Here is a 72,089-nt window from a genome sequence, read left to right on the forward strand (position 1 = left end):
GAAAGCAGTGGGGGACGGCCCACGGCCTTGGGACGCTGAACCCATGTGGGAGACCTGGAAGAAGCTCCTGGCTCCTGGCTTTGGATTGGTTCAGCTCTGGCCATTGTGATCATTTGGAGAGTGAACCATCAGATGGAAGATCTTTCCCTGTCTCTCCTTCTTTCTGTAAATCTGCTTTTCTAGTAACATAAATAAATCTTTTAAAAAATGCAACTGTTTTCTGTACAAAGTTAGCTTGCCTCTGGTATGTTGCTATCTTAACAAAGTGAATGAAACACAGATTTTATCCAGTGAATATTTATGGGCACCCAGTATATGTGTCAGATAGTGTACTACACATTGGAGATACAGCGATGAGCCAAACAAAAATGCATCCTAGCTCTCAGGGAGCCCTCAGTCTGGCAGATGGAACACATACACGTGACTTACCCAGCAGTGATTCTCCACCTCAGCTGCCAAACTTGAGCCTGGAACACTGCAAGAAAGCATTGGAGCTGGGATCTACTCCAGACTGAAAGAGCTCCACTCTCCAGGATCTGGGCTCCAGGTGACGAGAACTGGCCACAAGGTAAGAGCCAGGGCACAGCAGCTAATGCGACATGGCTCAGGACAGCATAGGCCTGGAACTTGCTTCTTCAGCTAAAAGGTTTTGGGTGGTGTAGTGGCCATGAGAACTGCACCTGTGGGGATGGTGGTGCCCTTGGGAGGAGGCATGGGCTGCTGGGGAGATACCAGACACTCTCTTGCAAGACATGATGGGGATGGCAGGATGTGAGGTGTGTGTGATTTGAGTGTTATCTCAAGCTCGGAGGGCATTGCTTATGTATTCCAGGTCCTAACTGGAGGATTATCAGAGAGCTTGGAGACACTAATGTAAAATGTAAATGTATAGGGGTAGATATCATGGCTCAAAGGCTAATCCTTTGCCTGTAAGTGTGGAATCCCATGTGGGCGCCAGTTTGTGTTCTGGATGCTCCACTTCCCATCTAGCTCTCTGCTGATGGCATGAGAAAACAGTGGAGGATGGCCCAAAGACTTGGGACCCTGAACTGCGTGGGAGATCCAGAAACTCCAAGTTTCTGGCTTTGGATCGGCTCAGCTCTGGCTATTATGGCCATCTGTGAAGTGAATCAGCAGATACAGGATTTTTCTGTCCTCTCTAGATCCGCCTTTCCAATGAAAATAAAGATTTTTCTTTAAGTGTAAACGTATAGAGTGGAGCATGGGGAGGTTTGGCCAGTGAGAGGGCATGGGGAGACTTGACCAATCAGAAGCCTGAGACTGGGGGGAGGTCAAGTCACAGCCGGGGTCTTGTCCCAGGCATGGACAGTCAGGGGAGAGGAGAAGTAGGTGTCTGGAGCTCGGTTCTCCACCAAGTTGGATACTGAGAGATACTAGCCATGACCGGAAGCCAAGCTGGAGGGAGGAGGCATCCCTAGAGAGCCCACATCTGGGGGGAGACCAGCTTCCTTCTCGGGGAGGCCCCCATTTGTTCCGAGTGATAGGAGCTTCAGTGTCATGTGCAGGGGTGACGGGTTGGCTGGACATTCGTGTTGGGGGTTGCATTGTAGCATTTTGATCACATGTGTTTGATGCTCCATTCACTTTTTTTTTCATTGGTTTTAAGATCCAGAAACCCCATCCAGGTCCCCCACACTTGGGCCTTCATCTGCTGCCTTCTCATATGCACGAGCAGGGAGCTGGATCAGACGTGGAGCAGTTGAGATACCAATCGGGCTGCTAACATCACAAGTAGCAGCTTAACCAGTTACACCATAACACTGGCCCCTTTCCTCTTCATTTTTATATTTCTACAAAAGCAGTCAGATGTCTTTTTAAAAAGAAGCTATCCCTCATGAATTCTGGCCAAAAGGAGGCCAGAAGGTCTACGTTTGCTATTGGTAATAAAAGCTGATGGTTACAGGTTTTTGCAAAAGCTATTCTAAAAGCTTTACTTGTTACAACACCCCAATGAGATGGGTAGAGAAGGGAGTCAGGCACACCACCTACCTTCCTAGAAGTCAGACAGCAGGTGAGGGGCATATTGTGTCAAGGCCCAGACATGCTGACCCTACAACCCTTGCACTGAAGCATGGTGCTGCCGAAGGTGGGTGTGCGAGGCCAAGTCCCTCCAGGGGAGTGTGTACAGCCCTACCCCTGGAAGACATGTCATTATTTTGTGCCTCAGGGAGTCAGGGCTCTAGAGTTAGACCCCAGCTCATAGTGAGCCCTGGAAAAAGTCTTTCACCTGCCTGGGCCTAAGTTACTCTTTTCTAAATGTGGGAGTGGCATTAGGTCAAGTGGTGGTGCACATGGCATCTCCTGGGGTGCTCATGGCATCTTCTGGGGTGCTCTGCAGCCCTGTCCTGAGAGCTATGCTTCTGCAGATTTAGTGTGCAGCTCTAATGGGGATGAGATGTCCAGGCCACCTTCAGCCACGCTACAGTGACTGTCATGATTTAGACTACAGTGGACTCCGGGGTTAATATTTTGACTATTCTCCAAGGACACTAGAGGTTAATATTTTATCGATGGCTCCAAGGGTTTTTCCAGAGGCTGAGTCAGTTGTTCATCGTGACAATCTGCATTGATAATACTTTTGCTTTCCCCATTTACAGAAGAGGTAGTTGGTGTTCTAAGAGGTAGATGGGGGTCTCCAGGGCAACCAGCTTACAATGAACCCACCTGGGATTTGTACACAAACATCATGGGCAAAGCACCTGCCATCATATTGTTAAACCACACTGTCCCTTGTTCACAACCAGACTCCTGCCCCTAGATCTCCCACCCTACAACCTGCTGTTGCTGAAAGGGCAGTAGAAATGCAACCTGTTTATACCAGAGTGGGCAAGGGTCACGGAAAGCCCTGGACTGGCTGAATGGTGAGACATCACAAAGCTTCTCATGAGAACTTGAACCTGGGAATTTGGGTGATGCTGACCCCTGGAGCAAGGAGGTCAGTGTTGGGGGAAGAGTTGGCACAAAAGAACCTCAACGCTTGGTGACCTTGGCTTGATGGGGAGTGGGAGCTGTGCAAAGCAAGCTGGATCACAGCAAGGCAAATGGAGATGGATGAGAGAAAAAGAGACTGAGAGATGAAAGAGACAGGCCTGCTGACCTGGTCTGCACCACCTGAAGTTTGGATCCAGGTTCTCCTCCAGGTCTCAGTGACAGATCCCTTCAGCTAAGTTAACACTGTAGGTTTCTGGCCCTTGTGGTGAGATTATTCCCTGCAATCATTGACCAGCTGCCCTTATAAGGTTCCAGGATCAAATCGGGCAATGTCTGTGAAAGTGATCACAGTGGTCTGTGAGGCCCTCTGCCACTTACAAGACACACTCATCTTGGTAAGGGCTGTGAGCTTAAGCATCACCAGTGGATTGCCAGCAAGGGAGATTGGGCTAACTTGCTGTGGACAGAGGTTAGATAAATGAGCTCTGTAGAGGCAGTGGCTCTGCATGGAGATTGGCAGCTATAATAGATGTAGACAGTGAGAGAGAGAGAAGGAAGACCTTCCAGGCAGGGAGATAGTGTGAGCGTACATGGTATGAAGAAGGTGCATGGTGCATACCCAGGCACTTGCAGGCAGAAGGGATGGCAGGGGCTTACAGCAGCTGCTATGTGGAGAGGTACGTTAAGAGAACACCAGGGAGTAGAGGTTTTTCGTCTATTCTGGGCAGCAAGGAGCCATTGGGAGTTATGGATCAGGTGTTGTTACAAAGGCCAAAGTGATTTGACAGATTGTCTGGGGAGGGAGACAAATTAAGGAGTCATTTGTGGGCCTGGTGCAGCAGCCTAGTGGCTAAAGTCCTCGCTTTGCATGTCCTGGGATCCCATATGGGTGCCGGTTCTAATCCCGGCAACCCTGCTTCCCATCCAGCTCCCTGCTTGTGGATGGTGAAAGCAGCTGATGGTGGCCCAAAGCCTTGGAACCCTGCACCCACGTGGGAGACCTAGAAGAAGCTCCAGGCTCCTGACTTCACTCTGGCTTGGCACCGGCTGCTGCAGCCACTTGGGGAGTGAATCATCTGACAGAAGATCTTCTGCTCAGTCTCTCGTCCACTCTATATTTCTGACTTTCCAATAAAAATAAACAAATCTTTAAGAAAGAGAGGTCATTTGCAGTCTCAAGGAATCAGGAAAAGTGATTTCTTAGCTAAAGAATAACATGGACTGGGTCATGGGTTGAACAATGGCCGACCCAGTCACTCATCCAGCCAACAGAGGCTGTGGGCATGAACCTCAGGGCCATGTAGCCTGCTGAAGAGATTTAGGGTAGTTGAGATAGTGGGGTTCCTGCCCTCTGGATGCTTACAGCCTGGCAGGGGTGGTGGACATTGGTATGACAGTATGAATCGAGAGGTTTTGTATTGTGAGGAAATCTCTTCTACAACTGGACCAGACAGGAGAAAGGAAGCAGGTGGGTCAGGGAAGGCTCCCAGGAGTAGGATTCCCTGAGATGTGAAGGTGGAGGACAGGTGTTCCAGCTGAAGGTCAAGTGGGTAATCAGAGGCCCAGAGTTCCAGATCCAGTGGATGGTCAAAGTTCACCACAATGTGGAATGAGCTGGGGTAGAGGACTGGGCGGCAAGAGTCGAACTGGGCAGGTGGTGCCCAGCCCGTGTGGGTCAACAGGGTGTGAGGAACGTTTTGATCTTCATCCTAAAGTAGTGGGAAGCAACAGGAAGCACATGGTTGAACTTGGGGTCTTAACAGTTCGCTTCAAATGTGGAAACACGATGCACTGAAAGAGGATTCTGGGAGGCTGTGAGGAGACTTCGGCTTGAAGCCCGAGCAGCAGGTTGATCACCACAAGTGCGACAGAGTTGATTGGCATGTGTCAGGGCACTCAGAGGACCCAATACAAGGCATGGGAGAGCTGGATGAGTGAGTTATGTACAGGCCCCCGAGATACTTCTTTCCCTATGTCCCTGATTTCTCAGACTGTCGCAAAGGGGACATCCCAGCAGGTCCTTCACAGCCCCAGCAGAATGATGCTATAAGATTCCTGTACAGCTGGGGAAATGGAGGCATAAGTACACCAGAGTCGCTTGCTGGAGATCACATAGGCCTTCAGAGGCAGAACTGAGAGTTGGTCTCGGAACGCTAGGGTTAGTCCCAAGCTCTGTGCTTCGTTATGTCCTGTGTGCTATTGGCCTGGGAGAGGCTTTGGGTAGAGAAAACAGTATTGCCTTTGACCTTGACCTTCCAATCACAGGGAGGCTATTCAAAAAGAATAATTTCGGAGACAGTTGCATGTAGTCTATCAGAGAGGGCTGGGGGTTCAGGCTTGATTTGGAGGGTTAGGCTGGGGTCACCCTGGAAGGCTATAGGACTGGGGGTACCTTGTGGAAAGAACTCTATCTCTGAGCCTTGTCTCTCTCCTTTCTTGCCTCATCCTCATCCCCAGCTATAGTTACCCAACTGGCCTGCTTTTTGCTGATCTCCTAATTAACAAAAGAGCCAATTGCTTGAATTTTTTAAAATTTCTATCTTAGGAAAGAAAGCAAGATGATTTTGCACAGGTCTGTCTGATTGCAGGATTAGCAAGTGCCTTCAACTTGCTTAATCCTTATTTAATTCCTTGATCAACTCGGTTCAGCTCAAAACAGGCTGCACCTAAGAAATTCAGGATAAAAGCTGTGTTTGGGGGAGTTAAGCACCAGCATTGTGCTTACGCTTTCATGGGACTGAACTGTGCCTACGTCCGTAATGAGAGGGACAGGCAAAGAAGCAACTGCCATTGTGGAGCATGAATCTTGGAAATAATGCCTGGGAGATGGAAAGGGACTTGGATGAGATTCCAACTGGGTAGAGTCCCGAGCACTGGGAGCTCATGGCTGGTGCATAATACACCCACATGACAGCGGGGTCCAGGCAAAAGGCAGGTTCATGCCAGGAATGGGAAATTTGTAGAGTTTGGCCAATGAGGAGGCAGGGTGCAGAGAAACCACCCTGAAGGATACAGGGGCAAGAACCAGGAGGGCTATTCCCTCTCCTGCACCTGAAGAACCAAGAGGAAGGAACAGTCTTGGGCACCCAGAGCAAGCAAGTGATATGGAGAGGACTCCTACGGGAGCTGCCTCCTGCTGCTGTGGATCCCATGGAGTGGGACTGGGCAGGAGCACCGTGGTCTCATTCCCCCCTTCCCCATGGCCTGATGGTGATCCTCACTGGCCCAACCCAATAGGAACAGGTTGTCCAAGGAGGGACCCCCTCAAGTGCAGAAAGGGTGGGGTGTGGGAGACAGACACAGAGGCAAACAGAAAGATGCCCAGAGCAGCTCCCTGCAGGAATCCACATGGCCTTGCCTGTTTTACATGTGGTTGTTGCTACAGAGGGAGGCTGCAGGTGGCTGGGGTTGAGGGACAAGCTAGGGTCTCAGATTTTTGCTGACTGATCCCAGCCCCCGTGTTTCCTATACTGCAGCCTGGATGGCCATGTCCTCATCTTCTTCCCCTGGTCAAAGGCTATTGGACTCTCATAGCTCATTGGGCAAAGGGAGCTGGCCTGAAAGAGTGTCCAGGTTGACATGAACGTCCCACTTACTGTGCCCATTCATTCAGGGACAGGAGCAATGCCCAGCCTCCCAGGCCCGGCTTTGGGCCCCAGAGGGTTTAGAGCCTGCTCCTCTTAGGATGGGGAGAATACATCTGTTTCAGGGGTGGGGAGGCATAGGCCTAATTTGTCTTGAATCTCATCTTTTCCTGGATTTGAGAATCTGCTGGAGTGCTGCTCTCTGGGGGATGCTCCATCCTTCCTCCTGGCTCTGGTTTAGACCAGTCCCTCTCCACCTCTTTCTTCCAGAAGTCTTCTCTCACTGCCCAGTGGCATCTGTTCCCTTCTGCATAGGCCTCCCAGGCAGAGTTTCAGGACATGCCTCTGGGTGTGTGTGTTTTAGGCCCACTGGACTACGACCTCTCTCAAGGAAAATCTCTACACACACACTTGGCCCTGGCTGGCACGGACTGTGTAAGGGCTTCAGGGCACGGATTTTGACAGGCTGTGATGTGTCAAAATCAGATCTCATTTCAAAGAGACTCACCCTTGTCGTGGCACAGAAGAGACTGAAACCAACAGGGCAGAGGTAGGGGCATGGCTTGCCCTAAGTTACTGAGCTGGAGTTAGAACCCATGTCTGCCATGTCTACATCATCTTTGTCATCTTGGGCAGGATCCATCCTCCTTCACTTTTCCAATCAAAATAGGATGTCTCAATGATAGGCTGTGTAGCTTATAATCTCATCGGTGTTGGCCATAATACTTTACCAATGTGAGCCCGTGTGCTTTAATTCAGCCAAGCTCCTGTGCAGCCCTCCTCCAGGCTGAGCTGTGAGCCATGTCATTCCAGGGAAGAGAGCGACCCTGCTTTAAGCAAAGGCTCCATTCAGAGATTCTTCTGGGCTCTGGTGACTATTACCAGCGGTTGGATCCTGGCTCACTCACTGTGACCCTGGGGAAAGTAGAGGAAAAAAGCAATAAAATGAATAAGCATTTTAAACCACCTCTCTATGCCATGCTGTAGCCTTTTCCCTGTGACTGGAAGCTCTCCTGCACTTCCCCTGGGGAGTGATTGTGTAATGCTGCCCCTGGAGGGGATATCACTCATGCTATCAGGCCTGGGAGCACTTGCTTACGGCTTTCTCCAGCCCACCCTGCCCCTGGCAGGGGTTGCAATAGAAGGAGGGCACGAGGGGGTTGGCATAGGCAGTGCCACCCAGCCAAATCTTTCTCCAGGCTGCAGCCCCAAGGGAGAGGCTTCCGGGGTGGATGGAGGAGATGCCCCAGCAGAAGGGACTCCATCTCCTCATTTAGGACTCAGGCAAGTTGCGATCTCCCAGGCTGCTCCTGTGCACCTGCACAGTGGCCACTTTGGAGTTGACCATGCACTGTAGTGTGGTAGGCAAAGAAAGGCAGAGAAAGGGTGTGAGATCAGATCTTCAAGCACCCTTTGGTTTCTGTGTGTCCAAGAAGGAGCCCAAAAGTGTCTGCTTGCCCTGAAGGCAGGTGAATTGGGCTGGGGAGTTACCCAGGCAATTCAGGGAAAGCTGCGGGCCAGCACCTGAGAGGGTTGTTAGCTTCATCCAGAGACAGATTGGAACCAATATATGGGAAGCACTAGTATAGCCTATCCCTGATGAATCAGGGAAATGGTATGGAATATGCCAGAAGGCTGTAAGCTGGGCCGATACTGTGCAACAGCAGACAAAACCAGCCGCTTACATCACCAGCATCCCATATGGGCACTGGTTCAAGCCCTGGCTGCTCCACTTCTGATCCAGCTCCCTGAAAATGTACTTGGGAAAGCATCAGAAGATGCTCCAAGTATTGGGCCCCTGCTGCCCATGTAGAAGACCAGGAAGAAACACTTGATTCTTGACTTTTGCCTGGTCCAGTGCTGGCTGTTGTGGTTATCTGGGGCATGAGTCAGCAGATGGGAGATCTCTCTCTCTCACTCTCTGTAATAATAATCTTCAAAATACATAATTTTTTGAAAGAAGAAATAGCAGAATCATATCTAAACTATTGCACATGGCTACAACTCCATTGTTCTCCCCAGTATCCATGAGTGTACCAGTCATCTAACAGACAATCAAGAGAAGTGGTTTCTTTGTACATTTTACTGTGTTACAGGACATCTGTGACCTGGCTACACATAAATTATCCTGCTTGATTACCATGTGTGCTGGAAAATAGTCATTGCCTGGGGCTAGCCTGCAGTGGCCATAAGGTGCAGGATGGCAGAGGCAATGGTGGCATGCGCAGAATCATCTTTATTACCTCTGTTTTGCTGCCAGTGGCTGCAGAGGCTGCTGGCTCCTCCTTCTAGCACCTGCCTCCATTTGGGGTCAGAGCTGAGCTGTGGTTGCTGGGTGAAGATTGATGCAGCCAAACTTGGGGAATCAGCTCAGGTTTCTGCTATACCTAGACAAGACTCTGGTAGAAACCCTACCCCTCCCACTTGCTGGGTGTGTCCCTGGAGAAGCAGTCATAATAACATACACTCTGCTGTTTGGGTGTGAGAGTTAAAGGTTTAGGAGGAATGTTAGCACAATGCATCAGGCATAGGAGATACTTAACTTCTATGAATGAACAGATGTGTGGATGGATAAATGGATGCAGAGATGTATGTGTGGATAGACAGGTGGATAGATGGATGAATAGTTGGATGGAGGATGAATGGATGCATGCATGGGTGTGTGGATGGATAGCTGGATGGAGGGAGAGATGATGGATGAATGGATAATGGATAAATGCACGCGCATAGGCCATTTGCAAAGTTAAACACCCAGGCACAGATCCAGCACTGAGGTAGCAGTATAGTTAGCCCTTGGTATCCATGAGGACCAGCCCCAGGCACCCTATGGATAACCAAATCTAGATTCTCAAGTCTCTTATATAAAGTGGTCCAGTATTTACATACAATCCCCCCACCCAATCTTCCTATGCATACTTTAATTCCTCTTCAGATTATTTGCAACACAAAACACAATGCAAATGCCATGGAAATTATTGCTCCTCTGGGTTTTTTAGGGATCATGACAAGGAAAAATATCTGCACATGTTCAGTAGAGACACAATTTTTTAAAATACTTTGCATCAGTAGTTGGTTAACTGTGGATACTAAGCCCACATGTGGGGGCTTAGCACAGTAGCCTGGTGGCTAAGGTCCTCGCCTTGCACATGCTGGGGTCCCATATGGGCACCAGTTTGTGTCCTGGGTGCTCCATTTCCTGTCCAGCTCCCTGCCTCTGGCCTGGGAAGTAGACGATTATATAAAGCAGAGGTTCAGAGTGAGGGTTCCAGCCACAGATGGCATGAGGTCCCAGTCCTGGCTTGGTCACTTGCTACATACATAATGATGAAAAACTTGCTTAGCTTCTCTGGGTCTCAATCTGTCAAGTATGCAATGAGATGGGGGATACTGATAGGCCTGTAATGAGACTGCTGTGAGGATGCAATGGGTGAATGTGGGCAAGCCTCTTAGAGCAGTACCTGGCATAAAGCTCTGTGTTAACTGTTATTATGGCTCTGGTATGCATCTTGGGACCTTTCTGTTCCTGTCTTTCCCTGTGCACAGCACTGTTGCAAGCCCCATGAGAATAGGAAACCTAAGATGGGACATCTGGCCTCGAGGAGCTCATTGAGGGGCCAGATGTGCATCCGTGAAGCAATGTCACTTGGGCTGGCAGATGGGCCACTGTGACACTGATCGAACTAACAACCCAGGAGACATGCATATTGAAGATGTCACATGGAACAGAGGAGAGGGTGGGAGGAGATGGGGGACCAAGTGAAGCTTTGAGGAGGCCACAGTGTCTGTGTGCACCCCTCACAGGGGCCAGCTGAGCAACCATGTTCACATGTCCAAGTGGAGTTCCCCATTTTCCACCGTCAAAGCACCTGATCATCCAGCCACTGTCATGGCAGCAGACAATGACTGACAGCATTCCAGACACCTGGGACCTCTTGAAGAATAGAAGACCTTGGGCAAACTGCATGCCACCCCAAGCCTTGATCTCCCTACAGGAAGAGTGGGCCTAAGAGCAGTTCTCCTTCTGACTTCTCTGGGCTGTGGCTGTCAGGATGAAATGAGCTGGAGGGAAGGGGCAAGCTGTTTTGATCATCTTAGAAATTAGCCTCCTTATTAATCACCAGTCCTTGAGACGGTCGGGAGGGGAACTCAAACAATGACTGTCTCACTTTCACCCCTGCTCTCATCTCATCTTGTCATGTAACGTATCATCTCATCACACAGGTCTAGAGATCTCCTGGTTTCAGGCTGTACTTCCGCCTTGATCTTGACTTGAACCATGGACCACAGCTCGCTGGCCCTGGATCTCACAGCTGGTGATGGCAGAAACATCAAGCTCTGAGTCTGTTAGAGGAGGAAGCCAACACAGCCCGTGCCAGGCAGCTTTGCTGCTGGTGTCCTTACTTCTGTGCCCCCAGGAGCTGCTGCCCCAAGGGTGGACATCCCTGCTCTTCGTCCTCTTGAAGGTCCATCTGCCTCTGCTCCCACCTCCAGCCCCCATTCCTCCTGGTTCACATCCCTTAGCTCAGAAATTGAACTTAATCACCTCCCATTTAGCTTCTGCGTTGTAATGAATAGCTGTGGCATGCATCTGAGGAGGAAAAAATTCCACAGCTTAAAATACTGAGCTGCTCAGAAATAATTATTCATAAGGCTTTATGCATGCATGTGAGCATTCACTGGAAGCTGAGAACTGCCCGCTGGAATGAACTTGGCCACAGTTTGGCCTTTCCTCCCATGTTTTCTTTCTTTCCACTCCCCCTTGGTGTTTATGAATCCTGAACACATCCAGGATTGAAACATTAAAAATGCTCATGAACACAGCGTGGGCAGGGCCCTTCTGAGCTCATCAACAGAGGGGCTGATGGGTGAGAGGGAGGAAGTCCATCAGCATGTGATTGTTGCCTAGAGCTCACGTCTGCATGTGGGTTTCTGGTCCTAGTTTGGGGGAGATGCCACTGCTCTGAGAGGAGCCACTGCTCTGTCTCCATGGGGTATCCTGTGTGCTGGGAGATTTCTTAAAGACTTATTTACAGACTGACGCGGGGAGGTGGGGACAGCGGAGATCTCCCCTTTGTTGGTTTATTCCCCAGGTAGCTGCAAAGACCAGGGTGAAGAGAGGAGCCAGAAGTTTCCTGGGGTCTCCTCATGGGTGGCAGGGACTCAAACACTGGGCCACTTGTGTTTTTCTCAGGTTACATTAACAGGGAGTTGTATTGAAAGCTGAGCAGCTAGGACTTGAACAAGTACCCAGATTTTTTTTTTTTTTGAAGATTTATATGTTTTTAGTGGAAAGGTAGATTTGTAGAGAGAAGAGACAGACAGAAAGATCTTCCATCTGGTGGTTCACTCCCCAAGTGGCCGCAATGGCCGGAGCTGAACCGATCCAAAACCAGGAGGAGCCAGGAGCCTCTTCTGAGTCTCCACGCAGGGACAGGGTCCCAAAATTCCTTTGGACCATCATCAACTGCTTTCCCAGGCCACAAGCAGGGAGCTGAATGGGAAATGGAGCAGCCTGACATGAATCAGCACCCATATGGGATCCCAGGGAGTGCAAGGCAAAGATTTAGCCACCAGAAGAGTTCTTAGAAAGGTGTTTTTTGTTTGTTTGTTTGTTTGTTTTACTGGAGGTGAGGTTTGTGGGGGGGCGGGTGGGAGAGAGAAAACAAGGGAGCATTCCATCTTTTCACTTCACAAATGCCTGCAACAGCTGGGACTGAGCTGAGATTGAAGCCAGGGATTGGGAATTCACTCCAAGTCTCCTACAAGGATGACAGGAACCCAATTATATGAACCATCTCCACTGCTTTCCAGGGTTTGCATCAGCAGGAAAATAAAGATGGAGCCAGCTACTGAGACCCAAGGGGATGCTAAGGGTTATACCAAAGAACTCCTGGAAGAGGCTACTGCTTTAAGCAACTTTCTGTTGGGGAAATGAGTTTGATAGTTTCATCTGTCAATGGGGCATTGAACTGATGGATGGACTGATTTTCTGATTCATTCACATATACCTAAGGAACACCTTGTTGAACCTCTGTGCCAAGCACTGGCCTGCCCTGGGGGACTGACTCAAAGAAAACAGCACAGTTCTTCAGACTGAGATCACCAGTTTTCCCTGGAGATAGCTCATGATACGAGACATTATGAAACACATCCTGGCTGAAATGAGCCCAACAGGGTGGGGTTCTGATGAGCAGGAGCCAGACCTTCTTTAAAGCACATGTCTCCTTGAGAGCTTGTTTGGATGTTCTAGCAGGGGAGCGCAGCTACTCGTATACCCTTGACCAAAGACCGGTTCTCCTCTAGCGGGGATGGTCGTCCTCTTCGACCGAATGTGCAGCTTCGGGAGGGACACACATGGAGCGGTGAGGGAGGAAGGGGACACCCGCCTAGCCAGCCAGATCAGCCGAATCAACCCTGACAATCAATGGGGTGACAGATGTCGCAGCCGCATCATCCTCACATCCGAAAGCACATGTTTCCTGTGGCTGCATTTTGGTTAGAAGATAGGGAACACAAGTACTGCATGGAGAGCATTTGAGCCTTGAGAGGGTTGCTTTCCATTCACTCATGAATCTGTCTAGTGCATAGTTTTGAGACCTTCTGGATTCCAGCAAAATCGGAACGCTGCTGGAGGATGGGCCTGGTTCCCACACCTGAACAGCTCACAGCCACGTAGATTCTTCAGCAGTTTTCACATAGAATATCTCAGGGCTTTAGAGCAATCTCCCCTGGTGAGCACCTGGTCCTGTCCTCAGGGTACGTGGCCACACCCAGCCCTCACTGTGCTGATGTATCCAAAGCTCACTCTTCAGGACTCTCTGTCAGTTTACCTGCCCTGCATCTTTCTGGTTCCAGAACAATCCCCTGTTCATTTGGGGGTGCTCTGGGGGAGCTAGCTGCCCCTTTCCTGTTGTCCTCCTACCATCTCTGGGCTTTCTTTCCCCGCCCCCTCTTCTGGCTCAGCAGGCCCAAGGACCTTGGGGAAGCCAGCTCACGAGGGGAAGGCCTCCAGGGATCCAGGACAGAATCTGTAGGATGCTTGGTGCTCATTTCACAGGGGTGAGGCACCACTGTTGGGGTGTGGTGGGAGGTTGGGGGTACAGAGTCATCAGTACCCTTGGGGAAGCCCCCCAGGTGCTCTGGAATATGAGAACAATCCTTGGGGAAATAACCACTTTTGAAGCTGTCAGGGTATCTGAGGAAGAGCAGAGCTGAGGTGTGCACCACAGTGGTGTAATAAGAGCTAAGACAGCAGCTGGCAGAAGATGGAGTTTACATCTCTTGATTTAAGGTAGAAGCTAGTGGGTGTTTAGTCATCCACAGTCCCTGATTGGGAGTGAGGCTCTGTCATATTCACTACCAGCCTTCCACCACTGAGGCCAAGAGGGCTGCTCCCAGTAGTGGCCAATTTCTAGTCTAAGGGTTAAGGAACAGCAGCGCAGACCCTGTCCTGAAAGGCTACACGCTGGAGAGCTCCTTCTGCTCATGCTTGCTCTTAAGTTCATGGAAATATGGTACTAAAAGAGATTGTTTGGGCGCAGAAGTTTTTGAATCTGTGCATTTTTTTCCATAGGAAATGTTTCCTTCAACTTTTTCAAGATTCTTTGTAACTTCTAGGCCAAAGCTGGATCATGACTGCCTGTAGCTATGAGATAGTCTGGACAAGGGAGCTGGGCAGCTAAACTGGGGTGATGCTAAACAAGAGCAGAAAGGACAGGTTTCTATCACAGAAGTCATGTCCACATCACCAAGGCTCCATTCAGATAGCTTATTTCCCCCAGATACTGCAGTAAGTAGTCTTTTCTGTTGTCACAGAAAGGCAAGATTAGAAGGAACAGTCCCTAGGTAACCAGCTCAGTAGCAGGAAAGAGTTGTTTGAATTTTTCAGGGAATATCTAGCAATGGGGCTGGTGGCAGGGGTGGGCTCCTCACTGCACTAGGGCTTAGGCCTAGAACTCAAACCACAGTTGCAGGAGTTGGGCACCAGGCCACAGTTGCTATTGCCTATAACGGGTCCCTTCAGTGGTCCGATAGCAAGCAGGGTTGTGCTCTGGTCTAGCAATCGCTGTTGCTATCCTGCCTGTGACCCCTTAGTATGCACCTTTATTTTCCATGCACACGCATCACGGATGGCTGCTTTGTGCTATGAGGGCAGACGCTACCTGAGGGCTTTCCCTGGTCCCTGGAGCAGGACTCACCCTGGACAATCACCCTCAGCATTCATGAGTGGCAGTGGGTGCCCCAGTTCCCCAACTCTGAGGTGTGTTCTGCACAGTCTCGCAGGGGGACTAAACTCCAGGTGCTCACAACAATGGTCTGCTCTCTGTCCTGGCCTCCTTCCCTGTCTCATTTCCTCTTTGCCCTGTGGGTTCTTATTGTGAGCAAACTACCGTTTGACATCAATGTCTCAGAATCTGCTTTCTGAAATCTCAACTGAAAACCCTGGGTTGATGGGGTTCACTTGTTCACTCCAAATAAAGGGAAGAAGCTACAACTAAGAGAGGGGCTCTAAGCTCAGAGCGACAAGGGGATGAGTCTCCCCGTTAACTGTATTCTTAGCACCTGGCACAATACCACCCAGGCAGATAGGTGGGTATCCAGAAGTGTGTGATGCACTCTGTCATTGACTTTCTGTGTGACTTGGTGTGAGTCGCTTTACCCCTCTGAGCTGTCCTTTTTCTATCTGCAAACGGGGACAGGTGTGACTCTTCCTTGCTTAGAAGGTGCAGTGAGATAAAAGCCCTGAAGCAGCCTCAGGATCACCACGCCCTCTGCATCTCAAGGGCTGAGGCTTAGCAAGCTGCCTCTTGTCCTTATTGCTGCTTTTCCAAACGCACAACTAGGAACGTGCTAGCAGCTAAGAAGCAGCATCCATTTTCACATTCAAATTCTTTTATTCAGCAAAGTGGATAATCTTAGTGGAAGGAACATGCATTGTATTTTCTGTAGGATTCATTAAAGTTGTTTTCATTTGGAATTAAACACTTAGTTTCTGAATATTGGTTCTGAAATGGCCCCGTGCAAACAAACAAGTGACTATTCTGTTCATGGGTCCTCAGCAGTCTTCTTGTTATACAGCAGAGAAAGTCCGCCAGGGAAGAGTGTGCCTTCCTTGGGGCTGCAGGGTTGGCCAAGTTATTCATTCTGCAGATGTCCCGTGGACATGGGCACTGGCTGGGTACTGTGCTGATGTCAGGTGCCCAAGAAGCCCAAATGACATGGTCCTGCCTTCAAGGAGGTGTATGTACGACTGTTGGGGCAAGGGCAAGGGCCAGAATTGTTACACTAAGGTTGACCAGTAAGCCAGTGTGAGCATTCAGCCCGTTTCTCCCAGGACTAAGATGATAGACGTCTGTAATCTGTGATAGGAAACGGAGAGAAGGGACCCAGAGAACAGCTGCTCGAGCAAAAGCCTGCGGCATCACCTGTGAGTGACAAGAGAAGTACAATCTCCTAGACCAGGAGCGAGACTGTGCGAAGTTCCTGGGGCCCTAGAAAGCAGTTAGCCGGTTTGAACATGTGAAACCAGACCCCTTGTGACCCAAGTGTAGACAGTGAGCTGTGGACTGTGAAGTGAACTGCAAGAGTTGGTAGGGAGAGGCTGCAAGTGGCTGTAGAGGACAAAAGTGGAAACTAAGAATTTTTCTGCTCCAAATTATCTTACAAAATTCTAAATTCAATTTTAAAATTTTTATTTGAAAACCAAAGCATAAGAGAGAAACACAGAGAGATACACACAGATAAAGAGATAATTTATCTCTTGGTTTACTCCAAACGGCCTCAACATCTAGGCTGAAACCAGGAGCCCGGACCTCCATCTGGGTCTCCCACAGGGGTGACAGGGTCTCAGGCACTTGAGCCACCAGCCGCTGTCTTCCCAGGTGCATTGGCAGGGATCTGGGATCTGGATCAGGAGTAGCTGGCACTGGATCTGACACTCTAATATGGGATGTCAGCATCACAGTCTGTCTCCTTCACTGTATTTTTAAAGTCCTATACATTTGCTTGAAAGGGTGATAGAGAAGGAGAGAGAGAGAAAGAGAATCTTCCATTCCATCTGCTGGCTCATTCCCTGACAATAGTCATCGATAGTTCCGGTGGATGCAAGGAGACAGAATTGCATTCAAATCTCCCACATGGATGGCAGGAACTGAAGCCATCATCTGCTGCTACTCAGGCTCATTGACAGGGCACTGGATTGGAAAAGATATTCAGAGGACATCCACCACCTAGATTTACAAGAAGAATTTTGCTCTCTTTGCTTTATGATGTACCTTTCCATCAATCCATCCCTTCTCTATCAAATCATCTTAATTTTTACACTTTAGAGATGTGAGCAAAGACCTATGATGTTACAGATGCATGCAGCTGTGTAATTCAGGACTTCATGAAGATATAAAGCATGGAGTGAGTGTTTGGTCCGCAGTGGAGACTCTGGGCTACATGGCTGGCTGATCCCAGCTTGCTGCTAAGGCAGACCCCGGGAAGCAGCAGTGATGGCACAAGTGGTTGTGCTCCTGCCAATCACATGGGAGACGTGACTTGAATTCTGGAATCCTGGCTTTGGTCAAATCAACCCAGGATGATTTTTTTGGCATATCTAGGCAGTGAGCCAAGGACTCTCTCTCTCCCAAATGACTCCTTTTAGGGGATATGATTATTCCCCCAAATAAATGAAAAATGAAAAATATTCCGTTACTCCAGTTAGTTTCTTCATGTTTCTTTGGAGAAATTTCCTACCTTGTTCTCCCAGTTGATCTCCCACTGTTGTGATATTTTACACCTGGAATTAATTTAACATACCCAGGCATCAATCACCCCGAGCAACCCCTTTTGAGAGCTGTTTCTACAGCTCAACACATCTTTGAGATTTGTCCATGCTATATTCTTGTTTACTGTTGAAGGGCATCTATTATGTGTATGCACATGTATGTGCATGTGTGTGTTACCCACATAGACACATAGTTGCTAAATATAAGAGTTGTTTCCTGTTTGAGGTAGTTGTAAACAATGCTACTCCGAGTGGCTTTCAGGCTTTGCATTTCCCTGATTCCAGAGGGAATACTTGGCAGGTTGGGATGAGGACAGTGTTGGGTCATAGGCTGTTTAGTTTTATAAAAAACAAACAACAAAAATCAAGCAAACAAAAAACCCTCACAAGCATCCAGAGAGTCCTGGGCCATTTTGCATTCTCATCCACGGAGCAAGAGTACTTCAGCTGCTCTGTATCCTCGTCAGCATACAATGTATTCAGCTTTTCTGGTTGGAAACAAAACAAACAAAACAAAACAAAAATCTGTAATAATGCTCTGCTATGATTTTAGTCTGCATTCTAATGGCTAGTTTTATGTACTTTTTGGGCCACTTGCATTGATTCTGGTAGACTGTCTATGAAAACTTTTTGCTGACTTTTAAAAAAATGCTTAATATTCTGATTATGGGTTTTAAAAATTTATTTATTTTTATTGGAATGGCAGATTCACAAAGGGAAGGAAAGACAGAACGCTGTTCCATATGCTGGTTCACTCCACAAGTAGCTGAAACAGCAGGAGTTAAGCCAATTCAAAGCCAGGAGCCTCCTCTGGATCTCCCATGTGCGTATAGCATCCCAAGGCTTTGGAACATCCTCTACTGCTTTTCCAGGCCACAAACAGGGAGCTGGATAGGAAGTAGAGCAGCCGAGACATGAACTAACGCCCATATGGGATCCTGACAGTTGTAAGGAGAGGATTTAGTCAGTGAACCATCACACCGGTTTTTGTTATTGAGTTTTAAGAGTTTTAAGAGTTCTGTGTAGGTGAGGTTTTTGTTATTGAGTTTTAAGAGTTTTAAGAGTTCTGTGTAGGTGAGGTTTATATGCAGGCTGTTTTTAAGGGATGTGTGTGTGTGTGTGTGTGTGTGTGTGTGTGTGTGTAGCCAGCATTTTGTCAATACATGTTAACTTCTGTAACCATTATGTTCTGGACAATGGATTTGACTCACACCACATTGAGTCTACCCAGGAAAAACCTGTCCCACTCTCTTAGACCCGAATCCAGTGTTTTCCCCCACTGAATTCAGCTTCTCCTTTGAGGAAATCTCTAGACTCCATGCTGCCCCTTGGATCCCTGAACTAGCAGGGTGTGTCTCCAATGGAGCATTTATGGAAACCCAGCTCAGTGACTTTGTATATGACTGAGGTCAAGTCGCCTCCCCTCTTTGAGTATTGGTTTACTTATGTATAAAAACAAGGGGAAAACAATCTAAAAGCAATGACAACTCTCCTTCATAGATATCCCACGGGTATACTGGAGGCCCTGAGGCAGTGTCAGCACTCTCTGTCCATCTCTTCCTCGAGAACAAGGGTCATCCTGACACCAAGGGGTCTCCAGTCAGGCTCAGTCTATGTTTGCACATGCCTTCAAGGAGAAGAGGGCTGTGGTTTCCAAGTGAGCTGTGCTCAGGGTGCTGACACAGCAGCCAGCCAGGTTTCTCCTCCCTAGGGCTGTTTACTGACCCTGCTTTGCAAACTGATAAGGTTTCTTGAGTTTGCTAATGGAATGGACTTGAATGGGCTTCCTGATTGCTCTTCATCAGCAAAGAGAGGAGGGAGAAGCACCTTGGCCTGGGAGAGAGGAGAAAGCATGCCCAGGGGGTTGGGAGTAGGGTGTCCTTGCTGGGTCTCTAACCATACTTGATGAAGCTCTAGCTCTGGGAAGCAGCATTGTGTGGCAGCTGTGTTTAGAGCAATGGCTGTTTTTGTTCCCTTTAGGGCTGGAAGACCTACCCCACCAGCCTCCCCAGGACTAGAGAGAGCCTTGAGCAATGAGTCTTCGGTATGCGAGATACTTGCGATTCCATCCTTCCATTGGTTCTGCATCCTGTTTTCACCCACACTTCAGAGGGCAGGGGAGGGGCACTGTCATGGAAACCACAGGCACAGGGAAGCCATGTAGCTTCCAGTCACACAGACCCAAGGGACAAGCCTCAGGAATCCCCCTCTTAGTTCTTCTGCTGGGATGCTTGGATTTTCCCTGAGGTTTTATCCTCAAGGAGCAATTTTTCCCAACCTCCTTTCCCTTTTGAGGAAGGGTCTCCATTTATATGGAAATTTTAAGTTTGAGTTCTAGAGGCCCCAGCAGTTGAAGAGATCTGGCTTTTTACATTTCCAAGCATGCCAACAAAACAAAACAAAACAAAACAAACCACAACAGAGAGGGATGCAATTTCTAGGCAGTCAATCTTCCCCTTTCTCTTTCCAACCCCTGAAAAACTTCCCATGAGTCAGTGCTAGACCAGAGGTGGTGGCTTTTCCTATTGCAAAGTGGTGTGCCCTCCTGAGGTTGTTCTCCAAGGGGCTCATTTGCCAGGTCCTGTTGTCTTCCATCAACACCTGGCAAGAGCTGGTGATTTCCATCTCTTTAAGCTTTTTCATACCAGTGGTAGACACTGGAAAACAACAGGGGCAAAGTCAAGGCCTACCCAGGAGCCCTTTTCCACAACACTTCTTTTTCCTTCCCCTGCAGGTTCTTAAGTCTCCTAAACCAGTGTTGGTCTGAGCTGGAGGGAACTGGTGGAGAGGCAAATCCTAGTAGCTGGTAATCCTGTAGCCAGTAAGTGAATGCCACATGCACTGACCCACCAGGTACTTTATCTGCTTTCCCAGCAGCATCTTATTTAACCCATGAGAACCCTGGGAGCACACGCTAGTATGAGCCCAACTTTCTGGTCAGGGAGTGGAGGTTCAGAAAAGCTAATGAATTTGCCCAAGGGATGCACTTGGTTAGTGGGGAAACTGGAGTCGATGGCTTTCTGACTCCAAGGGCAGCATGCTGTCTTCTACAGTGGGTGTGACCCTCATGGACATGTGGCAAAATCAGAACTTGACCTTGACCTGTCTGGCTCCTCAGCACTGCTGACATTGATATGGACAGACTCTAGGCCGCGTGAATAGACTTCAAATCAATCAGATGCAGCAAACCCTAAAGAACATCAAAAACCTTTTGCATGGGATGTGATGTCTCTCTGAGATCAGAGGAACCATCGGGCCCATCAGGACCTCAAGGTCAGGGCTGCTGTGTTGATGGCCCTAAAGATGGGCAGAGCTGGTGGCCCGTGAAGACTCCCAGGGCAGGAGAAGCGGGCAGTGGAATAGGTTCCTGCCCAGTCTCAGTTTATTTTCTGTGAACACAGAGATTGGATTTCAGGGTCAGAAATGAGGGAAACTCCCAGTGGACTTTTGACTGTGAGGCCAGCTCACCCAAGTCACCACATAACTAAAAATGACTATCATGACTTCTATGCTCAATGTATGGATGTTTAATGGGTGTGTGTGTGGGGGGGGTGAATTTCATTTCAGTTTAGAAACCTATTGGGTGGGCACCTTCCTGAGTCTACAGGTGAAGCAATGGCCCCCAGACACATTAAGTAAGCAGTTCGTGGGTTTACATTCTGTAACTGTTAATGCAGCTCCTGATGGGTGCCCGCATCATGCTGGGTGTCTTCAAAGAGGGAACTCAGTTAATGCTCAGGTTCCCACTGTGTGTTGTGGGGAGGGGCATATTTGCATTCATTAAGAGCTTTCTGGCTAGACAGAGCTCATCCTCCTGCCTCCAGGAGTGGCATTGGCCAGTAGCAACCATTAAGCACCATCATATAGAAATATTGCTGGGCCTGGCATGGTAGCCTAGTGGGTAAAGTCTTTGCCTTACATGTGCCAGGATCCATTATGGGTACTGGTTTGTATCCTTGCTACTCTACTTTCCTTCCAGCTTCCTGCTTGTGGCCTGGGAAAAGAGTGGAGGATGGCCCAAAGCCTTGGGACTCTGCACCTGCGTGGGAAACCCAGAAGAAGCTCCTGGCTTCTGACTTCAGATTGGCTCAGCTCCAACTGGCTATTGTGGCCACTTGGGGAGTAAGCCAGTGGATAGAAGATCTTTCTCTCTAACTCTTCTCCTCTCTGTAAATCTGACTTTCCAATTAAAACATAAATCCTAAAAAAAAAGGAGAAATATTACAGGAGAAGGAAGGTAGGTGAAGAACACAGACAGGGACATAGTGTTAAGGGTTCAAAAGAGGGAGCCCACCCATATTAGGGTAGAGGTGGGATAGGAGCTCAGCGTCAGCTTCAGGGGAGAAAGTGCCCATGTTTTGTAGATGTATTCAATGACTTGAGAGAGAGAGAAAGAGAGAGAGAGAGAGAAAGAGTTACCTTTCATCTGCTGGTTCATTCCCCAGATGGCCACAGCAGCCCAGGCTGAACCAGTTCAAAATCAGAAGTCTCCTTTGGGTCTCCCATATGACTGCAGGGACCCAGAGACTTGGGCCATCTTCTACCTTGCCAGATGCATTAACAGGGAGCTGGATTGAAAGTGGAGCAGCCGGGATTCAAACCAGTGCCCCTATGGAATACCAGCGCCACTAGCATACCATAGGGCCACCCCGAAAGTGTCCACTCTAAGCCTTTGCATCTGTGGTTCTCACTGTTAATGTCTTCTTTCTTCACACATGATGTTCTTTGTGCATATAATTTACTTGGGAATCTTTTGAATCTTTCAGCTCGTCTCCTTGGCTCTCCATTCTGAGGTTTCATCATAGAGCTGCCTTGAGTGAGTCCCTACATGAGGCTAACTCTGGTAACCCCTATGTTTCTGAGCCCCTGCACGTGTACTCCATCACAGGCATGGTGAGGATTTGTTCATGGCTTCCTGCCTGAGAACATGTGAGTTCTAGCAGGCACACTCCATACCAGTCCTCAGTAGGAGGTCCAGCACTCGGTTCAGATTGAAAGACAGGGATGCTCCTCTCTGTCCCAGCCCTAACCAGCCAGATGAACTCCAAATCCAGTGACTGGAGCTGCAGAGGGTCTACGTTTGAAGACTACATGACTGGGATTTGGGGATATTCAGAAAACAGGGAAGTATAATGCAGGGTCTCACACTGTATCAGAAATGGTGACTCTTAGGCCCACCCAACCTTGCTTATCTGAAAATGAATTTCAAGAAGTTTCCCAAGTCATTTGTGTGCACATGAACATGTGATAAGCACTAGTCAGAATGTCCATGAGTGGCGCTAGAGACCTCACAGAAATGCCCAGGAGAAGATTCCAGGAGAGGACACAGAGAATGGCACTAAAGAGTGTGCCCTCATTGGACACCACATTTGCTGCCCAAACAGGCTAACTCAGCTGATATCTGGAACCGTCAGCAGGATGAATTGAGGCAACCCTGGAGCTCTGCGTAGAGTTGGTGGGTCTTGTAGGACTAATAGGCAAGAGCCAAGTTCAGAAAGGTCAGCCCCACGATGTGCATTTGAGAGGCCCCAGAGGGCGAGTGTCAGGGGTGGGGAAGCAGGACAGAATGTGATCCCAGGACAAGCATTGTTTGGCTTGTTCTCTCACTCACTGCCCAATTGTGATTGTTCCCAGGCTTCCCTTACTGACGGTACCAAGGTATGCAAACATGCCTGAGCATGGGGAGATGCCAGGGCCACTCCCTGGGCTTTGAAGCCACTTTCTTAGTGGCTGAGCTCTGCCTGCTGTGTCTAGTGCCACCCTGGTCCTCATGGACAGGTGTACATAGATGCGTTCTGGGTATATCTCCAAGTCAGTGTGGCCACACACAAAGTGCCTGTGGAACACACTCCTTTCCTGGCGCTACACTCACATCAGATTTATTATTTAAATGCAATCCATTTATGGTTCTGTATTTAATTTTAAAACATCGAGTGCATTATTATCTATTAATAAATAATAAAGTTTAGTAAGTTTAGTAAGCTGTTGATGATCATTTCATTCCTTAACACAATACCCATATCTGCTCCTGAAACAGAGGAGCTATACCTGTAAGAAGCGTCACCCTTTTGACCTGGTTCTTTTACTGTGAGAAAATATGAAGTAATTTGCCTCTTAGGTGACATCACCAAGAAAAGAAGAGGAACTAGTGTTGACTTATAGCCAACTAGAGTTGACCCCTGTGTACCAGGAGGAGTAGGGCATCAGCTCTTCATTAGCACGATGAAGTGCCTGAGACAAGTACTTGTGAAGGCAGGGGGAATTAACTTAGGTTGCAGACTGGGAGGCTGGAAGCCCCAGTGAGGGGATAAAGGCTTTGGCAAAGGTCCCAAGACCAATGGTGGAACACAGTAGATTGGGGGGAGGGTACAGGGAGTCAGGAATCAGAATCAGGGTACAAACTCAGGCCCTGGCAACAGCCTTATTGCAGGATCCACTTTCCAAGGCACGCACCCAGGGAACTAGGGACCTTGGGACATTCCATTTAGCTCATCTCTAAAAGGTTCTACCATTATCTGGACCCTGGGGGCCCAACCTCTAACACATGGGTCTTTGGGGTGTCATACCCAAATCAATATGTAAACTATAGGCCTTGTCCTTTTCTGCTCGGAATCATAAACTGGCCAAGAACCCAATCCTCTCTGTGTTTCCCTAGAAGTGCTGCTAGCAGAGCCTGGTAGCCAAGACAAACAGGAGGGAGCTCTAGGCTGAATAAGAAAAGCAGCCATGAACATACTGCTACCTGTATTATGTGGGGAGCATAACAGAAAGATAAATAAAAATATTTTATTGTGCAATGGGAACATTAACTTTTATTGCTATCCTTCCCCCACGCCTCCGCCCCGTGTTTTGTCACACAGACTGATGTCTGCTCAGAATGAGACGCTAGCATTGCCTTTCCAACTTGGGGAACTCTGAAAGGTTCTGGAACATATTGGGACTTGCTCTCCCACAAAAGACTGTGTGTGTGTGTGGTGTGTACATGATGCATACATGAATATATGCTCATAGATGAAGAAGGGTGGCTACACAAACATTTTTAAGGCTCTCCTCTGCCAGGTAGAATTGCTCTCAGAGACTGTGGGGTAGAGGACCTGAAATGGAGGCCATTCTTTGGGTTGTGCTTTTAAAATTTATTTTGATTTGCTCATTTGACAGACGACAGACAGACAGACAGACACACACACCCACGCACACACGCACACACACACACAGATCTTCATTTGCTGGTTCACTCCCCCAAAGGCCTCAGCTGCCAGGACTGGGTAAGGCCAAAGTCAATAGTCAGGAACTCTATTTGGGTCTCCCACATGGGTGCAGGGGCCCAAGTACTTGTGATATCATGCACTGCTTTCCCCAGTGCATACACAAGAAACTGGATTGAACGTAGAGCATCAGGACTTGAAGCAGCACACTGATACTGCATTCCAGATGCAAAAGTTGAGGCTTAACCTGCTGAAACAGTGCTAGTATCCCTTGGGGTCATTTTAAGCTACCACCCTTCACTTTTAAAGTTTATTTTTTTTAAGATTTATTTATTTTTATTACAAAGTCAGATATACAGAGAGGAGGAGAGACGGAGAGGAAGATCTTCTGTCTGATGATTCATTCCCCAAGTGACCACAATGGCTGGTGCTGTGCCGATTCAGAGCCAGGAGCCAGGAACTTCCTCCAAGTCCCACACAGGTGCAGGGTCCCAAGGCTTTGAGCCGTCCTCGACTGCTTTCCCAGGCCACAAGCAGGGAGCTGGGTGGGAAGCGGGGCTGCCGGGATTAGAACCAGTGCTGATATGGGATCCTGGCGTGTTCAAGGCGAGGACTTTAGCCACTAGACCACCGTGCCAGGGCCTCACATTTAAATTTTCATAACGTCCATCCTTGAGTTCTCTGGTCTCTGGAATGTTTTCCTGGATCCTCTTTATAAAACATAGGTGATATTACATCTTGTTAGGCCATAGGAAAGAATAACAGAGGAATGAATATAAAGTCCACAGCAAAATACCTGGTCAGTGGTGCGGATTCTGAGACAACAGTGATTTGCTATTGTCTTTTAAAAAGATTTTATTTTATTTATTTGAAAAATAGAGTTACACACTGAGAGAGGGATAGACAGAGAGGTCTTCCAACTACTAGTTTACTACCCAAACGACCTCAACATCCAGGGAAGGGCAAGGCTGAAGCCAGGAGGCAGAAGCCTCTTCCAACTCTCCCATGTGAGTACAGGGCCCCAAACCTTTGGGACGGAAGATCTGTCTTTTGATGCTTTCCCAGGAGCATTAGCAGGGAGCTGGATCAGAAATGGAACAGCTAAGACACAAACCGGCCACCCATATGGGATTTAGGAACTGTAGGTGGCAGCTTTACCTGCTGATAGTCCACAATGCCAGCCCCAGGGGTTTGTTACTGTTATAATGTGCAGCCATAGTCTAAAGCATTTTGTATTTGTGCACATATGTTCACACAAACACATGTGTATACACACATGTGTGATTGTTCATAGAGGAGAACAGTATGGAAGACAGGACGAGTCTCTGGCAGGTTGAACGAATGAATGGCTTTGTTTCTGTGCCCTGTGCGCAGCAGGGTGTGGCTGCCCAGGGCAGTGGCCTCCGGCTTCTGCAGAAGTGAGATTCCATGGGAGGTGCCTTAATACTAAAAATCCTGCTGTCCAATTTTGAGGGCAACAGGCAGAGAGAGAAACTGGGTTGCCAGGCAACCAACCATTAACAGGAAATTAGTCGCTCATCTCTGAATGTCCTGTCCCATTTCCATCCCACCTCCCCACGTCTGCCAAATAGAAACACACACACACACACACACACACACACACACACAGCCAAGGGCCACCAGGATGTTTCTGGAGAGGGGATTCTCATGCTGGGCTCCCACCCAACTCCAGCAGGTAGGCAGGCCAGGTCATCCCCACCTCCTCCTCCTTTCTCCCTTTCCTCATACATGGAGGACTCTGTTAGGAAGGAAAAGAGGGTGGGACAGCAGTCTCACCTGCTAGGGCTGATCTGGGGCTCAAGTCAAGATCTGTTTTTAATTCAATTCTGCTCCAACAGAGAATGATGTAGCTGGTGCCCTCCTAGGTCATCTTGTACTTCTGCTAGAGTCTGTCCTTTCCCTGGAGTTGGCCGGTAACACTTGGGGTTCTTAGAGATGCAAATATATCTGGAGAGAAGTATCTAGATCATTGGCCTTGATTCCCCAGGACATACTCACACTACTACCCACCACAAATCTTTTCACACAGAAGACTGATGTTACATTAATAGTGTCAATTAGGCTGGACTCTGCTAGACTTGGTTGTTAGTTGCTATTTCTCCTCTACCCATGGTTGCAAGAAGCCTGTGGCCCCAGGAAAGAAGCAAGTGTGTACATGATAGGAAGTGCCCTGGAGAATTAGGGAAGAAGCGGGTAAGTCTTTACAGGTTGGGATCAGGCTGAAGAAAGGAATCAGGGAGCAGGGAACATTTAAAGTGGGCTTTAGAGTATGCACAGGAGTCCGCCAAGGAGAAATGTTGGGCAGGGGAAGGAGGAGATGACCTTCTAAGCAGAGGTGACAGTCTGGACACGAGAACTGAGAGTATTTATAAAAAGCCACCTTTCACAACAAAAGGGGCATCCTTGCTATGTTTTGGGAGTTGACATAGAACAGAGGGACAGGCATGAGGAGCTTTGAGCCCCAGCTCTACTTCTCATTGGCTGTGTGTCTCATTGGCTTTTAGTTCCAAGTCTGATGACCCATGGACTTGAGCCTATGGGGTGTTCATCTGATAGGGAAACAACAGAGGCCTGAGGGGTGGGTGTTGCAGGGGCTGAGGGAGCCAGGTGTGGGGGTCTCATCTCTGCTCTCCCATCTCCTCCAGCTGCCCCAGTGCTCTCAATGCCTCTGAGCGTCCCTTGGCAGTGCAGACCACTCCGAGCATTGTAATGGCCTTGGCAGAACTTGCCCATCCCGAGGCTTCACCTACATTTAGAGTCCATGTGGGAGGCATCCTGGAAGGGGTGGCTAGGCCTGCAAATGTCCTGGAGGAGACCCCACAGGAGGCTCTGAGTTCACCCCCTGCTGCAGGAATGCTTTGAGCTGCGAAGGGTGGGGGTGAGTGCCAGTGATTCTCATGGCGCCACAGCGTAAGGAGCATCACGAACCCTCTGCAGAGCCAGGTGACATGCCAGTCAGAGTAGGGCAGAGCTTGTCCAGAACCTGTGGGGTGTCTCCCCCACCCCAAAGCCCGTACTGCTCAGTCACACTGCAGCAGCCCAGGATGCTGCCCTGCATCTGCCACTTCTGGGCTAGAGGACAGTCCCAACAAGAGGAACAAAGATCATGCCATTCACACCTGCAGGTGCTAACAGTCTGATAGAATTCCTGGAAGATGTAGGAGGAAGTGTGAGGAGGAGCCTGGAAATCAGCGGGGAAGTGGGGGGCAGCAGGAGGCAGCCCACATGCTATGTTGGGAGAGCAAGGCAGCTGCAGGTGCAGCACTGAGACAAGCCCTGCCCACTGCCAGACGACAGCAGGGCCTGTGGAGTCCACGGACTCCAGCTCAGCCTTGCACAGTCATGACCTTCAGTGTCCTTCAAGGGAAGGGCACAGCTCTGTGAGGACAAGGGCAGGGAGAGCAGAGCATGGCCCACTGTCCCCGTCCCCCAAGGTGGTCGCTGCTTCCTAGCCTGAGGCTGTGAGACTTCAAAGTCATTTCTTTAAAGTGAGAGAAATGTAATTTATTTGTCAAATCAAAAGCTGCTTAACTGTGCAGAGGAGGCTGCTGGGCCCCAGCACCCTTGCCTCAGGGCGGAGCAGGGGCCTGATGCCTGATGCGGGGCCACTTGTGCGGGGTGCATTTAATTTGTGTTTGTGAAGTGTCGCACTGCTGGTCTCGGTGGGGGCCCACACACTCCCTTTGTGGGTGCTGTGTCTGCAGGCGCCCTGGTGCACGTGTGCATACTGCATCTTCAGCCTACGTATGGGCAGATCTTGCTGAGTGATTGTGGGTACTGTGTGTCTCCTGGAGGATGGCAGGGTACCCTGGGAGGGGCTTGGGGGGGGGGTTGGAGAACGGAAATGTTCAAATCTGCTGAAATGCTGTCTTCTTAGAGGCCTCTGGGGAACTTCCAAGGGGCTGCTGTCTCCTCCTGCCACTCTGGGCCAGGGATCTCCCCTCACACCGCCCCCTCCAATTCTTATAATATTAATCAGGGAAGCTTGTTCCGGCCTCTCCTCTTCCTGCTGTGCCCAGCCCCAGCTCCATTGTCCCGCCCCACTCCCTGCCAGTCCACCAGGCTGTAGGCTGGAGGGGGAGAGAGAGGGTGTGACCAGGGTGGTTTCCTGGGCAACCAAGACAATAGGCAAAAGGAAAGTAGGAGCCTGCCTCTAGGACCCTTCCCAAGGAGAAGGGGAGCCCCCAGGATTACACCTCCCAGGCTGGGGCTTCCCCACTTGGAGCCCCACCCTAGAGACAGACGCCAGCTGAACACAAAGGGACAGGTCACGTCCCTGGGGAGAAGCTCTCCCAGGGCTCTGGAAAGCACACGGTCTCCTTCCATTGGTAGCTGGCTGAGAGGTCAGGGCTTCAGGGAGCAGGAATAGGCACTGAGACAGTGGCTGTGGCTGCAGATGTTGCGAATGAACTTGAAAGGATATGATGAATGCCTTTGCAGCGGTGTGTGTGGTGGTGGTGCATGCTGCCCATTTCTAGACAGAAAGGGCAGGGCTGGACTAAGGCTGGTTAAGGGGAGGCCCATGGGCTCTCTCATCTCTTCATCTCCACTTTCCCTCTTCTTCAGGGCCCTTTGTTCATCCAGGCTTCCAGCTGGCCAGCCCCACTGTGTCCCTCAGCCATCACACCCAGATTCTCTGCTGCCTCCTCGTCCCCACAGCGCCAGACAGGGGCTGGTCACTCTGACTGCTTGCTCCCAGCTTCTCCTTCCAGGAGGCTGGAGATTTGGGGACTTGTTAAAGACAGCGTGTAATTAACATTCTGGGCTGGTAGGTGTGCCGGCACGCAAGGTGCAGGGATCTGGGAGAGCCTTGCCCCTGCATGCACATGAGGTCCCGCCTCCTCATTCCCACCCTGCAGTCTGCCGTGGACTCCCTGTGCACACTCCCTGCCTGCATCTGTCTGCTGCTTCGTGTGCTGCCCACCTCTGGTCTCTCTCGACTCTCCCTGGCTTTCTGTCTCCCTCCCCTTCTCCAGTTGCCTCCGGCTTTCACCATTAATTTTTTCTTTTTTTTTTTTTTCACTTTCTGCATCTCCTCCCCAAGTCTGTCTCTCTGAGAGAGCTCTGTTCTGACTTCCAGTTCTTCTCCCTGTTTCCTTTTGGGTCTCCCCTTTCTGTCAGCTTGCCTCCATTTCTCCCTCTGCACCCCACCCTATCGCTCCCTTTTGGATGGCAAATGTTCAAATAAATGAAAAAGGGCAAACTTTATGCGCCTGGCAGTAGAAAGTAACTTTGCAACCCCAGGAGCCAGGCAGGGACTGTGCAGAACAAAAGCTTCCCAATTACTGCCTCTCAACTCTGAGCTCACTGCTGTAACAAAGAGGAGCTCAAGGCAGCAGAGGCAGAGGGCTCCACGGGCAGCAAGGATAGGTGTGAAAGGCCTCGGAGACTCTCTCGCTGGCTGGATTCTGGCTCTCTCCTTATCTGACTCCACTTTACAAACTTTCTTTTCACCTGGCCCCTCTACCTCCACAGCGTGTGGGTGCTCGTGCCTGCCAGGACACCCCTATAGATTTTCAGAACCCCCAGAGCTCCACAGGCTCCGTCTTGGATAGTTGTCAATGAGTCACCCCTCCAGGGGGCAGGGTGGGTCCCACACTTTCTTCTTCTCTTGATGGGAATGTGATGCCCAGGGACTCATCTGGACTGCATTTTAACTCATTTCTGTTCCTTGCCTCTTGTTCATCTTCAGTGGATAGAAGCTGGAGGGAAGCAGGAAGAAGGAGCTTCCTGTAAGCACACAGCCACCACTTCACAGTTACTGGGCCCACCTGGGTGAGGGCTGGGAGAAGCAGGTGTCAGGATCATTTCATGCCTCGACTTGACTGGCCGAAGGGGTCAGCTATCCAAGGGAATAGCTGGGCAAGAATGTGTCTGGGTGTGGCTGTGTGTGTGTTTCTGGTGGAGATTGGCATTTGGATTGGTACACTGAGGAAAGGTCATGGTCCAGTGTATTAAGGGACTTGGCATGTGCCTTGCAGGGGACAGGCCATTCGGCTGCTTCTGCCTCCAACCTCCAGTGGCCCCTGTTCCTGCACCCTGGGACTCACATAGGATTCATACCAATGTCTCCCCCAGCCCTCAGGCCTTTGATGCTTGACTGAACTATATCATCAGCTTTCCTGGATCCTTAACTTCCATGACGCTGACTGTGGGGACTTCTTAGCCTCCATAACTCATGGACCAATTCTAATAATAAATCTGTCTTTATCCATACCTACATCAGCACCTGCACTTCTACCTACACATGCACCTGTCATCTCTATCTGCATCTTTATAACTATCTCTGACTCTACCTTTACTTCTATCTATACCTACACTTACACCCATAGAAAGTGTATATCTAACACCTATGCATGTATCTGTCCTTATAGTTATATCTATCTTTTACTCATAGTTATGCTGTATCTTTACCTAAATCTACACATGCTTATATCCATTATACTTTATATCTACCTAAAACTTCACCTATACCACTGCCCCTGTTTATAATTGAACCTATGTTCATGTAGTTCTGTCTCTTCTTTATCTATGTATCTATAACTTCTTATACTTCAGTCACGTCTGTCTTTACCTACAACTACACCTGCACCTATTTCTGTCTCCCACTTGTTCTGCTTCATTGGAGAACCTTAATACAGCCAGCATAGATTTTAGAGCTAGACATTCGGAGTTCAAATCAAGCTCTGCCTACTTCATAGCTCTGTGATCTTGAACAAGTTATTTAGCTTCTTGGAGCCTCAATTTCCCCATCTGTGAAATGTGGGCTTTGTAACTCATGAGAATTTCAAAAGGTTCCCAGAAACTGGAATGAAATGATAAGTTTATTTTGATGCAAAAACTTTGACAGTCATGCACAATTATTTTCACAATCCACATTTTCATGAAGTAAGACCTCTTGTATGTATGGATTTTAAAAATTATGCCAAGATATACTTTAATTCCATTTTTTCACAGATTTTGGGGAAGTCTCCTCATATCTTAAAGGCAGCTCACCTGCCACTCTCACACACAGTGTTGTGCAGAACCATGGGCAGACTATCTTCAACATCATGTTTCTGGTTACCTTTGGGTCTAGTTAGGAGGGTCAAGTGGACTCCAGCAAGTCCTAATGGTTCAGAATGAGTAATTTCCTAGTGGCATGCAGAGTGTGGGCAGTCCACAGAAAGGATAACTGGGGACTCAGCACCACAGGGGTCCCTGCAGGATGGAACTCCCGGGGGACACAGTGTCAAGCAGCCGGATCACTCTCCCTGCACCGACTCCTCCCCTCCCTGACCCTCTGCCTTACTTCCCTGTTGGGATCCCTTCTCCTCCCAGATGCATGGCTGGTGCCTGGAGCCTCATGTTAAGTGGCATGAAGACGGTGGGTCTCCAGAATAGAAGTCCAAGGCCCACGTCCAGTGCTGCCATGGTGTAGAGGAAGGTTCTGCCTCATGCCCACCATTTTTCTTGTTTTCCTTGTGTAGGAAACAGGGCCACTCCAAAACACTTTTCCTATCCATTCCCGTGGCTAGGTGATGATCACCTCATATAAGATCATACAAGTGTGGAAAAAAAAAAATCCTGCAAAGTGGTGATTCGGCATGTCCTGGTGTGAGTCAGCATCATCATTAGTATTTGATCTTGCACATTCAGTTCTCACCATCAAAAGGTGCTCCGGGAGCGGATGGCTCTGGGCCCTGTTCGCTGGCGCAGCTCCACTGCAGCCTGTCTGCCAGCCCCTGTCATCCTGCTGCCACCTCTGCACTGAGCTCATCCAGGGTTCCCCCATCTCTCCACCTGCTCTGCTGACTTTGAAGTTACCTGAAAGCTCTCAGAACTGGTTTTGGGGGTGCTCACAGAAGCCTTTTCGAACGCTTGTCCCAGATGGTTGACTTCAAGTCACCTGCTCTTGCTGTAACAAACAAGTCATTGTAAACACAAACATAGATCACCAGCTTTCAACCGAGGCCACTCCCTTCCCTGACCTCCTTTCCTCTGCTGCCAAGCCATGCTGAGTTTTTTTTTTTCCTTTCTCGAAACCCATCTTTTTGATCTCTAGCACACATTTTTCCCTGGCTTTCAGGGAGGATTTTCTTTATTTTTTAAATAGTCTATGGGTTTCTTTTGCTTTTAAAGTGTTTTTAAATTTTCTTTTAACCATTCCTTTTGCTTTTCCTCCCTTCAACATGCTGGTTCTTGCTTCCTGTATTTCTCCTGCACACAATGAGCAGTGGCATAAAGGGTATTTTCAGCTCTCCCACCAGGGGGTTCAACTTCAAGGTGCCGCAGTCTGAGGCAAGCAGAGCTTCAGCCACCCAGGCTTCTTCCCTGGCCTCTAGCCTTCTCAGAGCTTGAGTGCAGCAAGCCTAGCATGGTGCTGGACGCCCCTTATCTCTGTCACCACTGGGGATGTGCCGCATGGTACCACTTTATCACTCACACCAACTGGCTGCACTACCTGCTCCTTGTCTTTAATTAATGACACCCTCTGCTGTAAGGAGCCATCTCCCTGCCGATGGCAGCTTTCAAGGCCCGTCAGATGAAGAGGCAAAACACTTTCATCTCTCCTGATGGCTCCAATCCTTCTGTGTCATTTCCCCCCTCTCGGTTGCCAACTCTGACTCCTTTATAAGGCTGCCTGTGCTCCTGGGACAGAGCTGTGTGTGGAGCTTGGACTCAGCTGCGCAGTGAAATTTCCAGTAGCAAGATTGTAGAGCTTTGTAAGTGTAGGTGGGGCAAGAACCAGAGAGACATGAGGCTTGCTCTTAGGAAAGCTCCAAGGCCAGTATCCAGACATGCTCAGAGGGCCTGGGGGAGGCTGTATATGTGCACTTCCCAGGAGCAGAGAGGAGAGACTGTCTGAGATCAGAGAATTGCTGGAGAATCCTGGAGAACTGCTCATGGGATCCAGTTCTACGATGTGTCAATGGCAGCAATAGGTCGTGCAAAAAAACGACACAGACAGACCCCAGGCTAGTGAGAGGCTCAGCCAGGCAGAGAGTGATCAGCTCTATGCTCCTGGTGCTGACCCTGCAAACACCTTAGCTCCAACTGTGGTGGTTTCTAGCAAGCAGGGGCCCTTCCTTCATAGCCTCTTGGCAGTGACAGATTCTGGGCATCCATGGAGACTTCCTCTCCTTGCTCTCGTCACCCTTCCTTGCACTTCAGGCAGAGGTCTGCTCTTCTACATGACTGTCCATCACCCCACTTTGCCGCTCACTTCCTTTGGGTCTCTGCTCAGTCACCTGTCACTCCCCCTCCACGAACAGATTTCCCTGACTTTCCTGTTCATAGGGATTCTCTTCAGCTCCCTCCTCACCTCCCCCTGCTTTGCTCTCCTCCCCTCACCCCACTTTTTTTCCCTAAAATTGCTGATTTGTCTAATTTAAGAGAGAAACAGAAAGAGAGAGGGAGGGAGGGGAAGGGGGAAAGAGAGAGAGACTCCATTTGCTGATTCACATTCCAATTGCCTGCATTGCCTGGGCTTGTCTGAAAGCAGGGGCCTGGATCTCCATTCGGGTTGCCCCACATGGATGTCAAGGGCCCCAGTTTCAAGCACAGCCTCTAAACTCTGGGCTGATGTCAGCCAGCTAGGATCACCTGCCTCTGGGAGGCTGTGAGTGGGTAACAAGAAGCTTCTGTCATTGAAAGACTGGGCTGTTCTGGAGGCCTTGAGTTGAGATCTGAACATCCATCACATGTGACATCAGCCCTTTAGGCGTCTTGATTGCTGTAGGTGAAAATCTGTGCCATCGGGGAACGCATGGCTCAGTATACTGCCTGTCACATGGGGTTTTCAGTCCCTTGACTCCTGCCTAGTAGCAGGAAAAGTGGCTGTGTCACCCATCAGCATGGCCAGCCTCATCCTGCCTCGTCCCTGTTCCCAGCCTACATGGCATGAAGAGATGATTTTTCCAGAGCGCCGTGGGGAGAGACAGAGCCTTCTTACAGAAACTTTGGAAAGCACCAATGCAAACACATTGACCAGGAATGGGGAGCAAGTGAGAGGAATCAAGGAACGAACATCAGAGCTTTAGCTGGGCCATGGGGTGGCAAGAGTGAGGGACAGAGATAGACCAATGTCATATGAGGGATCACTGTGACTTAGGGTTTTAGCGGTGAAATGTCCATGTGTTTCATTCACTCACTGATCTACTCAAGCATTCATTCATTCAACAACCAATTAATAAACACCTGCTTTAAGTTAGACATTGGCAGCCCAGTGCCATGGGGTTAAACAAAGACCACAAAGGCCACTGTCCAGAGTGACTGACCTGAACCTCCTCTTCCTTCCAAGTGTGTGCAGTTTCTCCATGTCGGAATCCAACTGCACATTGCCATTGGCTCTGTTGACAGACTGGGCCTTAGCACAGTATGTGGGCCAGTCTAGCTGTGGTCAGTGTCTGCGTGTTGAGAGTTGGGGATGTCTGCCTTGCACCCAGTTCTCATCATAGAACTTTCTGGTCACCTCCATAGTCTTGATGGAGAGTCCTTTTGGAGTATGGTCAAACACTTGGGATAGATTGATACGAAATGGTTAGAAGAAGTCTATGGTAGAGATTCTGATATCTTAGATGGACAAAGTCAAGGGAAAGAGCTTTAACCTGCTTTTTCCCCATAAACACACCTACACATACACATGCAGGCTCACAACACATGTATCCACTCACACAGACCCAAACACATGCAGGCACCTATGCACACATGCACAAACACATACACACAACACACACACCTACATTCATGTACACAAACCCACACGGGAATATATGTATATCTGTATATATACATATATGCAATTCACATGTACAAACACATGTATTCACACATACATGAACACAGACACAGAGGAGTCACACAGAGCGACATTTGTGCACACATACATTCTTAGTCTTTCTGGCACATGATTATCTTCCTCAGGCTCCTTTCTGTCTGGATGTGCTCTAGGCAGGAGGCTTTTTGGGCAGTTATGGTTAGCAGACAGGCTCTTGTGGCCAGGCAGCCCTAACTCCTTGGCTAATAATTCTGACTCTTGCATAGCTATTCTGATGATGGAGAATCACACATCGCTTCCCAGTGCTGTTGAAAGATTGAAGCAAGAATGTCAAGACCACGCATCTGAAATGGTGTGCATTTGTCTTTGTGGCCAGAACAACATTCTCTTTCTTGTATCTGGAGACATCTCCCTCGGCCTGGGGTCTGAGTAGGGGGCTGAGCCCATCTCTCACTGGAGAACATTCTGTTCTACCAGGCAGATGCACCTGCCCTGGATGCGGGAGGACCCTTAAGTGCCATATCGGGCTGCTACAAGCATTTGAAGACTTCCCAGGACAGTAGCGGCTGTGCTGTTAATTTGGTGGGCAGCGTCCAGCTGGCATCAGTGGCGGGAACTTGGAGTCTAGACAGAGCCAGCCCAGCTGTAGGGGTGTCCCAATTGGGGATTCCTTTTGCAGCAGCATTTCTGGTGTCATTCCGAGTGGGTAGCTTTAAGCTCAGCTTCCAGGCTCTTTTAGTAATCCTGTGAGCAACCAAAGATGTTTTCAGTACATTTTTGTTCTGTTGAAATCAGCTGCAGTTGCTTTCTGTTGCGTGTAGCTACAGGCTCCGTCTGATAAGAGTGTGTAATGTGGTTGGCCTGCTGCCCAGAACACACAAAGCAAGTGCTCAATAAATGATGGCCATTGGAGATGACATGTGTGCAGCTTGAGAGACCACTTGAGGGAGGCAGTGAGGACATACTGGGCAGAAGCGATCGCAACCTGCATCTCTCCACCCCTACCCTGTGGTCTCTCCAGGCACAGGCGCATAAAGGATCCAGGGAGATCTTGTTCTCATGCTTCTAGCCCAGGCAGGATCTAATTTATATGCTCCAGCTGCCTGGAAATGGGCAGGAGAGGCAGGGACCACATCCAACTCCAGCAGGATCCCATACATCCCTCTATCCCTGTATTTCAGGACTAAGCATGCCTGTGTCAGGGTTGGGCTTAATCAGATCCCCCACCACCAGATTTCAGGAGGGAATGCAGGGACCCCTGAAGGACCCATGAAGGCAGGGGACTTAGGAGGAGATGGCTGCAAAGTGCACCCCGTGTGACCTGACTGTCCTCCACTCTGTCTCCTGCCCCTGTGGGATGTGTGGGCTTTCTCTCCCGACCCCACCTCTCCATCCCTGCTGTAGCAGGTACAACTCCTTCTCACCAGGTGGGTGGTAGCTCATGGTGCCCTTTTGGAACACATGAATGTCCATTGACGATAAAGACATGGGCTTCTTGGATGAAGGCTGAGTCTGTAGAAGTCTCCAACCCTGCCAAGTGATGGGGACTACGTTTGGCAGCTTCAGGGGACTCCATGTCAGCTGTTGCCTGCCTCTGCTTGGCAACATGGGGGGAAGGGGCTCTTGTGCCTGTCCCGAGTCCCCGCCTATCCCCAGGCCCTGTGTCAAGTCCACTGGGAAGTGAAGCACACAAGGTGTGGCAGAGCCAGGGCAGGTGCCCTGGATCTCCTTCTGCCACAGTGGGACCCTGTGGAGATCCTGGGGTCCTGAGATCTCTTAGTGCTCACACCCCCTGGTGACAGACCCTGGATGTGTGTTCAGCTATGCAATCCTTTCCCTTTCAGGATCAGAGCAGCAAGGGCTGGAGAAGGAAGGCTGTTCCTTCAGTCACACCAGCAGCTAGCTGCTCCCCTGACCCAGGCACAGAAGCTCTTTACGAATTGCAGTTGCAAAAGGGAGTGACTCCATTATTGCTTGTGTCTGCCTCCCTACCTGGAGAACTGTTCTTTTTTAACCTCTTTCAGGCTAGAGGGTCACTCCCTGCCTGCTCCTTTTTGCCTAAAGAACACAGCCTTTGGCTCAGAATGTTGCCTCCACCAAAGTTGTGGGGATTCAGAACAGGGTGCTCGTCACGTAGAGTTCAGTGCAGAGGGTGATGTCAGAATCCTCTTATACAGCTACATGTCTTCCTATTCCCCTTTTCTTGCAGCTACTGAGCAACCTGAATTTCCATGCTGCACACATTGCTGTGGTGTGGCTTTCATGGATGCGTCTGTGTGGTGTCATGCAACATGTCCCTCTATCCTTTGTGTCTTGGCAAATTACAAGCTGAACCTGCAGGTGTGAAAATATTCAGATAGCCCTCTGTCTCTCACTCCATGCCTCATTTTCAGACTCCCTTCCTCCCTTCAGGGTTTTTAGGTCAGTTTTACCCTTACTGGCTGCCATGGGCACAAATGTATCTTGTTAAGGGAACATGGACTTTTCACCCATGAGAGCACATTGCAGCCTTGTAGGAGCCAGTGATCTTTCTCCCAGCAATGTGACGATCCATGGGTGCTGTGTACTGGCACCAAGGACCATTGAATGCCTTTAGATCTTCGGTGATGCTGTTCAGGTTGCCTGTGGCTTCTGTGCTTCTCCAGTTCCTGACAAGGTGGCTGCCATAATGGCCCCAGTAATATCTGTGTCGCCCCATTTTCAGTTGAGGCTCCTCCCCCATTCAAGCAACTTCTCTGCCCTCCCTCTCCCCGCTTAGCTTTATATTCCTGTCTTCTGGTCATACAATTTTCTCCATTCCTCACTCTGTTCTTCATTCCATCTGATTGCCCAAGAGGGTCCAGTGAGGGGCGAGGACTGGAAAATGTAGAGGGAAGACCTTGGTTAGACAGTGGAGATAGGCTTTCCAGCTATCTATGAGCATGGGTGTTAAAGGTAAGCAGAGACCCCGGGTATGGACTCATGTGTTTGTCTCCTGCTTCTGATCACACTGCGACCCAGTATGCCTTGGAGAATAAGGCAGAAACAGGACATCAGTGTCATTTTGTGAAACCATTTGTTTGTCTGAATCCTAACAATTGATGGATTTGAAAAGGGCCAATATGTTTTAAATAAGTGGTATGTCTTTTTCTGTTTTTTAAAGATTGGTTGATTGCTTTGAAGGTCAGAGTTACAGAGAGGAAAGAGAGAGAAATGTGTGTGTGTGTGTGTGTGTGTGTGTGTGTGTGTGTGTGAGAGAGAGAGAGAGAGAGAGAGAGAGAGAGAGAGAGAGAGATCTTCCATCCGCTGGTCCATTCCCCAGATGGTCACATTTATCAGGGCTGTGTAAGGTCAAAGCCAGGAATCAGGAGCTTCACTCCATCTGCCCATGTGGGTGGCAGGGATCCAATATTTGTGCATTCCTTCAGTGCTTTTTCCCAGGCCATTAGCAGGGATCTGCACTGGAAGTGCAGCAGCCAGAATAAGAACCCACATCTACGTAGAATACGAGTGTCACAGGTGGTGGCTTTACACTCTACGCCACAGACCTGGGTGGTATGTCTTACATGATTTATTAACCTGTGTCTGTCCTTATAACTTACTGATACAATTGGGGATGGGGACAGGTGGCCCTGTCCACTTTCACAGACTGTGTCTCTTTGGTGGAGTTTAGCACATTCTGTATTCTCTGCCAGCTCTTCAGATTGATAGCTGGCTCCAAGAACTTGTACAGGCCTGCTCAGCTTTCTCATCTATCTCCTCTGTTCTCCCCATCCTCTCTCTCTCTCTCTCTCTCTCTTTCTCTTTCTCCCTCCCTCCCCCCTCTCTCTTTTTTTCTGTCTCTCCCTCCCCCCCCTCTCTGTCTGAGATTTACTCATTTAAATAAAAGAGTTACAGAGAGATGAGAGACCAGAGAGGTCTTCCGCCTGCTGGTTCATTCCCCAAATGGTTTCAATGGCCAGGGATGTGTCAGACTGAAGCCAAGACACAGGTGCTTTTTCCAGGTTTTCCATGCAGGTTCAGAGGTCCAAGCACTTGAGCCATCTTCCACTGCTTTTCCAGACATACTAGCAGGGAATTGGACTAGAAGTGGAATAGCTGGGACTCAAACCATCACTCCCGTGGGATACCAGTACTGCAGGTGGTGGCTTAATCCAATGTACCACAGCATTGACTCCTGGTGTTGTCTTCTTAGGTTGAAAGGCACAGCCAACCAACTACTTCTTTGTCTATGCTGTTAGCAGCCCAGTGAGCAGGACCTGGACTCTAATTCATGGTGCTTGCCAAGCATCACTGTTTAAATTTATTAACCCCTCCTCCTTTTTTTTCCCATATTAGCTGGAGTCTGTATTTCTTATCTGGACTGTGAATATGAATAGCTTTCCTGGATCTACACTCTGGACTCCGTGGAACATCGCACATGGGAGCGTGCAGGACTCTGCTCAGCATGCACAGCCCACTTCCTAGGCTCCTCGGGCTGGTATTGTCATCTTCCTCCACATCAGCCTCAGGCTCAGCACAGGAATGGAGTCTTGGCTTTGATGAGAACATAGTTAGCCCCACTTAAGGGTGTGTTAGAAAAAGATACTTAAAAGAACAGACTTATTTTATTTGAAAGGCAGAATTATAGAGAGAGGAGAGACAAAACGAGTGAGAGACAAATCTTCCATTCACTGGTTTATTCCCCAAATGGCCACAACAGCCAGAATTGAGCTGCTTTGAAGTAAAGAGCCAGGAGCTTCTTTTTAGTTTCCCATGTGGGTGAAGGGGCCCAAGGACTTGAGACACCTCCTCTGTTTTCCGAGACTGTTAGCAGAGAGTTAGATCAGAAGTAGTACCACTATGGGGATGCCTGCACCTCAGAGGCTTAACCTACAACACCACAATGCCAGTCCCAGAAACAGACATTTTTCCAGGCCCACTGAGTCAAAAGTTTGGCAGGGCCAGCAGTGGTCTGAATTTAATAGACCCTCTAGACTAAGTTGCTGAGGACTAAGAGTCATTGGCTTAACACGTGTAAGGAACAGATGCCCCTTCACGCACAAAGGGATTGTGATTCCTTAAACCCATCGCACACTGAAAAACATAATGGGTCAAACCTTGTGTACATCATGGCTCAGTTCCATGGTGCTCTGGGAGTGTCCTGTCATTTACTCTGGGGACGGAGGGACTGCCAGAGTCTGTGATCACTGTTCCTGCCCAGCACCATGAGGGGATAGAAACACGCAATGCTGGCCCAACAAAGGTCAAAACTCAAAAGAGCTGCACATTCTACTGTATGCACACCAGACTCACACCACTGTAAGGTTGAAAGAGCCCCAGGTGCTGGAGCAGGCATCTCCTGTCCCTGGAGTGATACACAGGACATGGCGAGAGCTCCTTAAGCATGAATGGTTTCTCATTCTTATCAGCCATGATGCTGATTGCTCATGGAGTTTCAGGGTGGAGATGGTTAGCTCCGTTCCAGGGGCACCTGGGTTGAGCTCTAAACTCACTCTCCCGGAAGGACTCTGGGTTCCTGGAGACTGGTGTGTCTTGGCTGGGCCCCCTGCAGAGCAGTGAGAGGGACACAGCTTAGCTTGATGGTAACTTGCAGCGTGAATACGGCATCGCTCCTCCATTGGTCCTGTTTGTCAACCAGGCCTGGAAAAGTCAAGGGGACTCCCAGGACTGTGGGCTGGGCCTCAGCCAGCCCCTGAGCATTCTGCCCTCTAGGAAACATTCGCTTCCCACAGGAGTCTTGGTTTCCATTCCTTTGTTGTTTCTGTTCGTCAATTAGAGCATGATGCGTGTGTGGGTGGCTGTGCTACCAGGTCTTTTTGTTTATGCCACAATGTGTGAACTAGAAAAGACAGACAATTCAAGAGGAGAATGGATAATAGCCTTGCAGGCTTGTAGTTAAGTGGGCAATAAACAAGAAAAGGTGCTTCCACATCATCAGTCTGTAGGGAAATGTACATTAAAACGCTGATGGGATACCCCTGCATGCTCACCAGAATGGCTGAAAAGAAAGCAGTGGAGAAGACTGAGTGATGGGGAAGGTGCAAAACAGCATGAATCCCACTGAGGGCATGTGTGGTAGTGCAAGGAGAATGCTGCTTTGGGCAAGCGTTTGGAAATGTGGATCAACACATAGCCTCTGGCTTTAGGATTTCTACTCCTAAGTATGATACATCCATTCCAAACAAATCCATAGGCTTCCCTCAAAAGCATATGCTGGAATATTCATAGGAGCACTATTTTCATAGCCCCAGATGGGAGTCTAGCAAAGCAAATTCATCTGTTGAGGACAAAGTGGGTAAATCAAAAGTGGTGCATTCACACAATAGAGTATATGTAGCAGTGGGAATGATTAACCTGGGTGCCTGCTCCAGTGGAAGAAGCCGGGCTTGAGGAACACATTGATTCCATCTGATGCCACTTAGACTAAGTGCAGAAGCAGGTCAGAGTCATGTATGGCCCTGAGAAGCAGAATGGTGATTGTTCTTAGGGGTGTGGTCACTAGAAAGCGGAGCAAGAGGGCTTGGAGGTGGGTAAGGTATGCCAACAACTTAAACAGTGCTTCTGGCTCTGATGTGTTCAGTTTGTGCAGATTTGTGGAGTGCACACTGCTGGTGCAGGTGCCTCTCTGATTATTTCATCAAGAAGCTGAAATGCCTAAGTGATTGGGGAATGCATCGGGAGGCACGTGTCTCCTCCCACTCCTGAGGCGGTAGCATTGTGGAGGAGAAAGCCAGCTCAGAATCCTGGGCTCTGAGCTCGGGCCTGTCAGGTACTGTGCATCTCGGTGGGTGATGAGGAGACCCAGGCCTAAGAGGAGAAGGGAGCAAACCGCCTGAGGTTCCCTGTGCAGAACCAGTGACCTCACCTTGGTCACAGGGAGGAGGTAGCTGGGGTCCTGCCCCTTCGGTTTTAGGATCAGACAGTATCTACAGGGGTGCTGAAGTCTGGCTCTGAGGAACATTCTTGCCAGTATCCTCTGAGCAGAGCTACATCTGCATGGAGTTCCCCACAAATTCCTCCTCAACATCACACTCATTCTTCCCAATGGCACACTTTTTGACTATCATTCCAAAATGAACACACCAAAATAAGCTTCTTCATTAACTCAGGGGAAAAACGTAGCACCTGAGCAGAACTCACTGCAGAAGGCAGTAGACGCTAGCAGCATATGCCGGACTAGTTGCCGCTGTCTGAGCAGGTGGCTCCCCTCAGCAGCATGCTCCTGGTATGCGGTGGGGTGGCTAGAAGCTGCCCTGCTTGGGGTACCAATCCCGAGGGGTGTCCCCCAGAACACCAGGCCCATAAGGGGTCCATAGGTACTGTGAGGCGACAAGCCCACTCTCACGGCTATCTGGGCACCTGCCAAATTCAATGCGCTAAGACACATCCTTTGCTGCAAGACCACTGAGAGATTTTGATGCGCCGGTGGGCCTAGCACATCGCTGAGACGGGGACCAAGTAGGCTGCTGCCTTCTCACTCCATTGATTACTCAACCTGATTTGAGTTGTAGGGAACCTTGTGAAGAATGTTCGCTGGAACTCATAAGGAAAGATACTGACATGGACCTAGTTGTGGTTCAAGAGTCAGGGGACCTGGCTTAAAGATTCACTCTATTTTCCAAGAGCCTCAGTGAACTCAAAGGGAAGGAATTGAAGAAGGGTGGGAATACGGATTTGCCTGAGGGAGGGGAATGGTGTTCTATTTTTAATTCCTCTTTTTGTACTTAGCCTCACGGTGCTATTTTTATACAAGCTGACTACTGATGACTCACCTAATGGACGTTATGCTTTTCTTGCCAAAAGAATCCTGGTTTTCTTCATGGGACACTGAACCTAGTGCTAGGTAAATCCCAGTCCTTTCAGGTTAGGTCCACTCCCATGAATCAGTTTTGAAAGAGAAGGAGATGCTTTCTGGGGACTCCTGGATAGATTTTCTACTCTGCTAATGCAAAGTTGCTTGGAGAGCAAATGTCTCCTTTTTCATTCTTTTCCCTTCCTCCTGATATTGTGTGAAGATGTGATGGCTGGAGCTGTAGCAACCGTCTTTGGATGGTGAGACAGGATGAATACCAGCAGGCTGAGGGGGTGATGTTGCTGGGCCTGAAGAACTGCCCCCCTCCAAATGCTTGTCATGTAAATAGTAAGTGTCCTTTGGATTTTAGACCTCATTCGTTTGATTTACTCTTCTCTGCCCTTGCACTTCCATAGAAACTGACTTGACAGTACTTGCAATTGCTTCTGCCTTCCATTATGCAGTTTCTTCATCCGTAAGGGTCCTCAGTGATTAGATTCATCACTTATTGATTGACTAGGGGAAATCAACAATGACTGGTGGACACTATGTAGGATAGATGGCTCTGACGTAATGATAGGCAAAAGCCTAAAATCTCAGACACAGAATATTCCATCATAGTCCCATATGGGGTAGGTGACTGTGGTGCTTAATTTGAAGGGTCCACTCAACTATCTTAAGAAACACCTGGAAATCCGGCAGAGTACTATGTTTGGGTGTGTCTGTGAGGGTGTCCCTGGAGGAAGTGAGTGTGTGTAGGGTTGAATGGACTAGGTAAGAGAGATACCCTCAACATGGTGGGAACCACCTCACCACCCAGCAAAGCAGTAAAGGAAAAATTGTCCACTTATCCCTGGGTGCTGGGCTGCCTTCCACTAGCCCTGGAGTATTGGAAGCCCAGGATCCCTGGCCTTGGGACTCTAGGACTTACGAGCACACATTTGAAAATTTGTGGAAAATAAAATTAAGAGAACTTTTATAGGGGAGGTACACAATATTTTGAAGTCCATGTGTACTAATGCCCATACCTTGTGAACTTTTGGAAACTTCTTATATGCATGGATTTCAAAAGAGTTTTGAACCAAAATGAATTTGTCTGTTAATTTAGTTTTCTACAAATGTGTTGAAGCACTCTGGTACATCAGAAACTCCACAGGTCCTCGAGGCTTTGGCCTGGAGCTCTGAGTAGCACCCTTAACTCACCCTGGTTCTGAGGACTTTTGATTTTTTTTTTTAAATATTTATTTATTTGAAAACCAGGGTGTGAAAGAGAAAGATCTTCCATTTGCTGGTTCACTCCCCAAACGACTATAACAGCCGGAGAGAAGACAAGCAAAAGCCAGGAGCCTGGAAGCTTTCGCAGGTTGTCCATGTGAGTAGAGGAGTTTAAGCATTTGGGTTGTCTTCTGCTGTTTTTCTCAGGCCATTAGCAGGGAGCTGTTTCTAAAGTGGAACAGCTGGAACATGAATCAGTATCCCTATGAGAAGTCAGCACAGCAGGGGGCAGCTATGTCACAAGGAACATTAGCCCCAAGGACATACAGCTTGGACAGAGCCAGGTTGCTGGCATCCTAGAGTTTAGAACAGGCTTGCGGATGGCCTGTTGGGGCACTTCTTTTTTTTTTTTTAAAGATTTATTTTTATTACAAAGTCAGATATACAGAGAGGAGGAGAGACAGAGAGGAAGATCTTCCGTCTGATGATTCACTCCCCAAGTGAGCCGCAACGGGCCGATGCGCGCCGATACGAAGCAGGGAACCAGGAACCTCTTCCGGGTCTCCCACTTGGGTACAGGGTCCCAAAGCACTGGGCTGTCCTCAACTGCCTTCCCAGGCCACAAGCAGGGAGCTGGATGGGAAGTGGAGCTGCCGGGATTAGAACTGGCGCCCATATGGGATCCCGGGGCGTTCAAGGCGAGGACTTTAGCTGCTAGGCCATGCCGCCGGGCCCTGTTGGGGCACTTCTTAGCCTCCGTGAGCTAGCACCGCTCGTAAGCCCTCACTCCTTCTCTTTGACTGAGTGTTCTGTTTCTTCCTCCCTGGATACACCTCACGAGCACAGTAACCCTGTCCCTACTCCTAGCTCTGTTACCTGCAACACATGGCATATTAGTCAGGTTAAGCTAGGCTTGGTTGCAGTAACAACACCTGAAATTTCAGTGGTTTAAAATATCAAAGTTTATTTGGGTTGATGTGAATTCCGCTGTTGGTTCATTGACACTCCTGAGATGTTCTCTTCCAAATAGTGATCTAAAGATACAGGCCTCAATACTTTGCAGACAGGTTCTTTGCAACTGGTGATCTCCTGCTTGGTAAAGCAAGGAAGAATTGAAGCGGGGGGTGGGGCACCACCTTTGCAATTTTTTGGCCTGGAAGTGGTATCACTTATCTGGAACAAGTCACATATCCTGATATGCTTTCCTGAAAAGCTGAGAGGTAACAGCAGAGCATGGAACTGGCTGGTGAGTCCTGATAGTCCCTGACACAATTCCATGATAATAGATTTTTTTCCATGATGGTGTCTCAGACTCCCTAAAGTGTTCAATTAAAACTGAGCCATGAGAGGCAGGAAGAGGGGGTATGAAACTTGCCCTACCTCACTGATGTCTGCTTCTAGGGGCCAGGCTGGGCTAGGCACAAAGTTCAAGGTCATGCATGCAAAGAACCAGCTTAGGATCCAGAAGTCTGGGGCTGCTCTCTGAGCTCCCATCCACCTTGGGTGCTTTTCATCTGTGAAACAAGGGAGTAGTTGCTGTTTTGGGCATCATGCTTGGGTAGCACATCACACCTTGAGCCAAAGCAAAGACCATTTTCTCTCTCTCACTGTTTCCATGATTCAAGAACACAGGAGTGGCTTGAAAGAAAATTTTTGTCTCCAGCTCTCATGTCTGCAGTCATCTGAAACCTTGGTTGGGGCCAAGCTCTTGCCTTACTCCCATGGCTGGCAGGCTGGTTCTATCTGTTGGCCTCAGGTTTCAGCTCCTCTCCATGAAAATCTCTGCCCTGACTATTTCAGAAATGTGACAGCTGACTTCCTGCAAAGCATGGACCCCAGCCATGGGGATGTATGTCCCATGCCTTTATGGTCTGGTTAGGATGTCACACAACACATTCCACGGGGTCCTCTGGGTTACATGGCCATACCTGCCTCACTATTGGAAGCAATTACACAAGCGAGCAAGGCCTGGAAGATAAACTCATTAAGAACCCTCCTGGAAGCTGACACCCCAGACTGGAAATTCTTCCTCTTTGCCAACTCTCTTTTCCTTTTTTAAAAAAAATATAAACACAACTTTCGTATTTAAGAAGAGAAAAAGAGGACAGATATTTGATCCACTGATTCATTCTTCAGATACCTGCAATGGCCAGGACTGGGACTAGGCCAATGGCAAAATCAGGAGCCAGGAATGCAATTCATGTCTCCCTATGGGTGGGAGGAGCCCACAGGGAACCATATACTGGATCCCTCACTGCTGCCTCCTAGGCTCTATGTCAGGAGCCGGAGGCAGGAATGAAACCCAGGCACTCCCTTGGTAGGTATGGGTGTCTTAGCCATCCATCCACATTTCCATCCCTAAATTCTTTGCCTGTGGGGAAAGGGCTGGCAAGACCAAGTCCTCTTAAGTTTTCCTAAAGTGCTCCGAGCCCTCTGGATGAGTTGATTTCTAGAACGAGAACCCAAAGATGAAACTCATTTTCTGTTTGTTCTTTCAGGAATGCTGTTCAACAGGTGCTATTCTTATTATCCCCATTTTAAGGATTGGGACACCAAAGTCCCATGTGAGGTCATGATTGGCACATGCTGCGTCTCATGATCTTACAAACAGCTGCTGGAGCTGGGGTCAACATGGGCTATAAATGCAGCCTGGCACTTGCTTCTGCCCAGGCTGGATCCCAGTGTCCTTTCAGCCTGGAAGTAGGGCAACTGATCTGTCCCCTCCTAGAAAAACCCTGGGCATCTAGCTAAGAAGCTATCCTTCCTCTTTGGATGCACCCCTACCTGGATAGCCTTGTGTCCCAGGAACTTGATTGAGGTTGACAGTGTCTGGACGTCTCTGCTATTTCCAGTGCACGTTGGGTTAATGGTGTTAACAGCAGAACAAAACAATGTGCCCCTGCTTGAGGGAGTGATAATGGAGGCTGGTAAGTCAGAACAAGGAGTGATTTCCTTGTGAGCCAGCATATTAGGGTCTAGCTATAAAACTGCTCTTTCCTTTAACTGCCAGCAGCATGTGAGAAAGCCCTTGATCACAGATTCATTAAATGTTGTGGACTTAGATGATTTAAAGTTCATGCCTCCCATTCTGATCTTTCCATCATGGTGAAGCTTAACAAAGACTTGACCCATCCTAGCAATTTGCCTGCATGTAAATAAGACAAACAAGCTAAACTCAGGCTTTGAGGTCTGAGGACAGGGTGGAGGACATCTCTCAGCCTAGGAGGCCACACTGGCAGGCACTGCCCTTTCCTGCACGAAGGGACAAGGAGACACCTAGCATGGCACCAACGTGGCACATGGCATGCTCATTCAAGTCTGTGTGTGTGTGTGTGTTTGTGTGTACACACAGACATGTGTTCATGTGGCTAAGAGGCAGTAGACCCAGGAGCATTATGTCTGGGGGGACCTGTATGTGTGAAAGGGAGAATGTGGGAGAGTCATGGCTGAGAGTACAGATGTGTTTGAGACACACTGGTGTGTAGGATCCATAAATGTTACTTACAGCTGGGGACTCTGGTGGGTCTTCTCTCTGAAATCAAGGCGACAATAATGGGAGGCCAGTGCTGTGGTGAATGGGCAAAACTGCCACCTGCAATGCTGATATTCCACATGGGCGCTGGTTCGTGTTCTGGCTGTTCCACTTTTGATGCAACTCCCTGCTAATGGCCTGGAAAACATGAGCAGAAGATGACACAAGCGTTTGGGTACCTGCACCCACGTGGGAGACTTAGAAGAATCTGCTGGCTTCTTAATTCACTCAGGTCTTTCGGAAAATATATTGTCATGAAATGAATTCTTCTTTTCTCACATCTTATAAGCAGCCCATTAGCAAATTTTGCCTTTCTGCTGTTGCCCATGCTGTAGCCAGGGGACCTTGTAATGCAAAATCATATCCTAGTTAAGTCCAACGTTTTGGTGAACTGGCACCCCTCTACCTCCTTGGCCTTGTCTCCTGCCACTGTCTCCTTCACTGCCCCTATTCTGCTCAGAAAGTCTCCTGGCTGTTCCTTAAACATGTGAGTACATGCATCCCGCCCACCTCAGGACTTCTGCACCTGCTGTGCCCTTTGTATAGAATGACCTGTCTCCACCTGTCTGTATCGTTCGCTCCTGTGATTCATTCAGATTTAAGTTCAAAGGCAGCCAGCGGACTCTCACGTGTTTATTTGATGATTCGTCATAAAATAACATTCCTTGAATGAATGTGTATGTGCATGTGTGTACATGTTGTACCCCAGTTTATTTTCTTCCAACATTTTACCCCATTTTTGCAAAGGAGGGATGCTAATTGTTTGCTCTATCTTCAGAACCTAGAACATTGCCTGGTACAGAGTAGGCCCTCAAAATGTACAGTCTGAAAGAATGAAACAAATGAAGGAACAGGGGAGTGAAGTGGCCATGTCACAGGCACACCCTGACTCTTTGTCTCCAGACTATCCTGTTCTTCACCTGGTCTTTTAGAATCAGCAAATCAGTTATGGGTTGGAGATTGAAATTTCGACTGGATTTTTAACAGCTTGTGAGCAAGCTCCTCCTCTGTGCCCCAGTTGATGGGGGCATCAATGACAAGGGCCTCGCAGTTACATAGTACCTGACTTGATGGAAAGGCCTGACATGGCACCATTCCTCTCCACTTAGCAGCAGGTGGGCATGACTCCTCAGTCCTGTACCGAGCTAGACAAAGTGGGATTTTCAACATAAGCATCCAAGTGCTGGTAGGCAGATGAGGCCACCTGCTACAGGTGCCTGGAAATCTAAACATCCTTCTTGATGACTGAATTAGCCCACGAGGACTGCCATGGCACAGCACCACTCACAGGGGCTTTCAGCAATGGGAATCCACTTCTTCCTGGAAGCTGGGGGTTGGTTCAGGATCAGGCATCAGCAGACTTGCTTTCTCCAGGGGCTTCTCACCTCAGCTCGCTATGGCCTCTTCTACCTGTGTCTCCATGTGGCTTCCTTGTCTGCCTGTGTCCTCATTGCCTCTTCTTAATAAGGACATCAGTCGGAGTGGGTCACGGTCTCATTTCCACTCCATTACTTGTTGAAAATCCCTATGTCACAATGCAGACACCCTCTGAGGTCCTGGGGGTTAGGCCTCAACATAACGATTTGGGGGAGACTCAATTAACCCATAAAACTTACCTTTCTATCTCTATAGAAACATCCAGAATCAACACTTGTCCCTAACATGAGCGCTAAGTGATTTAATAGCACATTGTGGTGTGCTTAGTATTTCCAGTTCACAGAAGCAGGACAGAGAGAATAAGCACTTGCAGGGCCATGCAGTGAGGTCAGCCATGGATAGGGCTGGACTCCCAGTACAGTGCTCATTTTACCACCATAACCTCCTGTCCTTAGCATAAATGGCAGCAAATGGATACACAGTATTAATTCACCAACTCAGAGATGCCATTTTCAACTGTGTGCATGAGGGCCCTTAATGCAAGAGACGTGGTCGGTTTGGAGGGGTTTCCTTGCCATCTTGCCACCCTGATCATCTCAGCCCAGCATAGCCTGTGCCTCCAAACACAATGGAGAGGAACCATGAGAAGAAGGCAGGGTAGATAGTCATCATAGTGACCAAGTAGTTCTATCCCAGAGATTCCAGTTCCAGGGTTTGAGAGAAGCCAAACGCTACCAGGAGGTACAGCATGCTTGCAGCACAGGGTCCCATTTTGCCTGGCAAGATAGAGATTATTCATGTGAGGAAAACACAGCTACATAGGGCATCCTCCGCAAACCTGAGCTAGGTGAGAAGCAAGTTGCACGAGCATGAGGCCACTGCTCCAAGGCTGGATACATTGCTGCTGTCCTATCTCCCCAAGGCTGGACAAACTCTGCTGCTTCACCTGCTGTATGTGTCATGACCCTGTGGCATTTTCCCTTGCACCAGACTATCCTGTTCTTCACCTGATCTACTTCCTTCCTTCCCTGAGTGTGCTGTGGTGCCCGGAGCCATAGAAGCCGTCTGTGACCAAGAGATTCTAAGCAGAGTGGGTGGTGGGATGGAATTGTAGAAAAGACCTGGGTTGGGTCTGGCATGATGGCTCAATTGGCTAATCTTCCCCTTGCCAGTATGAGGATCTGGTTCACATCCGGCTGCTCCACTTCCCATCCTGCTCCCTGCTTATGGCCCGGGAAAGCAGCGGAGGAAGGACCAAAGCCTTGGGAACCCACACTCGTGGGAAACCAGGAAGAAGCTTCTGGCTCCTGGCTTCAGATCAGCTTTGCTCTGGCCATTATGGCCACTTGGAGAGTAAACCAGTGGATGGAAGATCTTTGTCTCTCCTTCTTTGTAAATCTGCCTTTTCGATAAAAATAAATAAATCTTACAGAGAGATAGAGGGAGGGAGGGAAGAAAAGAGAGAGGGAGAGAAAGGGAAATACCTAGGTCTCTAAAATCACTGAGATCTAAATCCATGCCAGCAGCAGCTCCTACCTCTGGATTACTTGATACTTATGGGAAATAACCATCTTTTCATACATGCTGTGTGGTTGGAGCTCCTGTTCAATGTGGCTGAATGCATTCCTAATGACACATCTGGTGAATCAAAAACTGGCTGTCCCTGAAGATCAATCTGTTAGAGTTAATGATTCTATAACAATTCCCCACCTGGCTGTTAGCTGAAGGGGATGTAGGTGGCTTCTGGGATTCCAGCATGTCCCCTTGGGCTCCTGAGCTCCTCTTCCTGTCCCTTCTCTGCAGGGTGAGAGGTAACCATGGCCCTGAGCAAACAATACTCTTATTTTTCTATTTTCAAGAAAACTAGAGCTAGAGGAGTGAAACATTTTCGCTAACATAACACATACTTCAAGCAGCGAGCATGGAGTTCCTATCAGGCCTTCTAATTGAAAGTCCCTGGAGGTGCCGTGTTTGTGAAGACCCCAGCTAGGTTGTAGGAGAAGATCCTGGACTTGGGGAGTACCAGGTCAGATAGGAGAGAAAAGATCTGCAAGGGGGGAGCTCTACTCCTGGGGAATAATCTAGAGGCTTCTGAAAGAGTCTAAGGATCCCCAAGACTTCCCAAGTGAGGGACTAACATCAAACAAGGTGGAAACTAACTGCAGCCCCTCTCTGTAGAACCAAATAGCTTCCTGAACAAGGTGAATGGAGCCAGGTTTTGAAAAAGGAAAGAACAGAGAAATCTTTTGAGGATACGAAGAAACAAAGGGGAGAATCCCTGGTTCTGCATCAGTGCCTGGGTTCAGTGGGTGGCTCTGCCCTGCTTGCAGCTTTCTGTTCATGCAGACTGTGGGAGGCAGCCACGGTGAGCCCATGTTACCCACACGGGAGACTGAGATGGAGTTTCTGGCTCTGTTTTACCCCTGTGGAGCCCCAACCATCCCAGGCATTTAGGGAGTGAACCAGCCATTGGGAGAGCTCCCTGCACACCTCTCTCCCTCCCCCTACCAGCCATCAGTCTCAAATACATAAATCAATAATAAAAATGCAAAAGGAAGAGGCCAGGAAGAATTTTCAAGTTTGTCCCTGGCAGGCCACCTGCTCATGTTGCAGAGTTCTGCTCTCTTTTGGATCTCTGCTTCCTTCCCACAGCTCTTCTTCCTGGCCTGAAACCTCTCCGTTCACCTTCCAGCAAGCCCAACCTCAGGCTCAATGGAGCAAAGACAAGGACAAGTGCCAAGTCAGCTGTGTCCATCACAGCTGCACGGCCGTGTCCCTGGCTGCCTGCAGAGGACACCTTGGCGGCAAGTGCAGAGAGCTGGACTTCGACTTGGCTCTCTTATCACCTGGACATTCATTAGAAGACAGCTTGTCTCTCCATCCAACTAGGGGTTCCTTGGGGCGGGAGTTCTGTCTCCCTCTCCCTCCTCAGCCTGAGCTCTCTGTGCTGTGCCTCCTGTAAGGTTCCCTGAGCACAGAGACTTTTCTCACCAGCCCTGGGTGTAAACAAACAAGAGGATCACAGCTCACTAGGGGTGGAGTGGGGAAGGGGTGGCAGTCTGGGCTTTGTCCCCCTGTCACCCTGCCAGAGGTATTAGACTAGAGTTGCCAGCATACCGGTTTTGCCTCATTTTCCTTCTTCCCACTCTGAGTCTCTCGGTGGACCACTTGGGAATGACATCTTTAGGTCTCAGAAGGTCAGGTCCTGCAGAAAGGGGTGCTGCATGAATTAACCTGGGTTCTCCTGCCACTGGGATTTTTTGGGTAATGAGTTCTCAGCATCTTCTCTGTTCTGCTTGGCAGGAAATGGCCTCACATCCCAAGGTCACATGTGTGAAGGAAAAATCCATCCTCAGGATGGAGGGGAGTGATGGTGCGGGGATGGGAGGGAGAAACAGGAGCAATTTGATGCGTTTGAATTCCCATGGGCCAATGGCTTCAGAGGGAGCATGTCATGTTGGTGCAGAGCCGTGGTGGATATTTGATGAGCTGCTGCCCGCTCTCAGCTCCTGTGGGTGGCTGTTTGACCTCGGGTCAGGCTGGGATTGAGTGGTGGAGCGGGAGTTGACACTGTGAGCCTTCTTTCTGCCAAGACCGTATAGTGGGCACTGCTGCAGTGTTGGCCTAGACTGGCACACATTCTTTCACCATGAAGTTTTACCGCTCAGGAAAAATAATAAGCTACCCTCAAATGTGACTTAATCATTCTCAAATGTTTTAAGGCCTGTCGTTTGAGTTGGTGCTTTTACGTTTTTTCAAATTTGAGGGGTAGGGAGGGCGGTCATGGTGGGTGGTGTGCTAAAGCAGGTTAAGCTCCCACCTGCAATACCAGCATCCTGTATGAGCAGGGTTCAACGTTTGGTTGGAGATGACCCACATTCTTTGACTGCTACCACTCATGTTGGAGTCTCATATAGAGTTACAGGCTTCTGGTTTCATCCTGGCTCAGACCTAGGCCATTGAGGCCATTTGTAGAGTAAACCAGTGGTGGAAGATCTGTCTGAACTCTACTTTTCAAGTAAATAAGTATTAATTTAAAAATCCTGGGAATATGGGTGCCAGCTCAACAGGAAAAGGGGAGAGGTATCCCATAGCAATGGATGTCAAAATCCAGTTGATTATGTGGCGGGATATTTACAAATACAATGATCCTTAGTCAAGAGATGATGCAAATGATCTGAATAATGATATGCTCTGAAGTAAGGGAGAGGTGAGCATTGTGTAGGGAATCAGTCAGTCCTGCAGGGGGTAAAGAAGATAAATCACATTTAGTAAGAACTAATTCAGAAAGGATAATTGACTTGCCCAAGGTCACCTTGAACACTCACACCAGGCGTGGGACTAGAATCTGTGTCTCTAACGCCTTATCTATCATTTGTTACCTGGATTGCAGCCAATCAATTTGTCCCAAGCACCACATGTGTATTCTCTTTCTTCCTGTTCTCACAGTAGCTCTAAAAGTTGGGCTTGGGAGGTAGCCCAATTATAGATGAATGATTCAAAGATAATTTCAGACTGACTTGGGACACGTTCCCTGAGCTCCTGTAGGTTCCTTGCTAGGTGTTGTGCCAGGGACAGGAAATGAGAACATTTAGTAAGATGGAGTCCCCATCCTAAGTGGGTAGTGCATGTTGTGGAATGGTTTCAACAATCACTTGATTGAATTCTTTGAAAGGAGATGGATGGGATCGCACTGGGCATATGGTTGGATTTTAGGAGAGGATGAAGAGCTTGGAAGGTTTCCTGGAGATGCTGAGCCATGTCTTCCATCAGGAGGGAGAGCTAAGGTGTAGAAGTGGCAGAGTGGTTGTGGGGAGTCGCCTGGGCAGAGATGTAGCCTGGCAATGGCCTGTGGTACACTAGTAACAGAAGGAGGAGAGGGACAGCGGGCTTACAGCCTGGCCTGCTGTGTTATTATTTGATCAACAGGGGGCTACTGACAGCATTGGAACAGGAAGTGATATTACCCTACTTGCATATTCATTACAAGCTCTCATACTCTGAGCTGTGAGCACAGACCAGGAGTCAGTGGGAAGTTTTCAACTCACCTGGCTCATGGTGGGGAGACTGGAGCCATGGGTTCAGAGGCAAATAGCCACCACAGCACCTGGGAACCAGCTGAGTGTGCGCAGGAGAGGGAGGGAGGGCTGTGCATGTGGCAGGGGCAGTGGGAGCAGGAGGGAGGACTTCTCATTTGCACAGCCAGATGGGTGGTGGGCTGCTCAGACAGGGACCCTGTAGGAGGTCCTGTGGGGGTGTGGATGGTGGGCTCCAGCGGAGCTTGATGAATCTGAGTGACTAATGACATTGTCACTCATCATTTTCTTTCTCTTGATGTCTGTAAGTTCCAGTTCTGCTTCCCTCTTGCCAACAAGCAAGGAAAGGGGCAGATGGCCCATAAGGTGACGCCTGAGACTTGGGAGAGAGGAATAGGTGTGTTCTGACCCTGCTCTTGACCTTCCCCTTCATGCCTGCTCCCTGCCTCCTAACACCAGTTCAGAGTCTCACTGGTGGCCCTTCACAGAGGAGTTTTCTGGGCATGTTTTCCCACATCTCTGCCTGGGGGGTGAGGGTGATTAGTGCCTGACACAGATTGAGTGTCCCAGCCCGGTGTCACGTGTAGTTACTTCTGTCACCATTGTCTTTATTTTCATTACCACTCAAGAGTCAGTCAGGGAAGCATTACCATAGAACTGAAAAGCTGGGAAAAACTTCACAGAGCAAGGGATACATGAGCTGGGCCTAGAAAAGTGATATTTTAGCAAGAGAAACAATCAGATGTAGGGATGGTGGTCCAGGCAGAGGGAGTAGGGGCCTGGTGTGGAAATGTAAGGCACACCCAGGACCCAGGTGCAGTCTTGGAGCCCCATTGAGAGGGAAGGATGCAGCAGAGGCAGGGTGCCTTAGAGGGTAGATTGGCACTGACCAGGGAGAGGCCAGGTGGCCAAATTAAGGGACTTTGTAAAAAGATGTATTTGTTTATTTTTGAAAGACACATTTGTAGAGAAAAGGAGAGAGAGAGATTTTCCATATAGTGGTTCACTCTCTAAATGGCTGCAATAGTTGAAGCTGAGCTGATCTGAAGTTAAGAAGCCAGAAGCCTCTTCCAGATTCCCCAGGTGGTTTAACAGCCCAAGGTCTTAAGCCATCCTCTGCTACTTTCTCAGGGTATAAGTAGAGAGTTGGATCAAAAATGGAGCAGCCAGGACACAAACTGGCACCCATATGAGATGCCAGCATTGAAGGTAGAGGCTTAGCTTACTATGCCGTTGTGCCAGTCCAGAGAATCTGGATTTTATACATCAAGTAGAAGTAGTCCTGGAAGAAAGAGTTATTTTTAGAGTGGTGACTTGTCCGGGTTTGCCTGTCAGAAGGGGGTAGTGGCAGCTGTGTAGAAGATGAGTCAGTGGGGGCTGCCCAGGTGAGGCAGGTGAGTAATAGCAAGGATTTGGACCAAGAGAGTAAATGGGCCCAAGCACTTGATGACTATGATGCTAGGGACCAGAAAGAAAGCTGCTCCCTCCTCCATCTTTAATTGTGAAGGAAAGATATTAGGAGCATGAGATGAGATGGGGCCTCTGCCTGCTCTGAGCAAAGGCCTCCAGACAGGTAGAAGCGAACGCTTGGGATCTTTCCATTGGCAGCATCCACTCTAGAGCTGCCTGCCCTTCCGCAGGCCTTCTGGGAGCCTGGGTCTGAGTCTGCCCAGATGCAACACCCTGTGTGTGTGGCTCTGCACCTGGGGGACAGGACACAGATGGCACTGCAAGGGTGGCTGGTTTTGGAGGCCAGCAGATCAGGTTTCTAGGTCGGACTGGGCCTCTCTCACCAAGCTGTGTAGCTTTAGCACATGTCCTCTCCTCTTGACTGTTCTGTAAAGTGAGGACAGAAGTGGCTACTTCTGAGGGTTGTTTTAAGGGTTTACAGCAGGATGACTCGCAGATGTTCATGGCTAGCTCATCTCCAGCACCAGCTTTGTGTTCCTCTTTCTGCACTGGCTGGAAGTACAGGGTCCTCTGCTCTATGCTTTTCTCACTACTGATGCTGGGGTCTTGACAGACTTCTCCTGGCCCTCCTTCTCCCTCTAGATGCCTCTTCTACGACCATTTAACCCTCTCCTCTGCCTCAGGTGAGGTGGGAGTGAGTGGGAGGTATCCTGCTCCTAATGCTTTGGGATCTCACTATCCAGACCGAGTCAAAAGTGTCTAGGTTGTCTTTAAAGTTCAAAAAGAACTTCAAAGAGCAATGGTAAAATGACCCCAAGACCCTTCCCCCAACCCTCCACCTTGAGTCTTTGCAGCCTGCTCCCCACCCCCGCATCCCAGTCTGCAGCTTGCCTCTCAGCTCTGGCCCTAAGAAGATTCTGCCTCATCCGATGAGAAAGCCATTTCCGTATAGCACTCTTGTGTTTATTTCCAAGCAGCTTATGGGGCCAGGGAAGCCATGGCTGATGCTCGGTCCTTCTGCAGTCTGCCGCTTGTTGCTTGCTGCACACTTCCTGAAGCTGATGGACATGTGATGTGTAGGCTTAGGAAGGAGGGAGGGAGAAACAGCAGCTCTGACCACTGCAATTGTCCTGGCTCAGTGCCCAAGCTTCCCTTCCCTCCACAGGTTACCCCTCCACTCCTACGCTAGGGCTGTCAAAGCAGGTGCGACCCTTCCACCCAGCCCACATTTGGGAACCAAGCCCAGTGCCTTCTCTTGGCACCCCCATCACACTCCAGCAAAGTTGGGCCTCTAGGCAGGGAAATCGGCTCAGCTCAAGGATATTCCATCTGGTACACCTGTGCTCACATTCCACATCCTACGACAGCCAGAAGTCCCCTGCAGGCATCACAGCCTTGGCTCCAGCTAGCAGCCTGCTTTATGGAATTCCTTTGTCTTGTAATAATTCTGTCTCCTCTTGTTAACAACCCTGGCTGAGGCTTCTGCACAGCAGACTTGCCAGGAAAATGGAAAGCCTGCATGGATAGTGATCTCTAGACGGTTGAATGCCAAATTACCATACCTGCTTACTAAGGTAAATACACAGGGAAACACGGAGGGTAAGGTCAAAATGGACGGGATTGTTTGCTTGGAAAAGGAAGGCTAGAAAGATGGAAAAAGAGAAAGTACTTAACAGGAAGCTGGAAGGATAGACAAGAAATGCAGTCATGAACTTCATACAATCATCCATTCACTCATTCAAGCATTAATTAGATGCTGCGTCCAGCACTGTTTAGGAGTGCAACGGGTTATAATGGTAAAACAGGGAACATGAACCCTGTTCTTCCAAATCACTCAGCTAAGAGGGGAATAGACACAAGCAAGCAATTTAGAATGAGGATGGGCATTTGGTGTAGCAGTTGGGCTACCAACTTGGACTTCTGCCCCCTACGTCACAGTACCTGGGTTTGAGTCCCAGCTCCACTTGCAGTTACAGCTTCCAGCTAATGCAGGCTTGGGAGGGGGGCAGTGATGGTTTAAGTACGTGGGTCCTTACCATCCATGTGGAAGGCCCAGACTGGGTTACCAGCTCCCAGTTTCAACCTGGCTGGGTCCTATTTGCTGTGGTCATTTGGGGAGTGTCTTTCTCTCTCTCTCTCCCCCCTTCCTCCCTCCCTCCTTCCTTCCTCTCTTTCCCTGCTTCCTTCTTTCCCTTTCTTCCTCTTCCTTACAAATTGATACAACTTTGTAAAAAAAAATCCTAGTTCTTACTAGTTAGGTATTTCTTTAAAAATTTGGAATGAAGAGGGCTGGGTGAGGGGAAGTAGAGGGAGGTGAATTATAGGGGAAAATTTTGTCAGTTAGTTTGACTCAGGAAACAGGAATTACTGAAAGTACATCCAAGATGATTTGCTCTTAGTTAACAGGTGAGAGAAAGAAATAAGTTATGACAGGAAACAGCTACCAGAGCCAGGCTAGAGAGGCAGATGGTAATGCAAAAAACCTTGGGTGACCCAGTGGAAAGTACAGCCACAGTGGGCGTGTGTAGGGATCAGAGCCTTACGGTGACTGTGTTCCTACATCCCCTGGGTGAGGGACGGAGGGAGGGAAGAAATACCCTCTCCTGCCCTTTCTGCATCTGTCTGGTGTAAGGAAATCACACCCTGTTGGCTATCAGATAACTGGACAAGCTGAGCATTGCAGCCCACAGGGGTCCTTGTCTTCCCTCTAACTCCAACATAGAGCAGACCAGGGAAGTGTGGAAAATGGATCTGAGAACAAAGCAGCTCAGGGGCCCAAACTTGGACCCTCCTTTGCTGATTTCCTAGATGCATTAGCAGGGAGCTGGATCAGAAGTGGAGCAGCTGGGTCTCAAACCAGCACCCATATAGGATGCTAGCACCACAAGCACTATCTTAACTTGCTCCCTTCAACGTCTGACCCAGAGTGACTGACTGCTGAAGGCTAGGGAGGCAGAGGGGTTAAGGGCACCTCCCATGACTGTGCTTGGACAACTAAACTCATGCAAATACCTATGCTGAGACAGCAAGCACAGAGGGAAGAACCCTTGGAGGAGCTAGGAAATGGTTTAATGAGAGGTGTTTGTGGGACATTTTGGTAGAATTGTTTCATACTGGACTTCTGTTTTTTTTCCATTATGGGGTCCTCCCTTATAGCTCAGAGCTCCAAAGAACTTGCTTTTTGGAGCCCTTCTACTAAGTTGCTATGTCCTTTCCCTGTCTCTCCCCATTCCCATCCCATGCCCAACCTAAGACTTTAGGATACCCTATACTCACCTTTTAAGCAAGCGGTAATTCCACCTGTTTCTCCCTAGTCCCTTTCTCATCCAGAGAGCTGTACTCAGGCCTTGGAGCTCCAGATTTCATCTCCTGGGAGCTGGAATGATGAAGGGCTCTGAGAAGGCACTTTTTCTTGCTTTACTTCTTATCAAGAATTGTTCTCTAATCTGTGCAAACAGAATCACGGAGTGTCTTAACCCATTTTCTGTTGTTACAACAGAGCCTGGAAGCAGATGACTTATGAAACATGGAAGTTTATTTCACTCACAGCTCTGGAGCATGGGAAGAGGAAGAGCATGACATGAGCACCTGCTTAACACCTGGTGAGGACATCGTGGGAGGAGGCATTGTGTGGTAAGAAGGCAAGCCATGGATGCCATCATGGAATCCTTACCTCATGACTTTCTCTAATTACGATCACATCCTAAGATGCCTTACCTGCAAATAGCATCACCATGTGGATTTGATGGGAAGGTAGGTTGAATTTCCAAAAAAGGAATTTTGGGGGACACATTCAAACTATAGCAGAGAACATAGATGTGGCAAGAGCACACATGGTACAATCAATCACTCACAGAGGCAATTCCATCATGGGGCAGGGGCAGACAAGGGTGGAGCATGACATTTCTACCCTCAGCTCTGCTTTTCCTGCATTTCAGAGGGGTGTGTGATGTGTGTGGGCCCAACTCCACACCTAATAGACACCTTTCCTTCTTCTTGTGATCCATAAAGCCTGGTTTGTCCTGGAAGCAATGGACTCAGCCTCACAAGAGATATCAAGTTGGGGTATGCAAGGGCTGGCATCCCATATGGACACCACTTCATGTTCTGGCTGCTTCACTTGCAATTCAGCTGCTTGATTATGGCCTGGGAAAGCAGTTGAGGATAGCCCAAAGCCTTGAGACCCTGTGCCTATGTGGCAGACCCAGAAGAAGCTTCTGACTCCTGGCTTCAGATCAGTTTAGCTCTGGCCATTGTGACCATTTGGAGAGTGGCTAGGAGATCTTTCTGTTTCTCCTTCTCTTTGCAACTATACCTTTCCAATAAAAAGAAATAAATCTTAAACACAATGACCAGGGAGATGCCAAATTCATGTGATCCAAGGTGATTTACAAATGGGGTCAGTGAGGGAGTCTGGATGAAGCTGAGGGCTCTCATGACCAAGTAGCACAACCTAAGGGAATTAAGACATCACCATGTGTCTTCTCATGGTTCTGGTGGCCAGGAGACTGTAACTAGAGTGTATGTTGGGTCATGTTTTGGGGAAGGCTTGAGGAGAGGGCCTGTTTCCCGTGTTACTATTAGTTTCTAGTGTTTCTGTGGGTGTGTAACATTCCTAGGCTTGCTGCTAGCTTACTGCCATGTCTCCCTCCCCATGTCTTTGTCCTCATACAGGTATTGCCTTTTTATTTTTTAAAAATATTTATTTATTTTTATTGGAAAGGCGGATATACAGAGAGGAGGAGAGAGAGGAAAATCTTCCATCTGATGGTTCACTCCCCAAGCGGCCGCAATGGCTGTAGCTGAGCCAATTTGAAGCCAGGAGCCAGGAGCTCTTCCAGGTCTCCTACATAGGTGCAGGGTCCCAAGGCTCTGGGCCGTGCTCAATTGCTTTCCCAGGCCACAAGCAGGAAGCTGGATGGGAAGTGGGGTTGCCGGGATTAGAAACAGCACCCATATGGGATCCCGGCACATGCAAGGTGCGGTTTTTAACCACTACGCTATTGCACCGAGCCTGACTCTGTATTTTTTTTTTTAAGATTTATTTATTTATTTATAAATGAAAAGCAGATTTACAGAGAAGAGAGACAGAAGGATCTTCCATCCACTGGTTCACTGTCCAAGTGGCCTCAATGACTGGAGCTGAGATGATCCAAAGCCGGGAGCCAGGAGGATTTTCCAGGTCTCCCACATGGGTGTAGGGTCCCAAGGCTTTGGTCCATCCTCCACTGCTTTTCCAGGCCATAAGCAGGCAGCTGAATTGAAACTAGAGCAGCTGGGGTGTGAACTGGCACCCATATGGGGTTCTGGCTGATGCAAGGTGAGGACTTTAGCTACTATTCAACCACGCTGGGCCTCCCTCTCTGGCTTACAAGGATGCCAGTCATTTGGGGTTAGAACTTCTGTCATGTGGGACTTTTTAATTCATCATGTCTGCAGTGAATGATTCTATTTTCAGGTCAACTCCCATTTTGAGGTCCTCTAGCACTTCATTATGGGGGACTTGGTACAACCCATTGCAAGAATCTTTGGGAAAGACTTTACTCCCTGATAAAGCAGCTTCGCCACAGAAGCACCTGTCTTGCACTCTCCTGTTTGTGTTGCCTGTAGGCTGTGAGGTTGGGATACTGAGAGCTGTGGCAGCTATTGTGGCCCGCTGGGGCAGACCTCACTCAACTGTGGTTAGCAGCCAAGGGAGATGAGGAAGTGACATTGCAGAGCCCCAGCTCTGGTCCTGAAGCCCCCATCTCTATCCATCTTATTAAGGAGGGCAAGTGTGTATAAGTCACCTGTTACTCTTGTCTTTTTACCACCTTAGCCTATTTTTGCTGCTACAACACAATTGATCAGGAATGTGATCTATTTTCTTATTGTTCTGAAGCTAGGAATATCCAAGGTCAATGAGCTGGCAGGTGTGCTTGTCCGACGAGAGGTGCTTTTTGCCTCGCAGAAAAGCGATGTTGCTGCATCCCACGGAGGGGAGGACCACTGTGTCCTCACATGGTGGACGGGATAGAATAGGGGGAAGAGACAAATTCCACTGCCATGCTTCTCTGTGAGGGCATCCATGTGGACGGAGCTTTCCAGAGCCAATCCTGCCCTGGGGACCCAGTTTCCATGTGAATTTTAGAAAGAAAACCACCACTCAAACCACCGTAGCTCCTTGTAGCCAAATACATGTGACTTTTGTTCTGCCTGCCCAGTCTAGGAGGAAGCTGGGGCTCAGTAAGGAATGGGGCTTACTCAGGGCCACACCACAAGTTGGGGACATGGCCAAGACCTGCACAGAGCTCTCCAGCATTCCAGTCTCTCACCATGTTTCGCTGGCATCTTGTATTCATGTATCACCCTCTGTGTGGGGGGAGCAGGGTGCTGTTTGAAAGGCAGGGCCTGCTGGGTGGGCTGCTGCTGAGCTGTCGGAGGAAAGGAAATGAGTGGTGGGATAAGTGATAAGAGGGATTCCGAGGGGAGTGTGCCTGCATTTGGGAAGCGGCAGAGCCGTGTTCGCCTCCGGGACACACTTATTCTAGTCACACACTCCATGCAGGGCTCGCCTCTCTGAATCATGCACCTCGAAAGGGCCTTGCATCTCACCAAGGTTTGATGCCAGCCTGCCTAGCTGCTTGTGCCTGGGCTGTGGTTTAGCTTCCGGAGCAATTCAGGGCAAGGAGGTGGGAGGAAGGCAAAAGGAAGCACGGGGGACTTTTCCTGTTCTACAGGCTCTGCCTCTGCCTTTCCCTCAGGGGCTGGCTGGTGGTGAAGGAAGAAAGAGAGCCAGCCCTCACCTCAGCAAAGTCTGGGAGCCTGACTGCATGGCCATGTATCTGGCAGCCTTCCAAGAGAACACAGTGCTCTAGCTTCATCAGCCTAATTGAATTAAAATCTGTTAAATTCAAAGAGCTGAAAGCTCAGGAGTGCTGGAAGCATCCTCCGTCTGTGGTCTACCTTGCTCCTTGCACAGGAGGGGGAAGCAGGGTGCCAGGAGGGTTTAAGGAGGCTCTCCCTAGAGGCAGGACCAGGGGCCCCTCCAACCTTGCCCACTGTCACCTGAAGCAAACTTGCCTCATGGGACCTGTCAACATACAGGTGTGAGCCCAGTGGTTGGCAGCCTCTGGCACAGAGCCCTGACCTCACCTCTGAGGTTGCAGCCCTTTGCAATCTCCTCCTCTTCGGTGTGGACAGGACCTCGTGAGTGATTTGCCTATAACCAACTGATATGACCAGGAGATGGGAGGCCACTTTGGTGATGAGGTTAGGAAGATCTTCCTTCTTGCTTTTTCATGAACGTGCTCTGATGAAATGTGCTGGGAGCCCCCTATGGCAAGAGGCTGAGGGGCACCACCAGCCAGTGGCCAGCAAAGTGGTAAGGTCCTCAGGCCAACAGCTGTATGAAAACTCTGCTAATGACCACAGCAAACTTGGGAGCAGACCAAGTTTAAGCCTTTTACTGTGGTTGACACGCAGGCCCCAGCTAAGCCGTGCCTGAGTTCCCCACCCACATACCATGGAAGAAGAAATGTTGTATTAAGCTGCTGAATTTTGTTATATAGCAATAAGATAGCAATCCCTGTTTTAGGGTAATATTTAGGATTATATGCCCAGCACACTCTACACAGGGTCAGAAATGAAAACAAATGGCTATTTTTATTAAATATTTATTTATTTGAAAGTTGGAATTAGAAGGAGAGACAGAAAGGTCTTCCATCTGCTGACTCACTCCCACCAAATGGGTGCAATGGTCAGGGTTGGGCCAGGCTGAAGCCTGGAACCAGGAGCTTGTTCCATGTCTCCCATGTGGGTGGCAGGTGCTCAAGCATTTGAGGCATCTTACTCTGCCTTCCCAGGTGCATTAGTAGGGAAACTGGATGGGAAGTGGAACAGCCAGGGGATGAACTAGAGCCCATATGGGATGCCAATGTTGCAGCTGTTTTCACTGCTACACCATAATTCCCTAAGAAATGGCTAATTGTTTTTTTATAAGAGATTGTATTTGGTGAGTTAAGACATGCCATGAGACATAACCGTGACTGGTATATATTAAATATTTTCTGTTTCTAAACTCTTTGCATGCACTCATCTCTTTAATTTTCTTAATACTCACAATAATGCTGTGAGGTCTTTTATTAGTCCCCTGTCCTACAGATGAGAAAAAAGAGGTGAACAAGTGAATGACCACGTGGGATGTTGCAGCCAATATGCAGTAGCACTGAGGACGGTGGTTTCCTGGGGGAAATAAGGCAGCGGTCATTCACCAGGAAGGTGCGTGGAGGCCTCCTGTATTAGCTCTTGTACGGGCCCCTTGTGAAGGAGCCAGTGACTCTGACCTTGTCTAATGATGGCCTTGAGCAAATGAATCTCAGTATCCTTGTCTATAGAGGATCACCACCCATGCAGGGTTTCAGCTAGACTAAATGAGTTCATGTTTGTAAGCACACGTGTTGTGGTCTTGTGAGGGCTTGAGTGTGTTCCCGTACTGTGTGCTGGAACCTGGTCATCAGGAGTGCCTGGTGGGGGCTATGCCATGGGCAGGGATCAGTGCTGTCCTTGGGGAGAGAGTTTTTCCCTAGGAGAGTGGGTTGTTTAAAAGAGAAACTACTCACCTATGATTCAGCCAGCTTTTCCACTGTCTTGTGTTGCAACCAGAAGCTGAACTGAGTGTGCTGCCCCTTTAGCTTCCCAAAGGGTGAGCAAAACAAATCCTGATTCTTAATGAAGTTGAATGTTCTGTTACAGTGACACAAAATGGACTAATCTGGCATGTAGCACATAGTGTTCACTGTGTGCTCAGTAAAGTAAATGGTCTTGTCATATAGTATTGGTTGGAAATTACAAAGACTGTTCAGGCCACAACAGGAGCTTGGAGGCCCTAATGCCTGTGACCTTCCATACATACACACACATATATGTGTGTGTATATATATATATATATGTACATATATATATTTAAATATTCGTTTTTTTTGTTGAAAAGGTAGATTCATCTAGAGAAGGAGAGACAGAGAGAAAGATCTGTCTGCTGGTTCACTCCCCAAATGGGCCACAATGGCCAGAGCTGAGCCGATCCAAAGCCAGGAGCTTATTCCAGGTCTTCCATGTGAGTGCAGGGTCCCAAGGCTTTGAGCCATCCTCGACTGCTTTCCCAAGCTACAACCAGAGAGCTGGATGGGAAGTGGAGCAACTGGGACATGAACTGGCACCCATATGGGATCCTGGTGCATGCAAGATGAGGATTTAGCCACTGAGTCATCGTGCTGGACCTGGCCTTCCAACTTTCATATGTATCCTTAAGTCCTTGGCAATTGTGGGTTTCCCACACAAGTTTTCTAGACTCCTTATTCTCTTATTTAGATAATGATCTGTTCTCAGGTCAGCTTTCTCTTGTGGAGATGCCCACATCTCCTAACTGATACTCTCTTTTCTTAGCCTAAGCATCGTAGGGCGAGCAACTTCTGAAAACCATGTCTCCCAGCTCCCTCCATGTAGCATTATTATATTAGTGTTCTATTATGTCACCAGCAACAATCACTCCCCTCAATCTCCCAACACAATGTCTGGTTAAAAATAAGTACTCAGTGCTTATCTGGGCATTATAATGACACACATACTATTCTGAGGCTGCATAATAACAACTCTTTCTTGGGCTATTTTAAATTTTCTTTGAGTTGAGAAAGATTTCTGTTACTGATGTTTTGCTTTGCTCATATTTTGGGCTTTTGAGAGGGATCTGCGCTAAACTACTGTGTGCTGGAGGATTTCCCAGGATCCCCTAAAACCACAGCATGTTTCCCATGGTGCACCAGTGTAATGTAAATCTGTCCATGAGCTCCTCCCACCCAAGGGTTAGGAGGTGGTCCGAGGGTGATCCGAGGATGGTCCGAGACATGCTTTCACCTCTTCTCCTCAGTTGCCATGTGAGATGATTGTTCAGTCTGCAGGAGCAGGGTTTATGTTTCAATTCAGACTAGCCACCTCCTGAGGGCAGAGAGATCCAGTGAGAATGATATGTGGAATCAATGGATGTTTGCCTGCATTTCTTTACATGCAGCAGGGAATTTCAACATGTATATGGGAAGTGGAATTGAAACATACATTTACCTTAATGCAGAGAATTTTGAAGTCCTTACAAAAGATCTTGTACTATGTGCATTTCCCATGGACCCAGCTACCATATCTGTGTTTGCATCAGGGACAAATCCTTAAGTGCTCTTAATAGGACTTGGTGTAAGGTCTTCAAAACAGTTCATGGCAAATGGACCCAGCACAGTGGCCTAGTGGCTAAAGTCATTGCCTTCAATGCACCAGGATCTCATATGGGCCCTGGTTCTAATCCTGGTGGCCCTGCTTCCCATCCAGTTCCCGGCTTGTTGCCTGAGAAAGTGGTTGAGGATGCTCCAAAGGCCTTGAGATCCTGTACCCATGTGGGAGACCCAGAAGAAACTCCTGGCTCCTGGCTTTGGGTTGGCTCAGCTCTGGTCGTTGCGGTCACTTGGGGAGTGATATCATTGGATGGAAGATCTTCTTCTTTGTCTCTCCTTCTCTCTGTATGTCTGACTTTGCAATAAAAATAAATAAATCTTTAAAAAAAAAAGCAGCTCATGGCAAATGCATGCTATGGGGCCAGCATTGTGGCATAGTGAGGTGAAGCTGCCATCTGCAGTGCCAGCCTCCCATGTGGTCATCAACTGAAGTCTTGGCTGCTCCATTTCCATCTTCCTGTCAATGTGTCTGGAAAAGCAGAAAAGGATGGTCCAAGTGCCTGTGCCCCTGTCACCATGGTGGGAGACCTGGAATAAGCTTCTAGCTTCTAGTTTAATCCTGGTCCAGTCTTAGCCATTACAGCTTCCTGGGGGATGAATCTGCAGATGGAAGATGTCTCTCACTCTGTTCCTCACTTTGTCTCTGTAACTTGACCTTTCAAATAAATACATCTTTTTTTTAAAGGCATGTTATAAAAAATTGTGTGTGAATTTCACATTTTTTACATCCAAATTTAGACTTTTTTTGTTAGAAACTGTTGGTAGCATCTGTGTGTGTGTGTGTGTGTGTGTGTGTGTGTGTGTGTGTAAGTCTAAGTCTTACAAACTGGGGCTCCCTGAGCACGGGGCTGTGTCCTCTTCCTCTGACTGGGGCTTTCTGTTGGGTGCCATGTCTCCTCCTTTTTACATCTCTTGTCCCGAGAGACCTGGTCTTGGAAGGCTCTGCTTTTGGGAGTTGCAATGGTGTGGAAAGTCTGGCAGGCCTGTGGACTGCATTGCCTCCCCCTCTCCCCATCCTCCATCCCAGCTTTCTGGGCCCCAGGTCTGGAGTCATTCCTAGACCTTGCGCTCTGTCCTTGAGGCTGAGACAGCTAACTCATGGCCCACTCTCGAAGCCCTGGGGCCCCTGGTTGGCTGTAGGTGCTGCAGGCACTTTCCAGCTCAGCAGGCTTAGGGCTAAGCATGCCCCTGCTTTCGCCTGCCTTTCCCTGCCTTCTCTCTTCCTTCGCGTGTGGCCTTTCTTTCTTCTGTTTGCCGTCTGCGGAGAGCGACTGTGGACGGCATGAATAATAGATTAGTAATTTGGAAACTCTCCAGCGGGCCAGACGCGTGTTATGTAACCAGCAAATTACAGCTGCAGTAGAGCCCGCGCATGTGCACGGAGCAGATCAGAGCTGGGAGAGGGGGCGGGCGGCAGGGCACTTGGCAGGTGGATCATAAGGAGTTCAGCTCAGGCTTGGGGCTGCCGGTTTGCGGTGGCTCCTGTGCTGGCTGTACATGCTTCAGTGTAAAGGCGCCTCCCTGTGCAGGGAGAACAGGCGGCCCGGAGCTGGGTTGCCTGGTGTAGAGATCTGCTGGGAACCCGGTTCCCTGCTCAGGGATGCCTGACTGTTGATTTTGGTCGCTCTCTGACTTGGTCCAAGAGGTCTGACTGCAGGATTTCAGCAGAATAGGGGATCCCACACAGTAATGAGCTGTTATCTTTGCAGGCCTATTGAAGGTGTCTGCTCCCACCCCCATCACATCTGCAGCTCATGCTAGGGAATCCCAGGTTGCCGCACATGACCCTGCACCAAGAATGGGAGGGTTCTCAGGGCAGGGGTCCAGGTTTGGCAGCCCTGAAAATAGAGCTCACTGCCCTCCCACAGGTGCGAAGCTACTACCTGACAGCCCTGGCCATGCTGCTGTGTGGTGAGTTCACTGCTGCAACGGTGCTAAGGCTGCGCTCAGACTTGGACTGCTTGGGATGGTTGGCGGAACCAACACAAAGGTTGGCCCTATGCTATCTGAGATTTTTCTCTGTCACCTTCCTGCCTGCCTTCCTTCCTTCGCTCCTTTCTTCCCACCCACTCTCCTCAGCCCAGCGCTACCATCACACAGTTCTAGCCTCCTCCATCTGTCTCCTTTTCTCCCACATCAGCTGTTTCTTCCCTCTGTCAATTCTTGCATCAGCTTCTCAAGGGACTTAAATTAACCTTGTCTCCAACTCCTGTATTAGGTAGAGATACCTCCCATCCAGGCACAATTCTAGAAAGACATGACTGGTGGCAAAATAGTGTGTGTCTGGTTCACCATGGCCCTCACTTGGTGGCTCTGGGCTCCTGCCCTGAGATGTGCAAAGGTCCTGTGGCTGGAGCAGGTCTGACCTGTGTAATTAAGCACGGAGTGGTGGAGATGAGAATCAGAATGGGTAGAGCCTTCTGCTAGAGCCTTCTTGGTTTGCCATGCCCTACAAGAAGCACAGTGGCCTCTCCTGAAGGCTGAGACTCACCTGGCATGGTCTTCCGCTCACCCTTCCTCTGCTTGTCCGTCAGAAGCAGGACTTGCTCCTCCCAAGTCAGTTTCTCCCAGGCTGAAATGTTAGCAGTGACCTGTCTCTTCCTATGACCACTTGAGATGCTTCTTGGTTGGCTGAGTCTAAATTCTGTGGCCTAGAAGGGATGGGGGTTTGCAGGCCACCAGACCTTGGACAAGGGGTTCACACCCAGGTGTCCGAGCTCTGCTTGGCCGGAGATAGTCTCCAAACTTTGCACAACTTAGGGAACCTCTTGAAGCCTTGTGGACAGTGGTGGCAATGGTTGTAGCTGGTGTCAGCTGAGTGTCAGTTCTAGGGAGTTTTCCTTTATTGTAAGGGCCACGTCCCTGGGGTGCGTGCTGTTACTATATCCACCTTCACACACGTCAAGGTACAGGGACACTTAGAAGCAGCCCAGAGCTGCAGGCTGATGAGGAGCAAAAACTAGCCCCAGGGTGCTTCCTCGCCCCTCTGTTCTCTGTACTCTGTATCCTGTGATGTGCTACCCCTCACAGGGCCATTAGGAGTCCCACGTGCAAACACTCACCATGTCCCTGGGAACTCCCCCAAGCTGACACACATCTGGGTTTGGAAACCCAGGGCTATGAGCCAGGAGCATTACGTTGTTGTATTTGTTCCCTCCAGTGGAGATGTCTGTGTGGCAGGAGCTGCGATAGAACAGTGAACAGCTCAGGCTAGTCCTTGTCCCCTTCCCCTCCTCCACCACCGTAGAACGCAGAGGGAAAGACAGGCATCAATGGTAATTATGCGAAGGAGATTCAAGATAGCAAAGAGACACATCCCTGCCTTTGTGCAGAGCCCAGCCCGACTTTACCCTGTTTATCGGGGAGATCTAGCCTGTGTCCTCCAGAAGTTCCAGTCTGATGCGGGGGTGGGGGGAAAGATGCAGTCTCATCCATTCTGATGCAAAAGGCTGTCATCCAATCTGATGAGAGAGGCATCTTGGGATTCGCTAGCAGGAGCTGCTCATGTGACGGGGAGAGGGGGTCCAGGTTCCTGTGCTTGCCCCCAGTGAAGGCGATAGGAGAATGTGTGCAGGTTCTCAGAGAGATACCATCTCATTGGGGAGCTGGGCAGAGGAAGACACACAGGGCCTGACTGAGGGGGCATCGCAGGCCAGGGAGCAGCACATGCACAGCAGAGGCTGGGCCAAGCTGAGAAGCCTTGGAAAACCAGCTGGCAGTGACATTCAGAGCTCATGTTCATACAGGTGCATGGCTTGCCTGGGGTGGGGGTCGGAGTCTGTGGCAGGGAGTGCGAAGACAGAGATTGAAGTGAGAGCAGGTGGCCCAGTTCATACAACCAACCCTGGCATCTGGCCCAGGTGGGCACTAGAGAAAGCATGCTTGTTCTTATGAGAGAGAGGTTCACAGTGTTGGTAATACAGAGGAGCCACCAGCCTCGCCCTCTCCCAACCACTTCGTTGTCTCATGTCCCATGCCAGAGGCTTCTGCAAAGACTGAACTCCCCGTGGCCCTGGAGCTCAGGTGCAGGTGCAGAGTGGCCCCAGGGCTTTGGCACTGCACTGTGCGGGAATGGACACTGGGCAGGAAAGCAGAGGAAGAAAATCTAAGGCCAGCTCAAGCACTGCGTACACGGAAGACAGAACTTTTTTTAAAGAGGAGTAGTTGGGGGAAAATTTCTAATGAATCCTATCCAACCATAAAATCATGTAGAAAATGAATCCTATCTGACAATAAAATAAAAGTGAAACAAATTACTAGGTTCTCATATTTGTAGGATAAATTAATTTCATGTTTAGAATACTAATTGCCCACTCAACCATGTGCCTCCAGAATTCAGCATGAACCCTAAAGTTTAGGGGCTGTGAGTTGGGGGTGGCCCAGGCGGTGCCCAGCCTGCAGCCCTCTGCCAGGGCCTCACATCAGCCACATCTCTCTCAGGCACCCAGATCTCACTGGGCACATTGTGCCTGAGTACAAGAGCTGTTAAATGGATTCCTGTATTCTCCATTTACCTCTCACTGATAGACTGAATGTGTCTCCCCCCTTAGACTGGGGCTCCCTGAGGACGGGGCTGTGTCTCCCCCCTCAGACTGGGGATCCCTGAGGATGGGGCTGTGTCTCCCCCCTCAGACTGGAGCTATGTCTCCCCTCAGGATGGAACTGTGTGTTCCTCAGCATAAGGATTTCATGAGAGCCTGGAGGTAAGCGCCATGCCCTTCTATGAAGGATGGACAGGTGCGCAACACACCCTTGGAGAACCACAGGCCCCAGGGAGTTCCTTCCTGGCTTCTCCTCCAGCTGGACATGAAAAGCCTGGGAAGCAAATGGCCTCTGTTGAGGCAAACTTTGTAAAGTGGACTGTGTGGGTGGCAACATCTCCTGGCGTATTTTCTCTGTTGTTGCTTCATGCTGGGCAGTGCGGATGCATTCCCAGCTGTTGGCTTGTGAGCCATCACATTAGTGGATTACCTGTGGAAAGCAAAACTAAGCCAAGGATTGTGTGAGCAGTGTTTACTCAGCAGGGGCTGGCCCTGGCCTTGAAGCCCTGGTGGTAGCTTCCATGATGCCTGTCTGTGCTGTGTGCAAGCCCACACTGTCCTTGTAGGCTGACCTACTCGCTGGTCCTCATACCTCCTGCCAGCCATAGGCTCCACAGTGCCCATTTCACAGGTGAGGCAAACGAGGCTTCAAAGTATCACATAGTCAGCTGGGAATTTGAAATGGTTCTTGGGTCTAGATCTGTTGAATCCTCTCCTCCCCGATGGCTCCCATGTGCTTTTCAGCATTAATAAATGATGGAGCTGAGCCCTAGGAAAGTTGTTCGGGCAACAGCTGACCATTTAGGGTTTTGATGAAAGCCCTTTTGATCAGGTGCTTATCTGGGTGTCCTATTCTGTCTGAGAAAAGGGGGACAAAAAGAGGAGGGAAGGTAGGATGAGAGGGAGAAAAGGAAGGAAGGGGAGATGGAGGGAGGGTGAGGAGGAGAAATGTGGAAAGGAGGGAAGGAGAGACATACAAGGAGGAAAAGGACACTCAGAAGAAGAAACAGCTGTGCGGTCCCTAGGCCAACAGAGCCCCGTGTGCACATGTGCTCAGGCCCTTTGCCCATGGAGGAACAGGCAGTCTCTGTCACCTTTGCTGCTTGGGGGCTACCTCCACACTGAGGGCTGTGGCTGTGTCCCAGGGACAGGCACCTCCTCGTCCTTTCTCATTTAAAAAAATTGGTTTGTTGTTTGAGAGAGAGAGAGAGAGATCTTCCATTTGCAGATGTGTTCCCTAACTAACCAAAAGGCCAGATCTGAGGCCAGGAGCTAGGAACTGCGTCTGGATGTCCCATGTGTGTGTCAGGGCCCCAAACACTTGGGCCATCTTCTGCTGCTTTCCCAGGTATATTAGTAGGCAGCTGGCTGGGAAGCAGAGCAGCCAGGACTCACTGCATGCTAATATGGGATGCTGAGGCTCTAAACAGCAGTTCAACCTGCTGTCTGCCCCTTCTTGTCTTGAAGACCTGGTTTGAAGGATGTACAGGTGACGAACAAATGTGGCTCCTTAGAGAATCATGTGGTCTCTCTACCAGGTCAGGCTAGTTGGATTGGATCCTGCGGTGGATGTGGATAAAGGGGTTCTGAGTGGGGGCAGGAGTCTGAGCCGCCATTGTGTGACTGCAGGAATTTGGCGGTCAGCCTCGTTAGCTA

Source organism: Ochotona princeps, chromosome 1 (genome assembly GCF_030435755.1).
Source record: "Ochotona princeps isolate mOchPri1 chromosome 1, mOchPri1.hap1, whole genome shotgun sequence".
NCBI lineage: Eukaryota > Metazoa > Chordata > Mammalia > Lagomorpha > Ochotonidae > Ochotona > Ochotona princeps.